We start from the raw sequence: 72,089 nt of genomic DNA on the forward strand, positions 1-72,089 counted from the left end.
TGTGACGATACAGTAGATTGTATTTTGTGCAAGGAAAAGGATAACAAAATTGATAGTTTAAAGCAAGATTTACATAAAGCTACTCAATGTTTGGAGGAAGCTAATAAAAACCTGGCAACGGTGATAGAAGAAAAGGATAGTCTAGTAGCAGCAAAGGATATTGTGATTGCTGATATGGAATCTATGCTTAAAGAAAAGGATCGATAAATAAGTGAACTGCGTAAGGAACGGGATACGAGTGGCACCAAGGCTGACACTATAAATTCTGACGTGGATAATAGAATTTTAAATGTTAAAGACAAAATCATAGCCGATGCCGAAAATAAGATTAAAGAACTCCAACAAGTCATACAAAGCATATCAGGGGAGCCAAGAGCATCAAAAGGCATAGACCCTCATCTGCCTATAATTCCAACTAATTTTTAGGTAGCCCCCAAAAGAAAGAGAACCCAGAGAAGTTTGATAGCCGAATGCACCAAAAAAAAAAGGCAAACAGCTTGTTCTTACTGTCGAACCAGATGCTCCTACACCATCAAAGACCGAAGATACAAGTTCATCGCAGCTAGCAACAAAATGTGATGAACTTAATAAAGTCAAAACCAAAATATTGAAAGTACGGTCGAGAGTAGGTAAGTTGTTATTTTATATTCCTTAATGATATAGTATAATTTTAATTAGATCAGCAAGCGAAAACATTTTTTAAAAAGAGTCAAGATGGTGTGATAGCCGATGCATTATTGAAGCTCAGTCAGTTAAGGTAACATAGTAGCCAGCCTAAATACTTAAACCACATGTCAACGAAGGATTATTATTATTGGACTTTAATGATATTTTTTTTACTTTAAATTTATTAAATATCATTGACTGTATCTTTGTGTGTAGGGTGACGGTGCAACCAATATGGACAAATGATAATTTCTCTTTAGATATGCAATCTTTTATGACAATATTTGATTGGACGCAATACACCAATGGGGATTACATAAATGTTTATTGGAATATTCTTGCTAATGAAGCCAAAAACTCTAACTCACCGTACCACCCATCTATATTTTGTGGGGTTGGATTCCGAGTATGCCCCTTATCTCATTGTAAATTGTTTATAATATATATTGGATGCAGTCACCTAAATACCTCTATTATTTGCATAGGAATTGTTCGGAATGATGCACGTGGATGCATTGAAACAAACTGCAAAAACTGATGACGACAAGGACATTAGATATATTTTTTGTCCTCTAAATAACCAAGATGATCATTGGCATCTAATGGTCATGGACATGGAGGAAGGTCAAATAATTCATTATAACTCTCTTGGCGGCACAGAAAATTACACTTCTATTTTTAATCAAACTGTAAGTAACAAATTTCGTATATCCAATAATAATTGGTTATGTATTAATTACTATGGCTTGATATTTGTAGGTGCTGTTTTTTAAGGAGCTAAACTGGTCATACTATACCAGATGGCATAAAGGTTTAGCACCTTTCTCCGGGAGAGAGTATAAAACGATTCAAGTTATTGGCCCCACACAAAGTAAATCGTAAGTATTTGTGTATCTTCCATAATAATTGGATTTGGCTTTTTTATGATGCATTCTGCTTTTGTTTTGTAGGTTGGATTGTGCTTTTTTTTATAATATGCTATGCAGAGAGTTTGATGTTCCAGAGATTTACAGACTTTGTACAAGCTGATATGAGAGCTTATAGATTTAGACTTGGACATAAAATCATGTCTGACAAAAACTTTAAACTGTAGATACTGAACAATTGTAATATACTATTCTTGTAATGATTTACTATTTGTGTAAATTAAATTTATGGTGAATCAATTTATTTTATTTTAATTTCTTTTTTGATAAGGACCATGGTAGCACATTTTGAGTTTTTAGAAAGGGGAAGATAGTATAAATTTTTAAGAAAGGATACCATACCAGGCCTACGTTGGGCCTGATATTCAATCATATCAGGCCCAACGGTGCCTGAATTTGTTTTTTTCCATCACTTCTCAGCACACCTATGGAGCTTTAAACCATCATTGGCTACCACCGATGTATTCCTTGGAACTGTAGAATACCACTCGAACTGAAATGGGTCGAATCAGAGGTGTCTAGGTCCATTAGTGGGTTTTGACCAAAACCCACTAATGGCCCTCCCCTACTTGGATTTACCTGAAATCATGTTCCCTGTGAAGTTCTGACTGGGGGGAAGGTATATCTGATGTCAAAACGTATTTATACCCCAATTATAAGAAAGCATTGCTCTGTGCCAGTTGGTACGGAACAGGGCACAACTTTTCTGAAGGGACTTTTAAAATTGATGTTATTTATTTTTTTATCAGGACACTGTTAGAATGTTTGGAGTTTATATTAGGGGGATTTAGATTTAATGTTTTATGAAACGATACGATACCAGGCCCACGTTGGGCCTAATATTGAAGCATATCAGGCCCAACGGAGGCTGATTATATTTTATTTTTTTCCCTGCACCTATAGAGCTTTAAATAACGATTTTCCAGTAGATTTGGAGTCCTTGCAACTCCGGAATACCACTCGAACTGAAATGGGTAGAATCAGAGATGTCTAGGTCCATCAGTGGGTTTTGACCAAAACCCACTGATGGCCCTCCCCTACTTGGATTTACCTGAAATCACGTTCCCTGTGAAGTTCTGACTGGGGAGAAGGTATATCTGGTGTTAAAATATATTTATACCCCAATTATAAGAAGGTATTGCTCCGTGCCAGTTGGCACGGAACAGGGCACAACTTTTCTGAAGGGGACTTTTAAAATTGATGTTATTTATTTTTTTCATCAGGACACTGTTAGAATATTTGGAGTTTATATTAGGGGGAGTTAGATTTAATGTTTTATGAAACGATGCGATACCAGGCCCATGTTGGGCCTGATATGCACTCTATCACGCCCACGTTAGCCTGATATTGAAGCATATCAAGCCCAACGGAGGCTGATTATATTTTATTTTTTCCCTGCACCAATAGAGCTTTAAATAATGATTTGCCAGCAGATTTGGAGTCCTTGCAACTCCGGAATACCACTCGAACTGAAATGGGTCGAATCAGAGATGTCTAGGTCCATCAGTGGGTTTTGACCAAAACCCACTGATGGCCCTCCCCTACTTGGATTTACCTGAAATCACGTTCCCTGTGAAGTTCTGACTGGGGAGAAGGTATATCTAGTGTCAAAACATATTTATACCCTAATTATAAGAAGGTATTGCTCCATGCCCGTTGGCACGGAACAGGGCACAACTTTTCTGAAGGAGACTTTTAAAATTGATGTTATTTATTTTTTTCATCAGGACACTGTTAGAATATTTGGAGTTTATATTAGGGGGAGTTAGATTTAATGTTTTATGAAACGATACGATACCAGGCCCACGTTGGGCCTGATATTGAACCATATCAGGCCCAACGAAGACTGATTATATTTTATTTTTTTACCTGCACCTATAGAGCTTTAAATAACGATTTGCCAGCAGATTTGGAGTCCTTGCAACTCCGGAATACCACTCGAACTGAAATGAGTCGAATCAGAGGTGTCTAGGTCCATCAGTGAGTTTTGACCAAAATCCACTGATGGTCATCCCCTACTTGGATTTACCTGAAATCACGTTCCCTGTGAAGTTCTGGCTGGGGAGAAGGTATATCTGGTGTCAAAAAGTATTTATACCCCATTTATAAGAAGGTATTGCTCCGTGCCTGTTGGCACGGAACAGTGCACAACTTTTCTTTTCAACCCTATGGAAGGGGACTTTTAAAATTGATCTTATTTATTTTTTTTATGAGAACACTGTTAGAATGTTTGGATTTTATATTAGGGGGAGTTAGAATAAAGCTTTATGAAACGATACGATACCACGTCCACGTTGGGCCTGATATGCACTCATATCAGGCCCACGTTGGGCCTGATATTGAAGCATATCAGACCCAACGGAGGTTGATTATATTTTATTTTTTCCCCAACACCTATAGAGGTTTAAATAAGGATTTGCCAGCATAATTGGAGTCCTTACAACTCCAGATTACCACTTGAACTAAAATGGGTCCAATCAGAGGTGTCTAGGTCCATCAGTGGGTTTTGTCCAAAACCCACTGATGCCCCTCCCCTACTTGGATTTACCTGAAATAACGTTCCCTCTGAATTTCTTACTGGGGAGATGGTATATATGGTGTCAAAACGTATTTATACCCCGTCTAAGAAGGTATAGCTCTGTGTCATTTGCCCCGGAACAATGCACCTCTTTTATTTTTCAATGACCGAGAAATGTTGTCCTATCTTATTTTGCAAGGATTACTACAATCCCTTTGTGCGAGTTTTATCTCATTTATATTTCACCACATATTTACGTGAATTTGAAATTACGAACCCTTCTTGTTGAATTGAAATGTATCGCATTTTTATTTTACACAATGGAGATATAGTGTGAAGTATTATTTCTACCTTGCAGGTGATGGTTTACACTTCTCATACCTACAATAACATTGTAACACAAAATAAATACTCCAAAAACCTATATAACAGAAACATCACTTTCCATAACTGTTTTTCTTACAATCCTATATATGTACTTCATACAAAACATATGGCTCAACTCCTCCAATTTACAATTCAGTCAAAAACTAGGGGCTGGCGGCATTCTACATGTCCTCCGATTATAACCCAGTTGTTTGCACCTGCTGCATTTGATTTTTACCTTCCCATTATGTTTCGACTCGATCCTTGCCTTCTTTCGCCTACCAGGCTGCACAAGGCTACGGGGACATAGCACTATAATGTTGTTGACAACCCTAGGCCAAAATTCCTTGCTTCGACAGGGGTAAATACGATCCATGTATGTCGTTTTCCAATTCTGTGAATGAAAATAATGCTCACAATATGGGAGTGTATCCATGTTCCGGTGAATTATGACGGTAATTGCATGTGAGCAAGGCAATCCTGAAATTTGAAACTCCCCATAGTTACAATATTTTCTCTCCAAATCAACAATGTATGAAGCACCCCATGTCTCTACTTCCATTTCGGATAGAGAGTAGGGGTGGACTTTATATCGTCTAGCTTTCTCCCTCCTTAATTTCATTTCTTTTGTAGCATGAGGTGTCAACGCAACATACCATTTCGACGCTTCCTCTTTACGGTTAAAGAACCATTGAGCTACCTTTTTTCTAGTATTATCAATTAACCTGTTTATCGGAAGTTCACGTGTCTCCTTGAACAAAGCATTTAAACTCTCTACATAATTGGTGGTTAGCATTGTGTACCTTCTGCCACTAAAGTGTGCATTAGCCCATCTTTTAGGGTCAATGTTCTGAAGCCACTTATGAGCATCTGGATGTTTTTCAAGCATGGACTACATTATGAGATCATATTGTAGTGTTGTGTTTGCTCGAGCTGCTGCCCAAAACAACCCTAAACCTGACCTACTGCCAGTATCTGTTACCATATTGCAAGACATGTGGTGGCAACAAAAAGCATGATGGGCAGTAGGGTAGACTATCCTAACTACTGTTATAATGTCACAATGTCTATCTGATACTATACTCATTGACTCTGGATCAACATTAAAGAATCTCTTCGTATGATCCAGAACCACTCCCATGCAGACCCACATTCAACTTCAGCAATTCCAAAGGCTACTAGGAGGATATTGTCATTAGCATCTATTGATGTAGCCATCAACAACACACCCGGATATTTGCCTCTTAGGTGTGTGGCATCAATTCCAATTAATTTACGAAGATAAGACCTGAATACTCTTCTACAAGCTCCAAAACCCCAAAAACAGCGTTGGAACTTATTAACCTCATTCCTGTGTAGTGTCATATAGGTTTCAGGATCCCTGACTCTTAACTCACGCAAATATAGTGGAAGATCTCTATATGCTTGGTCATAATCTCCAACAACCTTCTTCATCGCTTTCTCTCGTGCTATGTATGTTTTTCTGTAGGATATGGTCACTCCGAACTGGCTTTTATATCTGCTATAATCATACTTGGCTTGTATTGTTCATTAGCAAGAAATTGCTCTTCAACAAAAGAAGCTACAAAGGATGAAGAGCATGCTTGATGATCATCACTTTCCCTAATGGTGCCACATTGGTGTTCCTTTATATATTTCGTAACAATGAACTCTACATCCCCCGGGCAACTACTCTCCACTTACACGGTTGATTGAAGCAGACAGCTTTTACTTTATTTTTCCGAGTGTCAACTGTGTTATATCTCATATGTTTAACCATGGCATGCTTCACAAGTTCATTCTTGAACTCTTGTCGAGACGGAAATATCTATCCTACAAAAAATTCATGCTGATCTGTTGCCTCTTCAATTGGCCTTTGGAGCAATCGAGAATTTAGAATATATGGATCATCAGCTATTGGGAACTCCTCCTCTAAGTCACTGTACTGTTCTTGAGATATTTCATATTGATCAATCTGCATATCATCAGTAAAGAAATCTTGTACCTCTGTATTGCATTGCATCTCCTCTCTATTTCGGTTATAATACCCTTCCTCCTCACTCCAAGTAGGCTCATAGTAATCAACAAGTGTTGCACACGGGTTCAGAACCTCATCTTCTTGAATACTAGTTTCTTCATTTAGATCAAATGTGAAATTACTGCTTGTATTTCTATTTGTGTTAGGCACACAACTATACTGCGAAGATGATGGAATATTTGTTCTGTCTACTTCTCCTACATTTGCTGCATGTCCAATGCTAAAATTTGCATCAAGAGTATTCCATATCTCAGAGAGAATTTCTTCAGTTATATGATCATCCTTGATAAATAAATTACAAACTATTTTAGTAAATTTGCAACTACATAATCTATTGCTATAGTTAAATTGTAATTTTGCTCAAACTAGGAAGGGTCTGATGTAAAAGCAAAGTTTTAACCACATAACACTTTATCGATATCAGACTCAAGGAAGGTGGGCCTGATATAGATGATATCAGGCCCAACACCCCTTTTGAAGCATATACTTCTTGTAAACTAGGACCATCACTGACTAAACCCTAAACCAAAAATAAAGAATTTTTAGCCTAACTTAACTATCAACGTCAGAAACTAACAATACTTAAATCGATTAAGTCTTCTATTACATCATAATTCAGGTGATGTTGAATATTATCCCCCCCACACAACCAAAATAAATCATAACAACACTTTTTGCCGCCACCCTTCCCACCCATACTATCATTTTTATTTATCATCAATACCCTAATTTACAGTAAAAAAAATCAATACATACATGTCTAAATTTTTAAATGTGTGCTTCTACTAATTTCCCTCTTGCAAGAAGTTTGTCCTTCTTGGCTGACGTTCTTAACTTAATTTGTCCTTGGTCTCCTCTAGCAACTCTTACGTCATTATGCCATAAACCTAACTGGTCTATTGCAATCCCGCCAACCAGCACGAGCAGTAATGACAAGCGCAGGGTTCATATTACTTTCAAGTTTATAACACCACGCAGAGGGATGGAGGGAGAGAGAGGGTGACAAGACGTGCATCCGAACCACAAATTATTTTTCAATTCTATTTTCGGCTTGGATACTTGGAAAAATGTGTTTGAAAAAGGCGGTTGCCAGGTTAGCCAGAGAGGTAATCTGAGAATAGATTTTGGTAAACTACGCCTTTTGATAAATACAAAACGGTGATATACCTTTTGATAAATACATGAAACCTAGTACGTCTTTTGATAAATTGCCGTAATCAAATCCTCTTATCTGATACCTACATACATTGACGAGAGCTTCTGTTTTCTTTATATAATTATAATGTATTAGACTTCTTATTCGAGCCCCCAAATGACCTAATTGGAGTTAAAATTAAACTCTAATAAATTAATTTCAACTTAGTCACTAGTCAATCACTAAACCTTGTAATTAATAAAAATATCCTCTGATTAAACTATGATCTAACAGAATGAATGCCACAAGATCCAGAGATGGAAAGTAAACCATTTGATCCACTAAGAACAAATTCTCAATATATACTTAATTACTAAAATATACATCTCCACCAAATACTACTCCAGTTCTTTTAGCAGAAAAAAAATGACGCACATTTCTTTCAGAGACATACATGTTACAACCGGAAAAGCATTCAATCTGTTTAAAGATGTTGTAGATAGTTTGAATCTTTGGATTCAGATACATTTTGTCTACAATTCAACAACAGTGCAGGAAGCTTTTATAGTTTACAACGTCCAGCCATCACAAAGTAGACGAAAGGCAAAATATATATGCTCCCCCTTACAAAAATTCTTGGACTTAAACAACATAAATGTCCAGTTGCTTCCCTTAATCGCGTTGCAAGTCCAATCCTTGTCTGGCTGGAATTAGATGAACTACTCGCTTCAGTAAGAAAGATACATGAACTTGGGAACGAGCAATTGCTATACTCCCCACTTCCCTAGTGCAGAAAAATAAAAAGGGAAGAGAAGTGTCCTCTTCAGCTATTTGCATTTGATGTATCATGTGAGTTTGCTCGCATCTTCTCCCGCCAATTCTCGCCCCACATTTTTGCCTCTGCTACAGCTCTCTCTCGATCAAAATCCTTTTTCAAGAGCCCAACTACTTCTCTGGGGGAGTCCTGCCTTTCTGATCCTTCAGGTTCCATTTTTTGACCAGAACCTCCCCCTTCCTCATTTCTGACTATCATTCTTCCACCTGAACGAACTTTTCTTTCACTTTGGTCACCCCCAGATCTACTACTAGAGGTAGGTGAAGCATTGAGATCGTAAGCTTGGTTTGCCAAGTAGGACAAAGCAGTGACAACATCTGCTATAAGAGGACGACTGGCAGCTTGTTCTTGGATGCACATTGATGCTACAGCAAGTGCTTGGTAGAGCCCACGCATCGGGAATCGGCCTTGCAATCTAGGGTCAGCAAGTCGTGGGAGTTTCCTTCGATCATTGAACATGGGTTGTGCCTGGTGAATATGCAATGTCAGGTGATATATCTAAAAAAATTGAAACAGCAAGGAATGCAAAAACTAAAAGCGGTCTGTTTAAATTTTAGTAGCCAGTTTATCATCCACGTAGTTTTAACAATTATTCATCTATCCAAAAAGTATACCACCCCAGATAAAGAAAAGACTAAATAGGAAGATGAACATGATCACACTGCAATCATTCCATAATGTTAGAATTGATCTGCAGATTTGCAAGATGAACTAAAGCCCCAGTTATATCCCAAAATATTCAACAAAGTGAACTGGTGGCTAGGTGAGAAGTACAAGTCGCGTGCTTTAGTTGATGTCTTTCGATCAGAAAGAGAAGCAAGTATGAGAACAAGAAAAAGAATATTATTGACTGAATGTAACAATATTTAGATTTTAGACACGGACAAAATAAATTACATTCACTGGAAATGGTAAAAGTAATTAAAAAAGTAAAAGTATATGTTAGGCAAATCTACTGATTTATTTTTTTCAGCTGGTTTATTGCAGTGGCTTATTTTATTTTGCATCACTAGAATCCAGTTTTCATGTTGAGCAATGTAAATTAGAGATTAAACTTAGAAAGAAATTCAAATATTGCAATAAGTGAATTAAAACCATCTCATAACCCAAAGATGCTCCAGCATGGTTTTTTCATTGCTATGGTGAAAAATGATGTCTGCCCATGCATTCATTGCTTTCCACAAAAATAACCTGTATGCATTGCATATCTAAGCACAATTGCAAAGCATAAGTCAGTTCTATAACATTACATTATAAATTTATAGATCAAACTTGACAAATATGTGAAAAAACATGCAAATAATTTCCAGGACATTAAAAGCAGAATACTGCCACAAATTAAGAATATCATGAAGCATACCCATGCAATCAGGTTTTCTTCGCCGTGTGGTTTTGTGTTATCAATTGCTTTTCGCCCAGTTATCAGCTCCAGCAATACAACTCCAAAACTGTATACATCAGATTTAACTGTCAGCTGTCCAGTCATAGCATACTCTGGGGCACAGTAGCCATAGGTGCCCATCACCCTTGTCGATACATGAGATTTATCTCCAGTTGGACCAAGCTTAGCAAGGCCAAAATCTGACAGCTTTGGGTGATATCCCTCGCCCAATAAAATATTGGAAGATTTGAAGTCCCTGTAAATGACTGGTGGGATAGCTTTATCATGCAGATACTCCAACCCCTTGGCTGCACCTGCAGCAATTTTCATCCTTGTGTTCCAGTCCAGTGACTCCTTGTCATGTGGCAGATCTGTAATCATTCAAGAGCATTGTTAAGTTAGTAAATTTGTTCAATTAAAAGATGTATCATGATTTAATGTTCTAGTCACTTCAGTTGTCAAAGGACAAGAATGGGAGTGTGGATATGATACTTGGGATGCTCCTCCCAAGGAAGAATAGAAACCATAAAGGTGCGTTTGGTTGGGGGTTATCCTTGATAACCTTGGTTATCCATCCAAGGCTATCAACGAAAATCCTATTTGGTTTAGGTAATCGATGATTCCCGAATATTATTCCATGTCCGACGCATCAGCAAAAGGAGCATGCAACTCAGAATCGGAAAACCTTAGAAAACTGAGGTTTTTCTTGATTCCGGAGTTAACGAATTTTTTTTACCAAAAATACCCTCCGATAAGAGAAAAACATAAAAAACATAAAAAAATAAAATAAAAACTTAAAAAAAGGGAAAATACATAAAAACAATAAAAATAAACGTAAAAAAATAAAAAATAAAAAACAAAAAAAAGTAAAAAAAAACATAAAAAACATAAAAAAAATAAAAAACTTAAAAAAAAAACATAAAAAATTAAAAACCGTAAAAAATTAAAAAAATAAAAGAAAAGTAAAAAAACACATAAAAAGCGTAAAAAAGTAAAAAAAAAATAAAAATAAAAATAAAACGTAAAAAAAATGGAAAAAGTAATATATATGGTTGATTTTGTAACTGAAGGTAATACAGTAAAATATTAAACTAGGTTATTTATTAAAACCTTCAAATAAACAAGTTTTTGTTGCATTGCTTAGGTTGAACCAAATAATATTTAGTTATGTTTTATTTCTCATAATCTTGGTTAGTTATGTGATTACCTGGTAATCACATAACCAAGGTCATACATGATAACTTGAACCAAACGCACTCTAAAGGTATTGAAGTACATTAAGGAGATCAATAGAACGAAGAGTAGTAAAACAGAACCAATTTGTAATCAGCTTTACCATTCTATCAAAAAAGGCAAATAGAGAGTAACTGCAGGACCCCTAAGACTTACTTCCTAAGATACAAAGTAGGAATTGGGAGACTTGATTTGGTATTCAGGGAGTAATTGTTGGAACTTGCGGGATCTTTCAAATATTGATGAGTTAATATTTGGTTATTTGTTAATAAGAATCCTATTCAGAATCTAGGAACAGAAATTTCAAGGTAAAAAATCAAAATGGGAAGTCCCAAAGCAGGTTTCCTTTAAATGCAAGTCATGAGAAGATTCAATTCATGCAAACAGTACCAAAAAACACATGACGAAAGCTACATCAAAACTATTTGGAGTATGCTTACTGAACTTTCAAGTTATTCAGTTTTAGCTACAGGCATATCTTTCTCTTTTCTTTTACTTGTATTAAATAAACTTTCTTTGGTTTTCCCATGAATTCCAAATTATTATTACATAACTGTAGAATCTAAGTTATTTTTGAATAAGTCAATATCATCTTATCAAATTTCAGCCAAGATGCCCACAGCAAATCTTCATGTTTCAAATGACCTTAAATTTTCACATTAGCAATTACCTTTGAGAATACTCAGAATATCTCCATCAAAAAATGATGGCTGTGAACAAAAAACTGTTGAAATTCATGGATTATACAAATAATAATGTGATGTTAATCAAACATGGAGAAAAATTCACTGCTCCTCTCAAAAACAGAAACAGTAGGTCTTAACTCTTGAGATCAAAGCTTTCAACCTTATGGGAACCCTTGCATCATAGAACTTCTATAAGATCAATAATCATTTCATTCAGAATACTTTAAGTTGCATCTTTCTTGTCCAAATAATTTCAGTTGGATTGTCATTTTCTAGCATGATAGTAAAATTGATCAAAGCCATGACAAGAAATATAAAGGACTATACTACAATAAAAAAAAAATTGGTTTGAGGTCCATAACATCTGAGTAATTCAGACTCTCCATCCAAACCCCTTTATGGCAGACACCTAACACTCTGATAATGGCATCCACACTATCAATTGAATAACAACTTTTAGAAACAACTGTTGGACACCTAGATCCGCACCCATGTTAAAGATCAAGGCAAAGATATCAAACAACATAATCAGTTATAGAAACCAAAAACTAGCAAGATATCTATTGAGATTTGTAACTATAATCCTCTAAAAAAACAGATTCCTTTAATACTTAGCTCTCTGGAATACCTTTTTGATTCCATATTATTGTGAAGCCAACAAACTCCATGTTTTAAGTTTTCCCCTCCTTCCCGACTTCAATACCTTTGTTCATCTTTCTTTCTAAGTATCTTATGTTATATTCTTTATTTAAATAAAATTTATAACAGCCCTGAAGAATTGTCATATTGTAGCTGATACCTTTAGTTGAAGCGATTATTATTATCTTCATCTTTTGGAATCTTGTAGCTTGTTAGGCGCCACAGTTGAAACAGATTATTCTGCCAATTTGTAGGAACACTGAGATGGGTAGTCTCTCATGTGTTTCCTATGTTGATGAGTAGCATATTGTGCCATCACAGCACATATTGGTATGTCATTATATGTGTCAAGATGAAGTTAAGTAATGTTATTTTTTGTAACTTGTTTCTCCAAAATTCAAATTCAATTGATTATCTAATTCCAATAACTATATTTTTATAAGTAACTAAGGGCACGCTTGATAGACATGAATGGAATATGGTAAGAAAGGAATCATCTGTGGAATGGAATGAATGTGAGAATGGAATGAAATAGATATTCCATTCCAATGCTTGGTATCGGGTTGGGAATGTAATGCTTATTACTCATTTGATTCTATCTTATGATTGGTAACTCCAAAATAAATAATAGGAATGCAATGATATTATTTGTGTTGACAAAATTACCCTTTAAATAAAAACAAATAAAAATAACAATTACACAAGAAATTTATTTACTTTATTCTAAGTTTATTAATTTTTTTAATAATAAACGACAAAATATATTCTCAAAATGTGTTTAAATGAGCATTCAACTCGATAATAATCAAAGCAATTCAAACTCATATCAACTAACCAACATAATATAGTGTTGACTTCCAAAAAAAAACATAAATTTAAAATATTTCTAATCATCACCCAAATATGCCAGACAATATTAACCAACTATTATTTTTATTCCAAATATGGCAGACAATATTTCTAATCATCACCCAAATGACAAACTATTATTTTTATCATGTTAAAAAAGAATATTGGGGATAATTTTGGGAAATATAAAAAAAAGGAAGATAGAGGATGGAATGGAATGGTGATTCCTTCATATCTCCAAGGGAATCACTATTCCCATTAAATTAGGAATTGGCATTCCATATAAGTGGGGATTCCCATTTTTATGGAAGCACTAAGCATTAGAATTGGAATGGGGTTGGGAATGCCTATTCCATTCCCACCCCATTCCACTCTACCAAGCATGCCCTAAGTTAAGAGTTTCATTAAAAGTAGAAAATCATGAAATAATATTAAATTGTTATATGTTTATAAGTAAATAAACTAAGTGAGCGAAAGAGTATTAAAGGAATTAAACCTATCTAAATTCATCTTAGAATACTTCGTTGAATAAAAAAGTGTGTCAACTATCAACACAACACGGTGCCGAATCAATACCATTCCAGCTAAACCCCAAAAACTCCAACATGGAACCATACTTTATAGCTTGCCCCTACATATGTAGCTATCTTTTTTATCTCCTTCCACCCTCTCCCTCTATTTCATCATCAACACCATGCGTCAGTGTTTTGGGATGCTTTGAAACAATGCCGTCTTGATCAACGACTGCAATTGCACAAATCTAGACTTTAAACCTTGATTACATTAGGTAATAAAAAAAAAAATCATAATAAATAAAAAAACTAATACCCATTCTATATTAACTATAAACACTTATAGGTGACAAAATATTATTATTATTATAAATAGGTAAAAGACTTAATCATGCAATAAATTATTTTATTAACAACACTAATCATTACTAATTTTATATTATTTATTATAAAAAATTTAGTTAATTAATATTAAAATAATAACAACAACAAATATAATTAAATTATTAGTTTAGTCTTATTAACAATTACCATAATAACATTTTTGATTAATTATTGTTTGACATTGTTAATTAGAAACAGCTTGAGGTAAAGTTGTTGCCATGTGCCTTGAAGATACGTGTTCGAACATAGTTGTGAAAAGCGCACGTCTGGCTGTGCAACGCGCAACTAGGCGCGCCATTTGCTTGACTCTTCCTCTCCCTTAGAAAATGAACATCATCCTCGCTTGGTCCCTTGCAAACTTAAAAAAAAGGGCAGCCCGGTGCACTTAAAAAAAAGGGCAGTCCCTTGCAAACTTATTTAACTAATTTTCTCTTACATGACTCTTTCTCTCTCCTAAAAAAATTAGCATCAACCTCCCCTCCCCTCCCCTCCCCTCCCTTCTCAAATGTGAACTCTTCTCGCCTACAACATCAACATCAATCTTCTAGATTTGGCTACACTTTCTTGCTTTTCTCCTTTTGTTTCGTTATGTTTTTTTCTTAACAGATTTAAGTTCATAAGTTTTCTTATCGGTTTTGTTTCAAATTGTAAATTAGTTTAGAATTTTCATTCCACTGATTTTGATTTTTCTTTAATTTGAAGTTTGATTTTGATTATGAAGATAGATTATTTTAATATTTGAATGTTAGTGAATTTTATATTTACATTAATGTTTAATAGTTTGTAAAATATTTAAATTTTGTTAGTTTCCTATATATGTTTGAATTGTAAAAATTTATATCCGAAGTATCTTACTTCTATGCGCTTTTAGGCGCCTCACGCCTCAAATAACTATGGGTTCGTGTTGCGGAAATAGGTTCTTGCAAAATACAATGTAAGGTTGCATATAATAGACTCAATGTATTTTGACCCTTTCCCGGATCCTGCACTGATGAAAGCTTCATATACCGGGCTACCTTTTTATTGTTTGACATTATTTAGTCATGGTCCAAATATTGGTAATGAAATTAATATATAAAATTAATCTATTAAAATAATTATAACACTAATTAAATATTTTATTTATTTAATATTAAAATAATATTATGATTAATTAAAAAAATAAAATATCAGATTAATCTTCTTAACACTATTATTATTGTTCACGTAGTTGTTGTATTTAATTGTCATTAATATTCATATCATAGTTACTAATATGATTTATTCCATTTTTCATAATTTATAAAATTTTAATCATAAAGATTGTGCTTGATTAATTATTTAACCCCCAATTATTCACAAAAAAAGGATATGGGCAATAATGTCATTTAGGGCTATAACTGCTTACTCTCCAAAATTATATTTTTTTTATTTTATCCTTTCTCATAACCCAACACTTTTCACCAAAAGGGACATAATGTATCACATACAACTCCAAATGTTGTTCTTATTTCGACCGCTCATTCTTTGTCCTATTAAATATCTTCTTTAATTTTCCCTTATCGAATAATGGATCCAAGATATACTAAAACTCTCATTATTAGAAATTTCATGCCCATGCATGTTAATTATTCTATTGATTTGTTTCTTGAAGCTGAATTCAAATATTAAGTTTTGGTTCTACTTATCCTAAAATTGGAGTAATCTATTATCATTCATGGAAGAAAATCTTTTTGATGTTTGTCAACAATTCTTATTAAATTTGAAGTGAGAGAAAGTACTATTTAGCAATAATGAGAGAATGATGGCGGCAATGAAAGCAATTTAATTGATCTTTGTTCTTGAGTAAATTGTTAACAAAGCTCCACATTATAAGATTTTAAAGAAATACAGTCTGAACTCTGAACACTAACTCATCATAAAATCATTTGCAAGTCAAACAAGTTTTGACAGATAAGCCACTAAAATATTCGGTGCACTAAGCATTAAGTTGCTTTACATGTATAGAAAAAATTGGATAATTACTAAAGATAATTAAAAGACAATGTTTGCACACATCTCTTATGAAAGGTTTAATCTAGAGAAATAAAAAAATCAGCAGTTAGCATGCGTGTTATTCTTCAAGAATCAAACAGGATTTAGTGATGATGCCTACATACGTGTGCTTGTATATCTCATGCAATTACTGCTACCACTTAATCTCAAGTAGAATGTGTAGAATGTAAACAAATAATTAGCGGAGGAGAATGAGGGGGGTGGGGCCGTGGGGGTGGGAGGGTTTGGAGTTAGCAAAATTATATACAACAAAAATAAGAGTGGTCAAATTAAACAAGCTGAAATAAGCAGTATAGGCAAGAGAAACCCCGGTGATAAATTGACAAAGATTACAGTGGTAGGAAAAGAAAATAAAGGATGCTATCAAATGAGATTAACTACAAACTAGATTCCAATAAACTTATTTTAAGCGACTGCATAATTCAACCAAGAATATATCCTCAATACAACAGCCACAAAGAAGAGAATTCACTATCACAAAAAGATAACCTAGGGGGTATACTTTAACTAGAACCTACAGAGAGAAGAAACAGGAAAAGTGTAACAGTACACAAGTAAAAATTCAAACCAATAAACATGTCCAGATTATTTTCAGTTCAACTAAAAGGTACATGAGCTCTATAAGTTGGAACTTAGTTTGATGAAAAATAAAAACCAAAATGAACTCAGGATCTATGGACAAGAAATCACCTATATCCATCATAAGATGGATCCTGAATTGGAAGGATAAGAAATTGATCGTGGCTTTAAATAAAATTGGATTTACATTATCAAAAGGAGGGGAACACCTAGGCATCCTTCATACGGGAAACTAGAAGAAAAATATATACAACAATAAAAATCCAAGCCCCGAGTAATTTTAATCTCTCCTTAACAAAGTTCCCACTTTTGCTCTCATGGAACTTATGTAATGTTTTAAAATTATACAAGTAATTACATAGGCGATTTAGACTTGACTTAATGGAAGAGAATTAAAGTACATCTAAAATGCCAGCCGCTTGTGACTTGAATTGGATTGTAAAGAATCTCCATTCCACTTGTTGCACATGACCAAACATTTATAAAGTATACAGCAATTACACAGGCAATTTAAACATTACATGATGAAAAAGAAAGGAAATGTGCCTAATAGCCAGCAGCTTATGACTTTAATTGGATTGTTGAGAATCGTCATTCCATTCATGGCACAAGATCAAAGGCCAAATAACTAAGTTAAAGGAGCTTAAAACCTTAATGTTTTCAAATCTCAAACTACAGACAAGTTCCAACATTCATACCTTCCAGAGGAACAGACCAAAAGACAAAAGATCAAAGAAAATAGTCAAAAGTCGAAAATTAGAAGCCCTTATGGTTGACACTATTTTCCATCTGTTTTCTCTATCTATATATACATAAATGAATCGGATACAGAATTAAAAATGGAAGAAATGAAAACTACACATTCTCGAGGTATTGATATAGTCGAAGTGGATAAATAATGATAAAGAAACCAAACCATGCAAATGATCTTCCAATGATCCCAATGGCATAAACTCGTAGACAAGGAGCCTTTGCTCTCCATCAGCACAATAGCCTATAAGATTTACAAGATTTTGGTGATGCAATAGACTGAGCATCAATACCTCCACAAGAAATTCTCTATTTCCCTGAAGTCCATTTCTGTTTAATTGTTTCACAGCCACAATCTGCCAACAGAGTTAGACACATAAGGCTCAAATGCGCTCGATTATAAACAAATTCAATCTTTGAAAAGAAAGAGACCAGAATGCACATGCATATACACACAGATAAACACCTAAACTGAAATGCAAATTCAACTTTTGAGAAGCAAGAAAAAGAATGCGGGCACACACACACACACACACAGATAAACACCTAAAATGAAATGCAAGAATGTGGGCACACACACAGATAAATATAGTGAGAAACAGAGAGACTAATAGTTTTGGTGCAAATAGATGGAGATTATACAGCAATTCTACAAACTGACCTGGCCAGTGCTCTCAAGCTGCCCTTTATAGACACAGCCAAACCCACCTTCACCTAGGAAGCACTCGTCTCTAAAATTTTTAGTAGCAGCTGCAAGTTCCCGATAGGTAAATGTCTGAGCTGAAATGGTCACACCAGACAGATCCTTTACACTTTGCACCTCCTTCTTTGTACCTGAATTGCTTCCAGCGTTCCCACTGTTGGCTACTGTATCAACATAACATACAGAAGAAGAATCAAATTGAGGTCGTAGGAAAAGGATACGGTACCATGGCACAAATTGTATATAAAAATGGAAGATTAATTATCAATATTGAGCATATATAAGCCCAAGTAAGCAAGAATTCTGAAGTCAAAGTGAAACAGTTGGTGAATTGTTTCCCTGAGCACCAATTTTCACTAGTTCTGAAGTATGAATCATGCCAAACAAGGGTAGTCGACATCAACTAATTTCCGCAAAACAAAACAAAACAAAAAAAAAAAACGCCTTTCTTTATCATTCAATAGGCATCGGCGTCTCTAATCCTTGGAGCAGATCCACCAAAACACTAATGCTTGAAATAAAAAAGAGGAAAATAAATGAGTGACGAACACGAAGACACTCGATCAATGTGCGGAGGCACCATTGGGTGCAGGTGCTCCGCGCGCACATCATTCTTTGGACGCCTCGGATTCAACGCCAATCCCCGCTGTGATTCGAAGCACGGGAAGCAACCCATCTTCCGCAAGATCAGATCCGAGCTGAAGGGGCGGACAACCCCTAAAGATCGGATTTTTCGCCCATAAACTGCCCCTCGCCTCCACCTCAGGCGAATCGATTCCGGGCATCAAGGTTGATTGCTCTCGGATCGGATGCGCGCGACCATGCAAAAATCGAACTTTTTTAGGTCGGCGATGAGGGGGGAGATCGAGGCGAAGCAAAAATGGGAAGGGGGGAAGAGAAGGCGTTTGCGTCGGTCGGATCCCATACGAGTATCTTGTTATAAGAATCTATTGATCCACATTCTTGGTGTAGCCATACTTCGAATCCCAAATCAACGTACAATTTATTTATTTATAAGATTCATCACCGAATTATAAGTCTATATAAAGTTTTTCATTTCTTTAAAAAAAATTTATCAATACATTGACAAAATAATATCAAATTTATCACATTTAATTTCCATTAATTTTGATATCAAATGGGTGGACCAAGCTTGGCACCATTTTATAAATATCGTGGTGATTCAAAAAAAAAATTATAATAATAATAATAATAATAATAATAATAATAATAAGCTTATGATTCCTACACCATATTTATCTTATTTTATCATTATTAATTAAGTTTTTTTTATTTATCTCTTCTTCCATCTAAAACATTATTTGGATTTTTGTATACATTTATCAATTTTTTTATTATGTGCATCATCCTCTTATATCTTCACACGTACATTAATACTTTCCATCTCTATCTCTGTGGCTCTTATCTTCTATTTCATATACTCAATTTATAATTCGACATCTAATTTTATATAATAAAGTATGTCTAACTGTCATTGTAGAAAAAATTTTCTTTAAACTTTAGGAGTATCATTTTATCGATCACAAAGTATACCCAATGTCCTCTTTCATTATAGCCATTTTGTTTGTATCTCATGGAAAGCATTATATTAATCATTCTATTCTTTTACAAAAAAATTGATATTATATACTTAAAGTTTTCAATGAAAACAATTTATCATCTTTTATATTAACAATTATCTTATTACATCAATTGGTGCAGGAAGTACTATAATCAAACCTATGTTTTAATATTGTCAAAAATTCAAGTTAAGTATACTTGTTATCTGATAAATTAATCAAGTGTGCAGGATGCTCAACTTGGAAAGTCCTAGTAATTTTGTTGGACCTGATACTAGGTAAAGAAAGTTTCAGCAGATTGTAGAAATGAGGCAAGAAGTTCAAATGGACCAGACATCTGACAGGTAGATTCAATAGGTCAGTAGGATCCGATATCAAATCAAGTGGAAGTCCTGGTAGGTTGATCCGATGCTGAGTAGTTAAAGTTCAAGTAGGTCTAGAAAATCGATATTTGGCAAGTGAGTTGAGATAAGCTCTTGGAGAGAGTGTAGTGAGGTCATGCATATTTATATTCAAGATATTTCTAAGTTGAAATCAAGATAATCTTAACTGACATACTACTCATGCATATTTATATCTATCTAACTCTATTTTACATGACTATTATTATATTATTATTGTGCTAACTTTATTTTGTAAATTGAATAAAGTTTAAGTTGATCGAGGGTTTGGTCAACTAAACAGGCGATTCAATCTACCGATCCGACTAGGGTGGCACAAACACAAGCAAGTTCTCTAAACTTGGAAACACAGTGTTATCAATCAACAGAAACCCTATATTAGTTGACTAATCCAATTTTAGTAACAACAATGATCAGATTAAATCAACATAGAAAAGGCAAATTTAGGTTCAGTTGATGGATCATTATGATCAGTTGATCGAACCGCATGATTTACGGGATCAGACGGATCAAATCTGAGCAAAGAAGGAAAGGTGCTGAGGTTCAGTAGATGAATGCTTGGTTCAATCGACCGAAAGGTTTAGTCGACCAAACAGTACCTATATAAAGACCTTGGGACTCGAGCTGAAACAACATTGATTCTATCATTCAATCTTCTACTGTGCTCATGCAAGTTTTGTACAAGCTCCTACTACTACGACGCGGAAGGCTCATCGACAACAAAAGCTTCATTTCTATTCTTCCTTTGTCGGTATACTTTTTATATAGCTTGCATTTTATTTGTACAGAGATAGCATTCTAATTATTATCCTTCTTATTCTATACGCTTCAATTATTAGTGAATTACCCAACAAAAACTATCAAGGATCGTGGACCTTTGAGTAGTGGTCACGGGACTACGAACCAAGTAAAAAGAAAATGTGCCTCTTTTTTATCCTTCTACAAACTCTACTTTATTTTTATTAACTTTGAAAATATATTAATCGAACGAGATTCACCCCCTCCCCCCCTCTCATATACTATGATCCAACAATTGATATCAGAGTGATGTTTGCTCTGAAATAGCTTAACGTTTTTTCGAGCCTTTTAAAATCTTTTATATTTTTCAAAATAGTTTTCTTTTCTTTTTATATAGTATTATTTCTTCTATCTCACACTACTAATCCCAAGATAAAGTATTAGAAATATTAATTTTCAGTTTATCTCTTATTGCAAGAATGTCGATGTCTCACCAAGAAGGATATAACATGGTTCATCCTCCACTATTCAACGGAGAAGACTTCAGTTACTGGAAACGGAGGATGGGGTGCTTCCTCAAATTTGACATCGATATGTGGTTCACAATGATAAAGGAATATTCACCACCAACCGAACACAGAGAACTAGTAGACCTCGAAAAGTGGAATCCTGAAATGAAAAGGAAGGCTCAAGTCAACTACAAGGCGATGAACACACTCCAATGCAACCTAACCAAGGAGGATCTTAACCGAGTTGGTCCATTCAACAACTCCAAAGAATTGTGAGACCAGCTAGTCAAATTGTACAAAAGAATTGACGACTCAAAGGTAACTAAATGGGATCTACTTTTAAATCAGTTATTCCATATTAAAATATTGCATGGAGAAACCGCGACTCAACTATACGCAAGAATCAAAGACATCATCAATGGGTTACCTCATTTGCCACCAACTCAAAAATCGAAATGTAATAAGGTACGCTCTAAACTCTTTCCCTCAAAATGCAATATGGGCATTTATAGTAGATGCTTATAAAGTTTTGAATGATCTTTCCATTATTAAATTAGATGATTTGTTTTGCGAGTTAGAATTATATGAGTAGACTAACTCTAGTCAGACCGAGAAGGGTAAAGCTTTGTATGCAAGTCAAAACAAAAGCAACGAGGTTAAGTCCAAGTCCATACTAAAATAAGAATCTGAGAGAGAGTCAGACTCAGATTCAAACAATAAAGAGGAAATGGTAAACATAGTACGCAAGATGTTTACTAAAAACGAGTTCACCAAGAAAAATCTAAAGAAAGTATAGAACACCTTAAACACACTAAAATATGAGGTAACATGCTATGAGTGCAATAAAAATGGACACTACAAAAATGAGTGTTCGTGCATGTTGTATTAATAATCTAGTTTTGATGTATGATAAATAAGTTAAAGTTAGATGTGATGTTTATCTAACCTTTCTACCAAGTGTACAGGAGTTAATTGGTCTGAAGGACCTGACACCAGGCTAAAATCCAACTAAGTTTGCGGGACCCGATAGCTAGTGTGAAGACCAGATAGGTCCGCAGGGCTCAAATCTAGCGAGAAGTCCAGTTGGATCCGCGGGAATTGATAATCGGCCGAAGTCCAGTTGAGTCTACAACTTGACAACTGGCGAGAATACCTGGTGGGTCAAAGGCAAGTCAAGCAACTGCATTTAGTAAGTGAAGGTAAGAAACTAGAGGAGAGAACCAGTGAAGATGTGTTCCCCGTTGAGGGAACTGTAGGCGTTGGTTCAGCTTAGCTTCATTTGGGAAACCTAAGCTGAGACCTTTACTAGATCCTGATCTAGGGGAGATCGGATCTAATTACTACTCATATTTTATTATATTATGCTAACTTTGTTTTGTAGGGTAAATATTTTTTCTATTGTCTAGACTAACCTTTTTTTGTAGGGAGGAAACTGCTGAAGAGAAGAAGTCTGGGTGCCCGGAAAGGATCAGGGTGCTTGGAGCAGTCACGCCCAGGTGAGTGTCGCGGGCACTCAGGTGGTCCGGGCACCTAGAGTCGATCTAAGCATTCGGACCCAAAGATTCATCCAAAAATTAATGTGGAGTGCGTCGATCAGCCGAGCCACGTGGTCCAAGCGCTCGGAGGGTTCCAGACACCCAGAATGGACCTATATAAAGGCCTTCAACCAGGAGCTGAAGAACAACAACTACTATGATCATCTCTCTTACATGCGACACCGAAAAAGCTTCGACGACATTGAAAGGTTGCTCTGAAGTTCGAAGAATGAAGAGTCCTTCAGATTTCCTTTTTGTGTTGATAACTTTATTCTTTTCAATTTTTGTAACCAATTCCTATAATACATTAATGAACTAATAGTGGATTGTCTAACAAAAGCACTTAACGAGTACGGGGCTTGAAGTAGGAGTCGTTGAAAGCTCCGAACTAAGTAAAACTTATTTTGTTAGCATTGTTTTCTTTTCTTCCGTTGCGTACTTCGATTCGCTCTCGATTTTCGATGAATGTTATTCACCCCCTCTATCATCTTTCTGATCCTACAAAGAGTATTAGAGTAGGTACCACTCTGAATTGGTGCAACCACTAATCAGGCAAGGAGGTGATTTTCAATTTTTTTCCAATATCTCTTTCGAGTTTAAAGCTTTTTCAATATAATCTAAATTTGTACAACTACCTCTTTAGGTAATTTTTTTCTGTTACAAAATACTTTGAATTGGTGCAACACCAATTAAATTTCTAATACCTTTATTACCTCCTACACTGCTAATAGACCTAGTCTTGGGACCTCTTTCCTTTTATTATTTGTGTGCAAAGGTTACTTAAATGGCCAAAAATGAGGGATACAACATCATTCGCCCTCCCCTCTTCAATAGGAATGATTTTCCATACTAGAAGAAGCGAATGGAGATATTTCTGAAGACCGACATCGAACAATGATTCTCAGTCTGACGAGGATACCGGGTGCCAGTAAACGAGGCAACAAAAGTACTAATTGATCCAGAAAGATGGAATTCGAAAGACAAGAAAAAGACCCAGATCGATTTCAAGGCACTGAACACTATCTAGTGTGGACTTACCATGGAAGAATTGAACCGCGCCGGCCCATTCAAGAACGCTAAAGAGCTCTGGGATAAATTGATCGAACTACACGAAGACACAAGCGATGCAAAGGTAACAAAATGTGACTTATTACTAAATAACTTGTTCAATATTAAAATACAGGATAGAGAAACAGCTACTTAGTTACACACAAAAATCAAGGATATTCTCAATGGACTTTACCTAATCGGTCACCAACTGGAGAACAGAGATGTAATCAGGTATGTCTTGAATTCCTTTCCTTGAAATGTACTGTGGGCATCTATAGTAGATGCTTATAAAGTTTCGAGGAACTTGAATAAACTTAAACTAGATGAGTTATTTTGTGAACTTGAACTCCATGAACAAACTAATTCAAAGCAGGTTAAGAAAGGTATTGCACTATTTGTAGGTTCCTCAAAAGAAACCAAACACAAGAACAAACCAGAACCCGAATGTCACGCCCCGGGGGAGTCCCTGTTAGAGAAATTTCGGCAACATCTCCCCTGTACGGGTGATAATCTGGAGCCTGACTACATAGCCCCAGGGCCTCTCAATCCTCGACCAACACGGCCGAAACATATTCAATAATTAAATAAACAATCCACGCAATTTATATAGTACAACCTCTGGCTGACAATCACAACCACGCAGTTTAATAAAAACCTACTCTACTACTCGAGGAAAACACAACCCACAACGGAAAACCATCACAGCAGAAAACGAGGGTAGTAGACCAAAACTTGATATAAAATAAACGAGTACAAGATCTACACATCACACGCATATAGATCACAAAATAAGGAAACAAAGTCTGAAAGTAGAAAACCATATCTACACGAGGTGGGAGACTAGCGACTGGACCTCCTGATAGTCTTAACCAGAAATAGAAATAAAGCAACGGGGTGAGTTCAACAACTCAGCGAGTATTAAGCTGACATACATAGTAAGATATATCTAACAGTAATAATCATGGAGTACAGTCTGCTGATCAAAGACAGGAAATGCGAAAATTGAACAAGCAAAGAAGCTGTACTCACCAGGACCTCTTATCCGGATATAAGGGTTGTTAGACCAAATACCTCATGTATCCTATATGCATGTCAATCATATGCAACCACAAAAATACAACATTTAATATGCAGCAATCACAAGCAATAAATGCAATCCATACATATGATACAAATGTCCTGGTCACCCTGACGCTAGTCAGCCACCTCACACACGATGGTTGATGTGCGTAGATATTATGATTGTTTATATATATTTTAACGCACATTCACTTGCTTTATTTGTATATATTCTTCATATGATCATCTCTCCTATTGTTTATTCAATATTAATTACTCTTTTGTCAGAGATCTGCTCTTTATTTGATTTTGTGTTGACAGGGATAACTTTTAGAGCAAAAATGGTGATTGTCGATGCATCGGAGCAAAAGTAAAAAACCACTTGACACCGGTCATGCAACCCTGCATAGCCGTGTGGTCATTCCCGAGAGAGAGCAGCACACGGCCATGCGACCTTGCACGACCGTGACTCACGACCAGAGTTGAAGGAAGACACGACCGTGAGGATCTCGCACGATCGTGCCACTCTACCCGAAGAAGGAGAGGAGCTGGCCATGTGGATCTTGCATGGCCATGGCACGGGTCGTGTGGCGCTCGTGCCCTAGCCTATAAAAGGGCTCTTAACCCTTCCCCTTGAGGGGAGAGAGCCGAAAAAGAGAGATACACCTTGGTGTCATTCCGCGCCATCCCGGACCTCTGTTCGACGATCTGAGATCACCTCCATCACCGCATCAACTCCAGAAGCAAAGGATTGGATCCGAAGATCACTCGACGTCATTGAATAAGCATCTCTATTCCCTCTCTCTTCTTGTTTGGGGATTGAATGTTTAATTATACTACGTCTTTGGATTTTTCCCATGCATCTATGGAGTAGATTCTTTGTTCAAGGATCAGGGAGTAGTTGTGGATAGGTTATGATGTAAGATTCATGCTTATGCTTTCACTCATTGAATGATTTCACTTGTCTTGTTTCAATTTAATATGCATGAGACTTGTTTACCATGTTGTATTAATTGATTGTGTTGGGATTACTAATTTCATAAAGAGAGAATCTTAGATCGTATACCCAAGGGGCCCTAGTGACAGGGGTAACTCGTTCACAGACATCTAGGATACTCCCTCGAAAGGAGAGGTAATTCCTCCACAAGGAAGTAAGAAATCAAACCAAACCCCTATCTCTATCCTTAATGATACCGATCAAGTTTACATTCTTGTGATCTACCGATGCGCCCTAGTGACAGGGGGTTAACCGTAATAGGATTTCACAGGGATCTTCTCTGTTTAGTGCTTAAGGGTAGTAGCTATAACTTCCGACGAGTACATGTTGATTGACAATAAGGAAAGGATAGAACATGATGCATTAGTTACCATCACAACAAAACCGAACTCGTAGAACTCCTCCCAAACCAAGTAAAACTCTCTCTCTCTCTCACCAATTCTCACATTTACTTCCCAAGTTCTTTTCTTCTCAAGAAACAGTTCACTTACAACCATTGGTAGTTTAGCTAATTCTACGTGAACAATCACTAGTGCTTATAACCAGTCCTCGTGAGATCGATAATCTTTTATTTCTGACGACGTATCCGTGCACTTGCGAAAGCGTAACAGAATGATACCAATAATGAAGCCGACAATCGCTCAGCATGCAATCATACAAAATGGTGCATGCCACTAAGCATATAATCTTGAAAATACCAACCTCCTCATAATGTGTACCAAAAGGAAAACCAAGTCCATATCAATGATCTAGGTACACATGCTAAGTAATAAACCTAGATACACATTCTAAGTAATAAACTAGGTACACATGCCAAGTAGTAAACTAGGTACACATGTCAAGTAAATCTAGTAGCTAGACCTGTATCCGGTAATGCATTGTATGTCACTACATAAGTACACAATGCAAAAATCAAAAGGACATAAGCATAAATGCATAACAATATGGTAAACTACGGTATCAAGTAGTGACATACCAAGTAGATATAAGCATAACTATTACTACTAGTTATAACCCACTAAGCATATCAGAATGATAATATCAAAAAGATAAGTCAAAGGTACGCACCTCAAAAATGGAGATCGTATCCGATAGATCCCACGTCGAGACGCTCGTCTCGAATCAAAGTCCTGTAATACATTATATACAGATTTAGCTAATTATATATAAATATATTAGCTAAATCAAATCCCTAACTAAATCAAATCCCCCTAGGAAAATTGAGTATCAATAAATCTCTCAATTTATCGACCAAGTTAAATTAATTACCTCAGGTGTCAAGAAAATCAATAGTGTCAATAAGGTGGATTGTGGCGTACTGCAGCAAAGAAAGAAGCGATGGCTGACCAGATCTGTTAGGCCACCGTCAGGGTGAGGAGAAAGGCATCCGGTGTTAATAGTAAACTCATAGCAACCAGTGGTGATGCGTCTGTGGTGCTCACGTGAGGAACAGAGGATGTGGCTGCCAGATCGATTTACTAGCAGCGTCTCGAGCCTCCGATAGTGATCGGAGCGAAAACCCCCCTTGCCCTAAGTGGTGGTGGATCGCATCCATGATGAGAAAAGAGAAGACAGATCATGGCGATAGATGGCACGGTGAGGATAGCACTGCACAGAGGGTGATGCGATCGGAAGAGGGGCAGTGGATCCAAGCTAGGGCATGCCTTAGAGATAGATGGCCTCCCCTGCGATCAGGAAAATGCTCGATCTAGATCTGCACCGGAGATGAAGAGAGTGTTAGGACCTTCGGATAGCGGCTAGAGAGGGGGGGTGTGAATAGCCGACCTCAAATTATCGTTTCTTCCTACAATTTAGGTTAGCGCAGCGGAAATACAATGTAGAAACGAAAGTGGAGAAGATCAAACCTCAAACACGATGATGTAACGAGGTTCGGAGATGATACTCCTACTCCTCGGCGTGTTCGTAAGGTGGACGAAGCCTATCAATCCGTCGGTGGATGAGACCCCGGATAACCGGCTAATATGAACTCCTTCTGGGTGGAGAAACCTCGCCACAATCTCTCTTGCAATAGCAAGAATGGAGTACAACCAATAGAGAAAGAAAACAAGAACAATATAAATGTAAAAACACTTTGCTTGCCTTCTCGTCGACTGGAGTTCGATGAAGCAGCAACTTCACGATATCAACAGCAGCTGATCACCCAGTCGAGGGAAGCTCACACGAAGCTTCAGGAATAGGGAGCTTAGCAAAGCTCAGATCGCAAGAGTGAGGAACAAGAAGAAGAGTTTAGAGATAGATCTTTCTTCTCCTGTAGTAGCCTTATATCCTGCACCTGCGAAGAAGACAAAGAGCAACACAGAAATCTAGCCGTTGTGTCGCAACGGCTAGGCCTGGACCTATCAGGCTCCATCCTGATCGGTCCAGGAGGACCCTGATCGGTCTGTGGACCGATCAGACCCTAGGCTGATCGATCTCTAGACCGATCAACCAACTCTCACAGAGAGTTGGCTTCGAAGTCTGATCGGTCTGTGGACCGATCAGACTATAGGTGGATCGGTCCACAGACTATCGCTCTCTGAAGTCCATCGCTTCCTGATCGATCTACAGACCGATCAGTTAACCCACAGAAACATTCTGTTTGGTTACTGATCGGTCACCAGACCGATCCAGACAATCAGAGTATCACTGGATCGGTCACCAGACCGATCCAATGCCTTAGAGCTTCCCAGCCCTAAACCCTACAGCCTTCCCGGTCTGAAGAGCGAGCCACCGAGCCCTCTCGACCTAGTCGGAGAACGAGCTACCGAGCCCTCTCCGACTTCCACGTTCGGTCCAGAGAACGAGAGCCCTCTCCGACTTAGTCCGGAGAATGAGCTACCGAGCCCTCTCGACTTCCGTTCCAAGCCAGCTCGGACCCCTCTCGACCTAGTCAGGAGGAGCTCGAGCCCTCTCCGACTTCCACGTCCGGTCCAGAGAACGAGCTCCCGAGCCCTATCTGACCTAGTCCGGAGAATGAGCTACCGAGCCCTCTCCGACTTCCACGTCCGGTCCAGAGAACGAGCTCCCGAGCCCTCTCTGACTTAGTCCGGAGAACGAGCTACCGAGCCCTCTCCGACTTCCTCATCTGGTCGAGCAGGCTCCAGAGCCCTCTCGACCTAGTTCGGAGAGCAGTGCCGAGCCCTCTCCGACTTCGTCGGTCAGGAGCGAGGCTCCAGGGCCCTCTCTGACCTGGTCCGGAGAACGAGCTGTCGAGCCCTCTCCGACTTTCCATGCCAAGTCTCCATACTTGGACTTTTCCCGTGCCAAGCTCCCTGCTTGGACTTTTCCGTGCCAAGTCTCCATACTTGGACTTTTCCCGTGCCAAGCTCCCTGCTTGGACTTTTCCGTGCCAAGTCTCCATACTTGGACTTTTCCCATGCCAAGTCTCCATACTTGGACTTTACCGAATCAAGTCAACTCAAGTCGGGTCAACCAGGTCAACCTTGACCGAAGGTTGCACCCACAATCTCCCAAGTTTGTATTCTTGTCAAACATCAAGATACAACTTTTCTATTCTCGTCAAACATCAAAATACAACTCGAGTCAGGTCAACTCGAGTCGGGTCAACCAGGTCAACCTTGACCTAAGGTTGCACCAACAGAGAGGAGGTGGCTCTCGTGATCGTTGGCGACGAGCGACGACCTGTGATGGTCGACGGCAGCACAGAGAGGGGAAAAGAGAGGAATCAACGTGAGGTGGAGAAGAATGGAAGAGGGAGGAGTTGTGCCCGATCTCCCTTGGCCGACGAGTTTTGTTCATGAGGGAGAAGAGGCATCGCATGGCGTCGGGTTGGCGGCAGCGACAGCGCGTCAGTTGGGGGAAGAGAAGGAGAAGCGACGATGAGAAGAGGAGGGGATGGGTTCGACAAGGGGAGAAATAGGGCACGACACAGTAAGAGGAAAAGAAAACACTAAAAATAAATTAAACATTTCCTTGTTAAAATAGGGTAACTTAAACAGACTTTCTCCTAGCCCAATAATTTATCCCCTTAACATACGTCATACGAGCTCCGATTAATTCTCAAAAAATTCCTAAAAATTCTAATAAGATTATTTCGTCAAATAACCTTATTATTAAATTATTATTTGGGAGTCTTATTTTACATTCTTCCCCACTAATAAAAATTTGGTCCAAATTTTCGCTATTTAGCATCAGCAAGTACTAGCAATAGATAGATAGTATAAATGATGAATACAAATCTAACCCACATACCTCAAGTAAAAAGATGGGGGTCTCAAGCTCGGATCGTATCCTCGAGCTCCCAGGTAGCCTCCTCGTCAGAATGATGCTGCCATCCAACTTTAACCAGTCGGATAGTCTTGTTCCACAGCTGACGCTCTCCGTGATCCAGAATCCGTACCAGGACCTCCTCATAGGTAATGTCAGGCTGAATGGGAACTAATATATCTGACATAACATGTATTGGGTCGGATACATATCTCCTCAACATAGGCACATGGAATACATCGTGAATTCCTGCCAGAGCCGGTGGTAGCGCTAGATGGTAAGCTACCGCTCCAATCCTCTCCAAGATATGGAAAGACCCAATGTATCATGGAGCTAGCTTACCTCGGAGGTTGAATCTTTTCACCCCTTCCGTGGGTGAGACTCAAAAATACATGGTCGCTAGTAGAGAACACTAGGGGTCTACGTCTCCGATCAACATAACTTTTCTGGCGGTTCTACGCCTCAGACATCCTCCGTCTGATAGTGTGGACCAACTCTGGCTCCTGCTGAGCTCTCTGAGGTCCTAGCAGCTGGGCCTCCCCAACCTCCTCTCAGAGGGTAGGTGTCCGACAAGGTCTACCATACAACACTTCAAATAATGTCATCTGGATAGCTGAATGATAGCTTTTGTTGTAGGTGAACTCTATTAATGGTAGGTGGTCCTCCCAACTGCCTCTGAAATCCATAACGCAAGATCTCAGCAAGTCCTCTAATGTCTAGATGGTCCACTTTGACTGCCCATCTGTCTGCGGATGGAATGTTGTACTGAAATGGAGTTGTCTGTCCAAGGCCTGTTGTAGGCTCTGCCAGAATCGGGACATGAACCTTGGGTCTTTATCTGATATAATGCTCAAGGGAACACCATGCAATCTAATGATCTCCTGACAATACAGCTCTGCCAATCGATCAATGATCCAGCGAATTAGCCTTCCGGATCGCTAAGAAGTGTGAAATTTGGTTAATCGATCAATGACTACCCAAATCGTGTCATGGTCTCGTCGTGTCCTAGGCAATCCTACCATAAAATCCATGGTGATGTACTCTCATTTCCACTCTGGAATAGAAATCCTCTGAAGTAAATCAGCAGGTCTTTGGTGCTCAGCCTTCACTTGCTGATAGACTAGACATCTAGCTACAAACTCCGCGATGTCTTTTCTATGTCGTTCCACCAATAGGAATGCCTCAAATCTCGATACATGCGAGTCCCGCCTGGGTGGATAACAAATTAGGAGCGATGAGCCTCCAGTAATAACTCCTCTATAACTGGGTGAGATTGAGATACACATAATCTGTCTCGAAAATAAGTAATACCCTTGTCATCTCGGGTAAACTCCATCTGTTGCTCGAAAGGTATCTGGCTGCCAATGAACTGTAAGCGCTGATCACCTGCCTGGGCCTCTCGGATCCTCATCTTGATCGACAACTGAGCAATCATGGTAACAAGAATACCCTGCTCTATCTATCCTTGCTCTTCAAGGCCCAACTCGGAGAAACCCTGAATCAAGTCCGTGACCAAAACTCTATGACATGCTAAAGTCCCTTTGGACTTCCGGCTAAGTGCATCGGCAACCACATTAGCTTTCCCCGGGTGGTAGCTAATAGTACAGTCATAATCCTTTAGGAACTCCATCCGTCTCCTCTATCAAAGATTGAGTTCCTTCTGAGTGAAATGATATTTGAGACTCTTATGATCAGTGAGAATCTCAAATGTAATACCATAAAGATGATGTTGTCAAATCTTCAAAGAAAAGATAATGACGACCAACTCTAAATCATGTACTGGGTAGTTCTTCTTATGCTCCTTCAACTGACGAGAAGCATAGGAGACTACCCTACCGTGCTGCATCAAAACAGCGCCCAAACCCTATAGGGAAGCATCAGTGTAGAGTATGAATCCGTCCTCTCCGGAGGGCAAAATCAGAACTGGTGTCGATACTAATCTCCGCTTCAGCTCCTGGAAGTTGGTCTCGCAGGCTTCTGAGCACATAAACTTTACGCCTTTCTTGGTCAAGTGTGTCAATGACATAACAATGAGAGAGAAACCCTCAATGAACCGTCTGTAATATCCGGCCAATCCCAAGAAACTGCAGATCTCCTGAACTGACTTCGGTTACTCCTAGCTGGTGATAGCCTCGATCTTCTGAGGGTCTACAGAAATACCTCGACTAGAAACCACGTGTCCCAGAAAACTGACTGAGGATAGCTAAAAAGCACACTTGCTGAACTTCGCATATAGTCGATGTCGTTGAAGAGTCTCCAAGACTATGCGAAGATGCTGTGCATGTTCCTCCTCGGAATGTGAGTCGACCCAAATGTCGTCAATGAAGACGATAACGAACTAATCTAGATACTCCAGGAAGACGCGATTCATCAAATCCATAAATACCACTGGAGCATTGGTAAGCCCAAATGACATTACCAAAAACTCATAATGTCCGTATTTGGTGCGGAATATTATCTTCTGAACATCAGAATCTTTGACTCTCAGCTGATGATATCTGGATCGTAGATCAATCCTAGAATACACTGATGTACCTCTAAGCTGATCAAATAAATCCTCAATTTATGGTAAGGGTATTTATTTCTGACAGTAACTGCATTCAACTGTCTATAATCGATGTACAACCTCAAAGTACCATCCTTTTTCTTGACGAACAATACTAGAGAACCCCACGGAGATACACTAGGGCAAATAAATCCCCTGTCCAATAACTCCTGGAGTTGGACCTTTAGCTCGTCCAACTCTTTCGGTGTCATACGATAAGGAGCTTTCGATGCAGGAGCGGTCCTTGGAATCAGCTCAATAGTAAACTCCACTTGCCTTCGTGGAGGCAATCCTGGTAGCTCATCTGGAAATGCATCCGGATACTCTCGTACCATTGGAACATCTGAGAGCTGAGAACTACTGCTATAGTCAGCATTAATTAATGACAATAGAAATCCCTGACAGCCATGTGACAACAACTTCTAAGTCTGAATCACAGAAATGGTCGATATACCGTCATCCCTGATGCTAGTGAAATCCCACGAGGGTTGGTTCAAAGGTCAGAATATGACCACCCTCGTCTGACAATCAACCATCGGATGATATGCTGACAGCCAATCCATGCCAAGGATAATGTCGAACTCGACCATTTTCACTAATAATAAATCTACAATGAGTATATTGTTTGCCGAAATCGAATGGACATCCTCTGACCTCCTGAGTGACGTCCAATATATCACCGGACGGTAGGGCGATGGTCAGTCACCTCAGTCTAATGATAGGTAGTCTATCAATCTCCCTCATAAATGCTCAAGAAATAAAGGAATGCAAACTACCAGTATCAATTAGCATATTAGCAAAAAATACATAAAGTAAAATTGTACCCGAAAAATAGATCCGTCGGCCCGCTGCGCATCCTCTCTGGTAACCACGTGAATTCATCCAGTCTCTGGCGGGGGTGGAGGTGGTAGCGCTACCAAAGGCTGCAGCGTCTGAGCCTGAGCCTGCCACTGAGGTAGTGTCGAATACTGAGCTAGAGAAAGATAGGAGGGCTGAGTCTGATATTGAATCGATGGCTGGGGCTGCGACTAGTACTGAACCAGTGGCTGAGGTTATAGCTGATACTGCCCTTGCATCAGATACTGAGGTCCCGAGACAGGACTCTGTGATACCGTAAAAGCATTGGAGTGCTCCTGTCCGTGCATGCCATATGCAGCTACTGTAGGGGAGCTGCCCTCTGCTGACGATGCGAAGATTGGGCTTTCTGCCCCCCTCGCTGAGTCCCTATCTGACTGTACTGTCCTCCCTGAATAGAGACTTCGGAAGCCACATGCTGAGCCTTCAGCGAACAATCTCGGCTCATGTGCCCAGGAAGTTTACAATAATAGCAAACTGACTGTCCCATGGAGCAGGCTGATGTGATGTGATCTCTGGACCCACATTGGGTGTAGTGAATGTCGCTGGCGGACTGTTTCTGGTTGTGCTAAGGAGGTCGAAAATGTCCTGATGAAGATCGCCCTGACTTCTGAGGCCAACCAAATGCCCCAGAAGTACCCTGCTTCGCCTAACTGTGACCACTCTACTGCGGTCCGGTAGCTTGTGGCTACTGGGTATATCCTGAAGCCCGATCTGTCTGCTTCCTTTTCTTGTCTGGATACGCTCTCTGATGAGCTGACTCAATCATAAGTGCTCTATCCAATGCCTCTATGTAAGACGAATTACTTAAACCTAGAATCGTTACTTACAGATGTCCATCCAGTTCCTGGATAAACTGAAGCATACGTGATCTGTCCTCAGCAACTAACTCTGGACAAAATCTGGCTAACCGATTAAATTCAATATTATATTCTGTCACTGTGTGGTTGTTTTACCGAAGACTCAAAAAATCCTGACGGCGTGTCATATGATATGACCATGGAAAATACTGACTCTCAAAATCCTCTCTGCGTGATGTGCGGCTCACCTATGATCGAGCGCTACGTGTTCCACCAGATATCAGCCTTGTCCCGTAAATGGTAAGTAGCTAGCTCTGCCTTCTCCCACTCGGAGCAAGCCATATAGAAGAAAGTTCGCTCCAAGGTCTCTATCCAAGACTGGGCCACACTCGGATCGATCTCTCCACGGAATAGCGTGAATCAACTTTTCACTGACTCTGCCAAAGCTAGGATCCGAGCTCATGCCGCAATTATATCAGTAGGGTGAGTAGAGATCGCCACAGGAACTAGCGGAACCACTGGAGCTGGTACTACAAGTGGTACCGCTGGATAGGTCAGGGAAGGTACCCCTGGTGTTGCTGTATAAGCCGGGGCAGGTACCGCTGGTGGCACTACAAGAAAAACATAGGTAGGAGTGACTGGAGGAGGTGTTGGATATACCGTAGGTGGTACCGCTGGGGTACTTTAAATACTGTAGGGTGGGTACAGCGAGTACGTTTGAGGTAGGTACCTCTGAAACCATCGGAGTTGTTGGGATGTATACTATAAGCCTAGCTTTTGTATGAATATCTGTTTTAAAATATTTTGAAATGAGAATCACTTTGGTCAAATGTTTACATTTTATATTTATATATATGTCAATGCAATTAGATAACATGGTGTGTGGTGCCACACAGAAGATCATATTATCAGTTCCTTATAAATTATAAATAGTAGCTCACAACCAAGATGGATTGGGATAAACTATTGTAACAGTTGTAGTGTAATTTAGTATTAGTCCGTCTTGACTATAAAATTACACTAGTACACTATATGTGTATTGAGCAAGACCGTTTGAGGTTGTTTGATTTGTACTGACTAAATAAAAGAACAAAACCTCTGTTATTATGGATGTGTGTCATCTTAATCCCTATATAATAATAAGTGCATATACTTAGTATTTATTTCTTTAACTTATCAATGGGTGAGATTTATTCGTTAAATCAATAGGCCCGATGAGTTGGGAAATAGTATTGTTTATATGGTGTGTTGTTGATTATAGAAGGAATCTGTGTCCTAATTATTTAGGCTGATGATGTCCCCTTGAGGAGCTCATAAGGATTATTATATAAACCCTGCAGGTGGACTTAGTCTGACATGATAATAAAGATAAGTGGTACTACTCTTGGAATCAGATATTAATTAATTGAGTTGTCAGTAACTCATTTAATTAACGGGCATACGATATCTTAAACACGGGGAGATTAACCCACTCATGATAAGAAGGAGCCCATATTGTAATATGGGATTGGTGCGGTAGTTCAATAATAACCCTTTAGTGGTATAAGTTATTATTGATGAACTTGAGTTGGGTGTTCGGGCTGAACATAGGAAGCCCAAGCCCATCAGGAGGCCTAAACCAATTTCTCCTCTAGGTTCCTGTTGTAGCCTCTATATAAAGCCTCGTATCTACCCCAACAGAATTCAATTATAAAAAGGGAGATTTTTTCTAAACAGAATTCTGTTATTTTTTCTTTCTTTGTAACCGACGGCAAGGGTTATAAAAAGGGAAGGTGGCACCCCCTAAACATAAGTTTTCCACAACTCTCTTCCTTAGGGTCGGTGGCACAAGGTTCTCCTTCTCTCTTCCTTAGGGCCGGCGGCACAAGGTTCTCCTTCTCCACCTTAGGGTCGGCGGCACAAATCTCTTCCAACTCCACCTTAGGGCCGACGACTTGGAGGAGAGGAAGAAGAGGAGAGGGCGTCCATCCTAGAGCCTCCTTTTGGTGGTCGGCGGTTTGGAAACAAAGAAGAGAAGAAGGGTAGTTTTTGTCTTGGTAGATCATCACCCACATGACGTCCAAGAAGAGGAGAGGAATACAGCAGAAGATCAAGAGGTCTTTAGCTACAAAGGAAAGGTACAACTGTTTCTTTGATTCTATTGCATAATTTGTTTAGTTTTCTTTGTATCGATTTTGAATACCAACACAAGAGGTCAGTGATCTTGTACTTCAATCAAGGTGTGCTTTGATCCATCAAGAACTTGCTTGATTAATCCAACACATGTTTGATCAAACATGCGGGTTGTTAGGAAAAGTTCTACACTTGTACAATTTTTGTACAGGAAAATTTAAACAGAACGGAATTCCAACGCCTTCAAAGTGGTATCAGAGTGAGTTTTCTGACTCTGTGTGATTGGTTTTCGGTTAAATTATGCACTGCTCATGTATAAGTTTAGGCAGCATAATAGTAGGATGTGCAAGAAAGATTAACTCTATGGTTGCAGGCATCCTAGGTCCAACTATTATATCTTTATGTGCTTATGTGTGATTTGAACCCTCGGGCATGTCGAGGTTGTTTTGTGTTGTGCATGATTGTAATAATTAAATACGGTCGGTTGCTATATTGTTTTTTTACATTTTGTTCAATCTAGATTACATGTAAATTCCTTTGTGGAATATAGGATCGATAAATGTAAATTTTTATTTCTTTTGTTGCGGCTTGTATCCTTGCTATGCGTGGTGCTATTTTGAGGACCGGAGGTGCGGCGAAGAAGGAAGCAAGATAGACGCGATGACTTGATCTATTGGCGGCATATTAGAGGGCAACGATGGATGAGAACATAATAGTTGAAAATTTTATTTTCATATTTATTGCCTTTATATGTTGTTTTTATGTGGTGTGATGTTGTTTTTATGTGTTGTGATGTGTGTGCATGTTACAATTCCTCAATTTAAATAACTAAGTAGGAGAGGGATTATTTAAATAAATTTCACGGTCTCTATTACTGGTTTGTAAATGATGCATTCAAACTTGCGCGATGGCTTTAAGTGTCTTCCTCCATATCGGATGAGTTTGTTTGCGGATCACTAGATTAAACTTCCTCTATGGATGATTATATGAAATTATTTAGGTATGTGTGATCTTCTCCATCTGAAGGGGCACAATCCTAATTAATGGACCAAGCATCAAGTAATGGTATATACTTAGGCGCATTTAATAGTACCACTACAAAAAAATAGGTGTTTTTGAATCGGTCTTTTTGAAGCGTTTGAATAATCGCATCGAATGAGTAAAGGTTTAGAAGCGGTTACGTACTTTCTGCCGCAATAGATTTTCTGTAGAAGCAGTTATGATATACCGCTTCTATTTAGCACATTTAGATATGGTTTTATATTTTGCTTCTAAAAGAATCCTTTTGAAGCAGTTGGAACCACTCCTAAAAATAATAGGTTTTATTTAAGAAGATATAAATAGAAGAGTTCACGTTTATTTAGGCATTAACAACTCACCTATTTCATTACTTCAATCGGCCGACAAGGGTGGATCCAGAGATAATTTTAACGAGGGCTAACAAATTTTATTTTACAACAATAAATATATTTAATAATAAAAAATTTAATTTGACATCATAAAAGGATAAAAATACTAAATTAATAAATTACAAAATTACTATTAAACTATTGCTTATTAAAGTATTGGTTAACACTTGGTGACATATTAGGTGGTCATCGGATACAAAAATTGAGATAATTGCATCTTGATTTTTCATATTTTGAAAACACTGTAATATTTTAATTGTTGAAAAGATATCCTTTGTAATGAATACGACTAGACTATCATTCATTCACTCATCTTCAATTCTGTTACGGGGAGAGAAGAGAGGCGAAAAATGGAAACGAATCCAACTAACTAGTTTTATTTTGTTTTCTAATAGGTAGGGAAATAAGGAGCACAAAGACAAAGAGAAGCCTATTGAGGTGCATGGGTGAATTCCAATTTATTATTTTTGTGTAATTTTTTATATGAATATAAGTGTCACCACACAAATGACTATTGTCACGTGGGCAGAGTTTTCAATTACTTTTCATTGTTGATTTAAACTTTGTCAAGTGTTTACTATAAATTTTACCAATCTTAATAAATTTATGAGCTCATTTTAGTTATTATTAATAAATTCTACCCGATATTCAGAATGAAAAAATTGACTAAGTGTAAAACTCGGCAAGGTTTACTCTTCAAGTCGATCGTTTTTTTAAGTCTACCAATTCATGGGCAAACAACGTCATGATCAAGTTTATTTACTTTGCAGTTTTTTTGTACCATCTACTAAGTTCAGACGACCACTAATTAATTAAATTGATATTTGATCAGGGGATTGATGATATTTTATTTAACTAAATGAAATCCTTGTAAAATTGAAAAGATTTATTAGGATTTGTGCTATGGAGAAAATATAATTACTTTTAATATTAATTTTTTATATCTATCTCGTAAATTTCATATTAAATTACAATCGATTTTTTCCTCACAATCGATTTTTTCCCATCTTGTGTAAAGAAAATCTCTGCTCTACCCTAAATTACAATTTGTTTTCAGATTCTTGAGGTAAATACTCTTAACATTATGTTTTAAACGAGTTTGGTGTTCAGATAGCTAATGGACTTTTGTAAATCTTCCATAAAATTTCTTTTATGTTGTGAAGGATTATGAGCGGTGATTCTTTTAATATTGTGTTTGTTCTTTATTTGGTTGTAAATATGTTTCTTTTGAGATTGGAATGTAGAAGTTGTTCCCTAGGAGAGAAATTTTCATATGTGTTATTATCCATCCAAGTTCATGACCAATGTTCATAGAAACAAACAACCTGTTGATCATGTTCTTTTTCTATATAATATATAATTAAATTAAAGAACTCCACCACATCAGATATATCTATCATACTGGTGCAAATTGGGGTCTTCTTTATCTCTACAATTGTCTATTTGTTTATTTTTTCTATAATTATTTGTTATGTATCTTTACCATCTTCATTACTATTATTATTATTATTATTATTCTCAGGTACATATGAAAAATGACAAACAAAATACTTCAAAAGTTAACGAAGAATATCAAAAGGCGATCTAGGGGACAAGAATCAAATAATAGGCGTGACGATGAAGTTGAATCACAAGACACAACATCACATTCACCATCAGAAACCCAAAATAATGCACTAGCATCACAACAACATGATGAGGAGTTCCATGAGGAAGGTTGGAAATATATTTTTTATATATTTAATTAAGTTTAACGCATGACAAAACAATCACATTTTGCATATATATTTATCCGGCGAAGATAGCAGTGTTACCTTCGTAGAGGCAGCCGAATAGACGTGGGAGGACTGTAATGAAGGATGTTCATGCATTGCATCACGATGATTTGCTACATGTCATATTTAATGAAAGAGGCCAGCCTTATGGTGATTTACAATCGGCACTAGCAAATTATGTGGGAACAATAGCTCAGAATGGAGTTTTGTTGCCCCTTGATTATTTAGACTGGCGAAAAATTCCAAAGCATCAGTTGGAGGAGGCATGTAAACTTGTTATTGTAAGTTGAGAAGTACTTAATATCACACATGAGTTTCAAACATTAACATATTTAATTTTATGTCTATAGGCATGATTCATAATCTCCGATCAACATCGAGATTTTGTGATGCAAATGATGGGAGTTGCATGGAGGCGATGGAGGACCCAAGTTAAAGCTACATCTTATGACTCGAATATCCCATTAAGGGACCTTGTGTCCATTCGTCCTATTCCTCATGGCCTGACTACAGAAGTCTGGGAAAGATTATGTGAGCACTGGAAGGTTACTGAGGTAATCACTAGTATTGATAATTTTTTATATATAGTTATGGATATTCCTAGTAAAACTTAAACTTTTTTTTTCAGAAAAGTTCAAAAATAAATAGAGAAAATGGAAAAAATAAAAAAGGAACTCATGCACAAGGACGAATAAGTATTGCTTCTTTGGAAGATAAATTTGTAAGTATCAAATCTTTTTTTTTATTTGCAACAAGTTTCATATTACCTATTTGTTGTTTAAACTTTGATGTTATAAATAACTAGTGTTATATGCTTCTATGGTGTTGTAAATATAGATTTATAATGATATAGAATGTAGTTAACCTTTATAGATATGTTGTTAATGATTGATATATGCTTATTGTTTGCAAAATTTCAACTGTCAGATTTGTTGTATATGTGTTATTGTTCTTCTATTAGTTGAAATACAATGGTAGGAAGCCGACTTGCATCGAAATAATGCATTTGAGTTGAAGAAGTAAAAAGAAAGGAGGTGCTCCAGTTGATGCTGAAGCCATACGCTATGAGGTACTAATTTGTTGCAATATTTTAAAATGGATTTTGAATAAATTTTTCATTTAATTGATGTTTTGTTTGTTAGCATTTGTTGAATGAGGCTGTGCAAATTTGCCTACAAGACATGCCTGAGGGAACACAAGCAATAGAAGTGCATGAGGATGCATTTCGGTTATATTTTTTTAAAAATTTGATATCATTTTTGTTAAGGCTATTACAAAATGTATATGTATTAATTATAAATTTTATTCAGTGATATATTCGGAACTGAGCATTCTGGTCGAGTTCGATGTCTAGGAGCAGGAGCACTGCCTAGCCAAGTCTTCCCTAAACAATGTAAATGTAGCTCATTCTACAATAGGCAAAACTATCACTCCACTACGGATATCACAGATAAATTCAAAGCAATGCAAGAACAAATGAACAAAGATATGGAGATGTGTGAATCACAGTTGCGAGCAGAAATGGAGGCGCAAAAAGCACAATTTCAAACAAAAATGGAGCAAATAAGACAAATGCAAGATCAATTTAAAAGTTTTACACGTGTTATGCAGAGTATGATACATGGAACTGCTGGAGGGTCTAATGGACTTGAATTATTACCAACACAGGTATTTACATATTATATAATATCAAATTAATAAGTTGGTTTCTTGTTCAAATCTATGATTTTAATTTTGATTTATTTTTACAGATGACAATTGTAATGACAAACATCATTCAGAAACACATGGATGCCACATCAAATCCAAAAGAAAATGCTATCTCCTGAGAAGATTCATCTAATAATTAGATATTGAAGGAAAAATATATTTTAGTTTGTGCCTTCATTTGTAATCATTAGTATGTTTTTGTTTTTAGAATTTCATGTTTCTTGAAACTTAGATACTCATTTGTGGATTGTTGGATTTTTTTGGTTTATATCCTAGTAAATGACAATTCAGTTTTGTTTTTTTAGTTATTTCTCTTAAATGTACCATGTTTTTTTTTCATTGTGGAGTTGCTTATGCAGTAAGAATGGAATAGAAAATTCTAAAAATGTTTTTTTAAATGACTTCCGAAGCGGTTAGCAACCACTCGTAGATGGGAAAATGTACTGCAGTGCTCATGGCTGTACAAACGGTTTACAACAGCTTCAGATGTTTGTACAAGCGTTCTGAATAACCTCTCCTATATATTAATTTGAAGCGTTAGTTAATCGCCTCAAGAACAAAGCAATCACAACGCTAGAAAACCGAATGTGATGCACGCCTATAGGTCCAGTTATCAACCACTTCCAAAGACTAGAAACACCAGCGGTTAAACAACCGCTTCTGTGACTACCTGTTGGAGCAGTTTATAACCGCTTCGAATAATTCTTTTAGGAGCGGTTATTCTTGTTTCACCACCGGTCGCTGTTGTGGTACAATAGATCCTAGGAGCGGATGAAATTGAGTCAGTAAAGGAACCGCTTCAAATTTATTTGAAGCGGTTATAATACACTTCGGAAGGTCCCAAAAATCGATTCTAAAGCCCTTGTTTTTTTGTAGTGAGTATCCTCCCCATAGGAGTCACTGCTATTATTTGTGTGACCGAAGATGAACCAACTATTAATTTTATTTGTTATAAAGTTAGATTGACAAGATAATAAAATTAATGGGTAAAACCTCCTCTTACAAATGTTTGAATTAGTATACGTCCACACTATTTTGGCATACGAAATACATTGTTTTGAGGTATTGGTGAATTTAAATTATATTGTTTGAGGAATCAATATTATTTTAAACTCTAAAGTTTTGACCAAAATATTTTATTTTGTGATTCTCAGGATTTCAAAATGACTTTCAATCCTCTTGCTATTATTTTAAAAGAAAATAAACTTACTAGTCCAAATTATATTGATTGGAAACAGAATTTGGACATTGTCTTAACTGCTGAAGAATACAAGTTCGTACTTTTTGAGGTCTATCCTAGCGTGCCTAATAAGGATTCTAGTGAAGAGGAGATAGAGAGACATAGGAAATGGGTCAAGGCAGATGAGATGGTGCGGTGTTACATTTTGGCTTCTATGTTAAATGTGCTGCAACATCAGCATCAGGTCATACCCACTACCTATGACATGATGCTCAATCTCTAGGAACTCTTCAGACACCAGAATCGGGCTGCCAGGCAAGAGGCCATGAGAAACTTAATGACGACCACCATGACTGAGGGGACACCCATGAGGGATCATATCCTCAAGATGATGGCTCATTTGAATGAGATGGAAGTCCTTGGAACTGAAATCGATGGGGAAACCCAGGTCGATATCCTTCTGCAAACACTGTCCAAGAGTTTTGAGCAGTTTCGCCTGAACTACAACATGAACAAAAGGGCTTATTCGTTGGCGGAACTTCTGACAGAACTCCAAGCAACAGAAGAGCTATTTCGTCAAAGTTCTCAAGTTCACATTGTTGAAAACGTTTCTTCCTCTAAGCCGAAAGGCGGAAAGAAGAAGACGAAATAAGTTGGTTCAGCAAAGAAAGTGATTCAACCTCAAGGGGCTGGGCCGCAGGCAGGTGTGAAGAAGCCGAAAGGCAAGTGCTTCACATGCAAGGAGTTTGGACATTGGAAAGTGGGATGCCCTCGCTGAAAGGAGAATAATAAAGGTATATCTTATTCATTAGTTGTTCAAACATGTTTAGCGGTGTTATCTATCGGTACCTGGTGTGTAGATACGGGAGCCACTGATCATGTCTACAATTCATTGCAGGGGTTCCAGGAAACCAGATGACTACATGAAGGGGAGATCACCGTCTACATGGGTAATACTATGAGAGTGGCGGCTGTTGCAATGGGAGATGTTTATTTATCTTTTGATAGGAGTACAACTTTGATTTTGAAAAATTATCTTTACGTACCATGTTTTAGAAAGAACTTGATTTCAGTTTCTAAATTATTTATGGATGGATATTCTGTTTCTTTTGATAACAAAGTGGTTGTCAAGAAAAATAGGATGGTTATCTATTCTGGTGCGTTGGTTGGTAATTTGTATACTCTTAATCCAATAACTCCCATGATGCAATAAATGGAAATTAATAACGCATCTTTTAATTCTAATAAGAGAAAGCAACCTTCGGAAATGAACCAAACATATCTTTGGCATCTAAAGTTGGGTCATATTAACTTGAGTAGGATTCAAAGGTTAATAGCCGATGGATCTTTGGGTCCATTGGTAGTGGGAAACTTTCCGACCTGCGAGTCTTGCTTGGAAGGAAAAATGACCAAGAGACCTTTTAAGGAAAAGGGGTATAGAGCCAAAGAAGTGTTGGAATTGGTTCATTCTGATTTGTGTGGGTCTATGACTATCTAGGCAAGAGGTGGTTTTGAATATTTTGTCTCTTTTATAGATGACTATTCGAGATATGAGTACATTTACTTGATACGCCTTAAGTCTGAGTGCTTTGATAATTTCAAAGAGTACAAGGCTGATGTGGAGAAACGTCATGGTAAAAATATCAAGACACTACGGTCTGATTGTGGTAGAGAGTACCTCTTAGGAGAGTTTAGGACTTACTTATCAGAGGCTGGGATTCAATACCAATTGTCTCTACTTGGTACACCCCAATAGAATAGTGTGGCGGAATGAAGGAATATGACTCTTATAGAAATGGTTAGATCAATGATGAGTTATTCAGAATTATCAAATTCATTTTGGGGATATGCTATGGAAACAATGGCGTACATTCTGAACTTGGTACCTTCTAAGTCAGTGAAGGCGCTGGAATTCCGTTCTGTTTAAATTCCTCGTACAAAAACTTATACAAGTACAAAACTATTCTTAGCAACCCGCACATTCGATCAGACATGTGTTTGATCAATCAAGCAAGTTCTTGAATGATCAAAGCACACCTTGATTGAAGTACAAGATCATTGGTCTCTTGTGTTGGTATTCAAAATCGATATCCAAAATCGACACGAAGAAAACAAAACCAATTACGCAACGGAATTAAAGAACTAGTTGTACCTTTCTTCGTAGCTAAAGACCTCTTGATCTTCTGCTGTATTCCTCTCATCTTCTTGGATGTCGTGTGGGCGACGATCTACCAAGACAACACCACCCATCTTTTCTTCTCTTCCAAAACGCCGGCCACAAAAGAAGTCTCTAGGATGGGGCACCTTCTAATCTTCTTCCTTCTCTTCCTCTTCTTCTTCTTCCTCTTCTTCTTCTCTTCCTCCTCTTCTTCAAGCCATCGACCACCAATGGATGGGAAGAGGCGCCGGTCACCAAGGGAGAAGGGGAACCACTAGCCCTAGGCAAGGTGGAGGAGGAAACCACTGGCCCTTTGCAAGGGAGAGGTTGGCACCGACCCTAGGTGGGGAAGAATGTGGCGCCGACCACAAGGGGAGAAGAGAATTGGTTGTGCCACCGGCCCTAGCAAGGGAGAGGTTGGCGGCAACCATAAGGAGAGAAGGGAGTTGTGGAGAATTAGAAAGTTAGGTTTTAGGGGCCACATCCTACTCCTTTTTATAGACTTGCCATCGGTTACAAGGAAAGAAAAATTAACAAAATTTTGTTTAGAAAAAATCTAAACAAACTATGTTAAATCAAATCAAGTTAAGTTAAACTAAAACAAGTGAAGTTAGACTAAACCAAGTTAAGTTAAACCAAACCAAGTTAAGTTAAATCAAACCAAATTAAGTTAAACCAAACCCGGTTATGGATGGGTGGATGCGAGACTTTATATATAGAGAGGCTACAACAGGGACCTAGAGGAGGAATTTGTTTAGGCCTCCTGATGGGCTTGGGGTTCCCGTGTTCGCCCCAAACATCCAACTCAAGTACATCAATAATAACTCATACCACTAAAGGGTTATTATTGAACTACCGCATCAATCTCATATTACAATATGGGCTCCTTATTATGAGTGCATTAATCTCCCTGTGTTTAAGATATCGTATGTCCGTTAATTAAATGAGTTACTAACAACTCAGTTAATTAACATTTGAGTCCAAGAGTAGTACCACTCAACTTTATTATCATGCCGAACTAAGTCCACCTGCAGGGTTTACATGATAATCCTTATAAGCTCATCAAGGGGACATCATCAGCCTAAATAATTAGGACACAGATTCCTTCTATAATCAACAACACACCATATAAATAATACTATCTCGCAACTTATCGGGCATATTGATTTAACGGATAAATCTCACTCATTGATAAGTCAAAGAAATAAATACTAAGTATACGTGCTTGTTATTATATAGGGATTAAGAGGGTGCACATCCATAATAACGGAGGTTTTGTTCTTTTATATAGTCATTACAAATCGAACAACCTCAAATGGTCCTACTCAATACACACATAGTGTACTAGTGTAATGTTATAGTCAAGATAGACTAATACCAAATTACACTACAACCGTTCCAATAGTTTGCCCCAATCCATCTTGGTTGTGAGCTACTATTTATAATTTATAAGGAACCGATAACATGATCTTCCGTGTGGCACCACACACCATGTTATCTATAATATAAATTAAATGGACAACTGTATTGACATATATATAAATATAAAATGCAGATATTTGATCAAAGTGATTCTCATTTTAAAATATTTCAAAACAGATGTTCATACAAAAGCTAGGCTTATAGTATACATCCCAACAGTCGGTACCCTCTACACCCACAGAATTATGGAATGGGCGTAAGCCTAGTTTAAAACACATTCGGATTTAGGGTAGTCTAGTATATGTGCTGAAGGAAGACGCTGATAAGTTGGAATCACGTACAGAAGTTTGCTTGTTCGTAGGATATCCTAGAGGAACGAAAGGTGGTTTGTTTTATAGTCCTAAAGATCAGCACCAATGCCCGATTTTTAGAAGAGGACTATGTAATGAACCACAAGCCCATGAGTAAAATTATTCTTGAGGAAATAAGAGAGGACACTTTTACTTTAGTACCAACGGTATAAGATGAGATACCACAAGTAACTGCAACACGTGTCACAAATGATGCACAATTACAAGTAGTGCCTCATTGTGGGAGGGTTGTTAGGCAACCTGAAAGATTCATATTTTTGGGAGAGTCTTCGAACTTGATCCCTGGTAAACATGAAGCTGATCCCTGGACATATGATGAAGCATTCCAAGATAAAGATGCAGCATCTTGGCAAAGTACAATGAACTCTGAAATATAATCTATGCATTCTAATCAGGTCTAGGAGCTTATAGAACCACCAAATGGTGTAAAAGCCATTGAATGTAAATGGGTTTACAAAAGGAAAAGAGGAACAGATGAGAAGGTGGAAACCTTTAAAGCGAGGCTTGTTGCGAAGGGGTATACTTAGAAAGAGGGAATCGATTATGAGGAAACCTTTTCACCGATAGTCATGCTTAAGTCTATCCAGATTCTTTTATCTATTGATGCTCATATGAATTATGAGGTTTGGCAAATGGATGTCAAGACAACTTTCCTTAATGGAAGTCTTAAAGAAAACATCTATATGTAGCAACCAAAGAGATTCATTACGAAGGGCAAAGAGCATCTTGTATATAAGCTCAATCGGTCCATTTATGGACTGAAGCAAACTTCGAGATCTTGGAACATCCAGTTTGATGAAGTGATCCAATCTTATGGATTCATTTAGTGTTCGGATGAGTCTTGTGTATACAAGAAAAGTGACGAAAACGTGATGGTATTTCTTGTACTATACGTAGTGACATTTTGCTCATTAACAACAATGTCAAAGTGTTGTCAAACGTAAGGGTATGGATGTCCAAGCAGTTTGATATGAAGGACTTGGGAGAATGTGGATATATTCTTGGGATCAAAGTAATAAGGAATGCAAGAAAAGGATGTTGTGCTTATCCCAAGCTTCATACATCGATATTATCCTATCTCGTTTTAGCATGCAAAACTCCAAGAAAGGTTTTCTACCTTTTCGGCATGGAGTACCTTTATCTAAAGAGATGTGTCCTAAGACACCAAAGGAGATAGAGGAGATGAAGGCAGTTCCTTATGCTTTGGCTGTAGGAAGTCTAATGTATGCGATGCTATGTATGAGACCGGATATCTATTTTACCGTGGGCATGGTTAGCAGATATCAAAGTAACCTAGGACCGGGACATTGGACTGTCGTAAAACATATATTAGAGTACCTGAAAAGGACTATAGATTATATGCTGGTTTACCAGACAGATGATTTGCTCCCTGTGGGTTACATGGATTCGGACTTCCAATAAGATAGGGACAGTAGTAAATCAACCTTGGGGTATGTGTTTACTTTGGGAGGTGGAGCCATAGCATGGAGGAGTGTTAAGCAAAAATACGTTTCAGACTCCACCATGGAAGCTGAGTATGTGACAGCCTCTGAGGCAGCCAAAGAAGCTGTATGACTCAGAAACTTCTTGATGGACTTAGATATGATTCCTGGTTTGCCCAAAGTTATCATAATTTATTGTGATAATAGTGGTGCAGTAGAAACTCAAAGGAACCACGAGCCCATAAGGCAAGTAAACACATTGAGCGTAAGTACCACCTGATACGCGACATCGTAAACCGAGGAGAGGTTGTTGTCGCCAAGATTAAATCAGCAGATAACTTGGCAGATCCTTTCACTAAGGCCCTTCCAGTGAGAGCTTTTAATAGGCATGTTGAGGGGATGAGAATCAGATGTATGACAGCATTTATGACAGCATAGTCTTTTAGTATAAGTGGGAGATTTTTGGGATATATACTATAAGCCTAGTTTTTGTATGAACATTTGTTTTGAAATATTTTGAAATGAGAATCACTTTGGTCAAATGTTTGCATTTTATATTTATATATATGTCAATGCAGTTGTCCATTTAATTTATAATATAGATTACATGGTGTGTGGTGCCACACAGAAGATCATGTTATCAGTTCCTTATAAATTATAAATAGTAGCTCACAACCAAGATGAATTAGGGCAAACCATTGGAACGATTGTAGTGTAATTTGGTATTAGTCTGTCTTGACTATAAAATTACACTAGTACACTATTTGTGTATTGAGCAGGACCGTTTGAGGTTGTTTGATTTGTACTTACTACATAAAAGCACAACACCCTGTTATCATGGATGTGCATCCTCTTAATCCCTATTTAATAACAAGCACGTATACTTAGTATTTATTTCTTTAACTTATCAATGGGTGAGATTTATTCGTTAAATCAATAGTCCCGATGAGTTGGGAAATAGTACTATTTATATGGTGTGTTGTTGATTATAGAAGGAATTTGTGTCCTAATTATTTAGGCTGATGATGTCCCCTTGAGGAGCTCATAAGGATTATCATGTAAACCCTGCAGGCGGACTTAGTCTGATATGATAATAAAGATGAGTGGTACTACTCTTGGAATCATATGCTAATTAATTGAGTTGTTAGTAACTCATTTAATTAATGAGCATACGATATCTTAAACACGGGGAGATTAACACACTTATGATAAGGAGCCCATATTGTAATATGGGATTGGTGCAGTAGTTCAATAATAACCCTTTAATGGTATGAGTTATTATTGATGGACTTGAGTTGGGTGTTTGGGCCAAACACATGAAGCCTAGGTCCATCAGGAGGCCTAAACCAATTCCTCTTTTAGGTCCCTGTTGTAGCCTCTATATAAAGTCTCGCATCCACCCAACAGAATTCGGTTATAAAAAGGAAGATTTTTTCTAAACAGAATTCTATTATTTTTTCTTTCTTTGTAACTGACGGCAAGGGTTATAAAAAGGGGAGGTGGCACAAGGTTCTCCTTCTCTCTTCTCCTTCTCCACCTTAGGGGCCGTGGCACAAATCTCTTCCAACTCCACCTTAGGGCCGACGACTTGGAGGAGAGGAAGAAGAGGAGAGGGCGCCCATCCTGGAGCCTCCTTTTGGTGGTCTGCGGTTTGGAAACAAAGAAGAGAATAAGAGTGATTTTTGTCTTGGTAGATCATCGCCCACATGACATCCAAGAAGAGGAGAGGAATACAGCAGAAGATCAAGAGGTCTTTAGCTATAAAGAAAGGTACAACTATTTCTTTGATTCCGCTGCGTAATTAGTTTAGTTTTCTTTGTATCGATTTTGAATACCAACACAAGAGGGCATCGATCTTGTACTTTGATCAAGGTGTATTTTGATCCGTCAAGAACTTGCTTGATTGATTAAACACATGCCTGATCGAACATGCGGGTTACTAGGAAATTAAAAGTTCTGTACTTATACAATTTTTGTACAAGGAAATTTAAACAGAACGAAATTCCAGTGCCTTCAGGAGTCTGAGAGCCCGACTCGCCCGCAATACCATATGGAGTTTGTTCCTGACCGACAAGCTTGATCCTAGCAGACCTCTCTGGCAACTCCGTCGCTAGAGATTCCAGCACCTTCTTGCGTGGTTGTCCTACACCACGTCTCGGCACGGGAACACATGTACTTTGCCTCATATCTGTTAAATTATTACTCAGGTATTAATACAAGTACCTAAATTATAAAATTAATCATTATACCTATTTGCCATCTGGAGATGTTCCGTCGCTGTCAAGTCCCCAACTATCTCAGAATTCTGAAACATAAAAATCGACAAAAATCCATATAAATCCAAAAATACCCAAATTGACTCACAAAATCAGGCTCTGATACCAAATAAATTATCACACCCCGGGGGAGTCCCTGCCAGAGAAATTTCGATAGCATCTCCTTTGTATGAGTGACAATCTGAAGCTTGACTACACAACCCTCAGGGCCTCTCAATCCTCGGCCAATACGGCCGGAACATATTCAATAATTAAATAAACAATCCACGCAGTTTATATAGTGATCCGGCAGTAGACCAAGGGTAGGCTGATTAAGCGAGCCGAGCATCTGGGTATGTCCGAGCAGAGCTAGAGTTAACCCATTCAGGGGCTTGGGTTTCCGACGCCAAGGCAGGGAGATCGAAGGGCCGAGCGGGAGTACGCTCGGGCCGAGCGGAAGTCCGCTCGGCAGAAACATGGGCGAGGGTAAAAGGTGGCCGAGCGGCTCATGCGCTCGGCCCAGGATCTGGGATATTAGCAGGAGCATGTCTGATGATTAGGCCGTACACAAAATCGCGAGATGGAGGATCTTACCGTCACATCATGGGAAGGTGGGCGCAGTAGCAGTATGGTCTCAGGACGTTTCCCTGACAGATCCATATTCGGGCATGGTCCTTCTGATAAACCCATACTTGAGCATGGTCAAAGGCATGTGGTTGATTTGACCGGAGCATTCAGGTCTCCTCCAGAGGTCTATATAAGGCCTCCATTTCTTCACCGGAGGTATAAAAAATCTTAATTGGAGAACCACCTTTTTGTTATCCCTCGCCTAACTTGAGCGTCGGAGGGCCGTCGCCGGGACACCCCTCCCGGCTTGGTTTTGTTGCAGGTTCACCGGAGCATTCGAGGATTCCGCAGGAAGCGCCACGTGCCCAGCGTCCCTTGACTCCTGATTCGGACAGGATCAAATTGGCGCCGTCTGTGGGAACGCTCCTGCATCCGATCGGAAACAATGGATGAGGCTGGACGACAACACGTGGTGACGCTTTCAACCGAAGAACTCGAAGCTCTGGTCGAGATAAGGGCTGCCAAACTAGTGGAGCAAAGACAAAAAGCAACAGCCGAGCGGCCGGAACAACAAGCGACGTCTGCGTCTGGTGGCCGAGCGGAAGCACCTCAAGCCACCGTCGCATTCCATCGGGCCCTATTTCGCACCCCTGAAGCAGCACCAGCTCGAAGAGATAGAGGCTCCTCTTCAGACGAAATGCCAAGGCGGGATGACAGAAAAGGGAAAGCCCCCCGGACGGACTCATCTCCCGAGCGGACCAACCGCCAATTTTCGGAAGCCATTCTGCGAGATCCTCTGCCCAAGCACTACGTGCCCCCTACGATCGGCGAGTATAATGGAACAACGGACCCGGATGATCATTTGGGTAAGTTTGATAATACCGCCACGCTCCACCAATACACTGATGGAGTGAAGTGCCGAGTCTTCCTCACCACGCTCTCGGGATCGGCTCAGCGGTGGTTCCGTAGGCTGCCGGACGGATCCATCACAAGCTTCAAGGACTTCCGAACGGCCTTCCTCCACCACTTCGCCAGCAGTCGGCGTTATCAGAAAACAAGCGTTAGCTTGTTCGCCATCAAACAAGAGCCAAAGGAATCGCTTCGAACTTACATCCAGCGATTCAACCAAGTGGCGATGGATATCCCAACAGCCACATCGGAAACGATGATGAACGCCTTCACACAAGGCCTTGTTGATGGGGACTTCTTCAGGTCGCTCATCCGAAAGCCGCCCCGAGACTATGATCACATGCTACATCGGGCCAACGAATACATAAACGTGGAAGAAGCGCAAGCCGCTCGGAAAAAAGAAGCCCCAACCGAGCGTGCACTTGTTCATGCCGAGCGGAAGCAGCACTCCGCTCAGCAACCACCTAGAGGACCAAGGGCTGAAGCAATTCGATCTCCCCACACCAGATCGCACGTACAAGAAGTGGCTGCCGCTCGGCCCAAGCCAAAGAAGAGGTGGACTCCTATGTTCTGCTCCTTCCACCAGTCAGATACGCACAACACGAGAGATTGCCGGAATCTTCCCTTCGTGACTAATCCCGTTCCCAGGAGGGTTGAACGCCGGTCTCCTCCCCGTGACAGGAGGCAAAGGGCTCAGGAAGCCGACCGGACCCGCATGGAGAGGCAACATCACCAGACGCCCGATCGACACCGATCACCCAGACAAGAGAATCGTCGGGCGTCCAGGGAACGGTCTCGACCATCCACTCGGGAGGAAGAAAACAGGAGCAATACTTCCCGGGGCGAAATCAACGTTATTGCTGGTGGGCCGACCGGAGGAGACTCCAACCGAGCAAGAAAGGCGGGCGTCCGGCAGCTGCAGATCCACGCGGTCGGCTGTAGCCAAGAGCGGGCGACCGGACCAGAAATCACTTTCGGGCCCGGGGATTTAGAAGGAGTAGAAGTGCCCCATGACGACGCGTTGCTCATTAAAGCGGTAATAGCGAATTACACCATTCACCGCATATTTGTTGACACCGGGAGCTCGGTCAACATCATATTCAAGAAGGCGTTCGATCAGTTGCAAATTGATCGAGCCGAGCTGCTGCCCATGATAACCCCGCTCTACGGGTTTACGGGCAACGAAGTTCAGCCGGTCGGACAGATCCGGCTGGCCACCTCACTGGGAGAAGAACCGCTCCGGAGGACCAGGACAATAAACTTCGTGGTGGTCGACTCTCCATCATCCTACAATGTCATTCTGGGACGACCGGCGCTCGGCGAATTCCGAGCGGTTGTTTCAACCTTCCACCAGAAGATAAAGTTCCCCGTGGAAGACAAAGTAGGAGAAGTGCGTGGAGATCAGCTAGCAGCTCGGCGATGCTATATAGAGATGATCCGAGCAGAAGCTTCTTCCGCTCGGAAGGCCCCCCGAATCGAGGTACATGCCATAACCGATAAGCCTCCTGCTTTAATTTATGATGAAAAGGAGGAAGTTCAGATCCATCCGACCCGATCGGAGGCCACCACTTTCATCGCCTCGGATCTGGAGGAAAAACAGAAGGAGAGGCTGATCCAATGCCTCCAGCAAAATCATGACGTCTTTGTCTGGTCGACACATGAGTTGCCCGGAATTTCGCCAAGCCTGATGCTGCATGAATTGCATGTCCGACCGGACGCTCGGCCAGTGAAACAGAGAAAAAGGGACTTCAGCGCCGAGCAGAATACCATTATCCGGGCGGAAGTAGAAAAACTTCTAAGGGCCGGCCACATACGCGAGGTACAGTTCCCGAGCTGGCTGGCCAACGTAGTCTTGGTCTCCAAGCCGGGCGGCAAGTGGAGGGTCTGCATCGACTTTCGAGACCTAAACAAAGCATGCCCCAAGGATTTTTATCCTCTGCCCCGGATAGATCAGCTGGTGGACTCTACGGCCGGCTGCGAATTAATTTGCATGCTTGATGCCTACCAAGGGTATCATCAAGTGCCGCTCGCCCGGGAAGATCAAGAAAAAGTAAGCTTTGTAACGGCTGACGGCACATATTGCTACAATGTGATGCCGTTCGGATTGAAGAATGCCGGGGCCACCTATCAACGCTTGATGAACAAGGTGTTCAAGGAGCAAATCGGGCGGAATCTAGAAGTTTATGTGGACGACATTCTTATCAAATCCGTCCGGGCGGCTAATCTTTTCAAAGATATGGAAGAAACCTTCCGAACACTGCGCAAATATGGAGTCAAGCTAAATCCCCAGAAATGCCTGTTCGGAGCTAAAGGAGGGCGTTTCTTGGGGTATATAGTGACTGAGCGGGGAATCGAAGCAAATCCCAACAAGGTGAAAGCCCTGCAAGACATGCCGCCCCCAAGAAATACAAGAGAGGTGCAAAGGTTGACCGGTCGGATAATTGCTTTATCCAGATTCATCTCTAGAACCGCCGATCGGAGCCTGCCCTTCTTCAAGATCCTGCGAAAAGCTACTAAGTTCCAGTGGGATGAGGAGTGTAACCAAGCATTTGAAGAGTTAAAGACATACCTAAATTCCCTGCCTATACTTGCCAAGCCGATCGGCGGGGAATCACTGTATATGTATCTGTCATCAACTGAGCATGCTGTAGGCTCAGCACTTGTGAGGGCAAGTGACGAAGAGCAGCCGGTGTATTTTCTGAGCCATATTTTGAAAGATGCTGAATCTCGCTACACCGGGCTCGAGAAGTTGGCCTTTGCTCTGGTTCTAGCCGCTCGGCGCCTTCGACCGTATTTCTTAGCCCACACAATCATTGTCCGGACGAACAGTCCACTCGGAAGAGTCCTGTTGAATCCAGAAGCGTCCGGACGGCTTATCAAGTGGACAACAGAATTGAGCGAATTTGATATCCAGTACCAGCCCCGCCCGGCGATTAAAGCCCAATCCTTGGCTGATTTTGTGACCGAGGTACAGAGGCCAGAACTGGAAGCTCTATGGAGGATATATGTGGATGGGTCTTCCACTCGGCTCGGAAGTGGGATTGGGATATTGCTCATCTCACCGCAAGAAGAAAAGATGCACCTATCAGTCCGGCTGGACTACAAGGCCACCAACAATGAAGCAGAGTATGAGGCTATTATAGCCGGATTACAGGCAGCACGGCATGTGGGAGCCGGTCGGGTGATTCTCTATTCCGATTCACAGTTGGCCGCTCAACAACTTTCTGGCACCTTTGAAATCAATAGCGTTCGGCTTAAGCTCTACGCTGAAGCCTTTGAAAAACTCAAAGCTACTTTTCGAGAAGTGCTTATTCAGAAGATTCCCCGAACGGAGAACCAGGCGGCCGATGAATTAGCCAAACTTGCGAGCTCAATAACGCCGATCGCCATTCAACAGCCAATTGAAAAAACGCTGCTGGTGGCGCACGTCGATCGGATGGAAGGGCTCTCATTTCCAGACGACTGGAGGACATCCATCATAGAGTTCCTCCGCTCGGGAAAAACACCTGCCGATCGGGATGAAGCCCAGCTTCTCAGGAGGAGGGCCGGTCGGTTTACACTCATCGGAGATCAACTGTACAAGAAAGCTTTCTCGCGCCCTTTGTTGAAATGTGTGAGCTCAGAAGACTCGGCGTACATCCTTCAGGAAGTACACCAAGGATCATGCGGCGGTCATCCGGGCGGGCGCTCGTTAGCCAAGAAGATCCTCTTGGCCGGGTACTTTTGGCCAACATTACAAGCAGACGCCGCTCGGACAGTATCTACCTGCCTTTCATGCCAGAAGTATCACAACTTCTCCCACCGACCGGCAGAGGAGATGAAGGCATCAACCATCTCATGTCCGTTCGATCAGTGGGGAATGGATATTGTAGGTCCATTGCCGATGGCGACCGGGCAGAGGAAATTTTTACTAGTGGCGGTAGATTACTTCTCCAAATGGGTGGAGGCCGAGCCGCTCGCAAAGATTACGGAACAAATGGTGAAAAAATTCATCTGGCAACACATCATTTGTCGGTTCGGCATCCCTCGCCGACTAGTGTCTGACAACGGGCGGCAGTTCACAGGGAAGATGTTAGAAGATTGGTGCAATAGCTACGGCATTGAGCAACATTTCACATCCGTGGCCTATCCTCAGAGCAATGGTCAAGCTGAAGTCGCCAACCGGGAAATCCTTCGTATTCTGCGCGCTCGGCTCGATCATTTGGGAGGAAGTTGGCCAGATGAAGTGCCGAGCGTCTTGTGGGCCATCCGGACGACGCCAAAAGAAGGGACGGGAGTCACACCGTTCCATCTGGTATATGGCGGTGAGGCCGTCATCCCGGTTGAAGTCGGCGTTGAATCCGCTCGGATCCAATGCTATGATGAGGGCAACGCCGAGCGGAGAAACATGGAGCTGGATTTGGTCGAAGAGGAAAGGGCAAAGGCGTCAGTTCGGCTGATGGCATATCGTCAGCGGATGAAACAAAACTACAACCGACGCGTCATTCCCAGATCATTCCAAGTTGGCGATCTCGTCTGGAAAAAGGTCAAGCCGGTCGGCGACGTCGGTAAGCTGGAGGCTCCATGGGCAGGTCCTTTCAAAATCATCGAAAAGCTCCGCTCAGGCGCGTATTATCTGGAGGATGAGGGCGGTCGACAACTAGATAGGCCGTGGAGCGCGAACCACCTCCAGCCTTACCGGGCGGGGTGAAAGGGGTATCACTGTAAACCACCACGTGTACATTCTTCGACTGATTATTGAAAATGCAGAAATGAAAAGTCGGAGGAGCAAAAATAGGACCAGATCATCAGAACTCGAAGACCCCAGGCCGCTCGGCCGGGCTGCGTATAGAACATAAGCATCGTTCAGACTCGAAGACCCCAGGCCGCTCGGCCGGGCTGCGTATAGAACATAAGCATCGTTCAGACTCGAAGACCCCAGGCCGCTCGGCCGGGCTGCGTATAGAACATAAGCATCGTTCAGGCTCGAAGACCCCAGGCCGCTCGGCCGGGCTGCGTATAGAACATAAGCATCGTTCAGACTCGAAGACCCCGGGCCGTTTGGCCGGGCTCGAGATCCCAGGCCGCTCGGCCGGGCTGCGTATAGAACATAAGCATCGTTCAGACTCGAAGACCCCAGGCCGCTCGGCCGGGCTGCGTATAGAACATAAGCATCGTTCAGACTCGAAGACCCCAGGCCGCTCGGCCGGGCTGCGTATAGAACATAAGCATCGTTCAGGCTCGAAGACCCCAGGCCGCTCGGCCGGGCTGCGTATAGAACATAAGCATCGTTCAGACTCGAAGACCCCGAGCCGTTTGGCCGGGCTGCGTATGGGAGACGAGCTACACGCTTGAAATCTAAGACCTCAACCATTCAGTTAGGTCGAGATTATCGTAAATATCCTCGAGCCGTTCGGCCGGGGAGGGTATCACGAAGACCCCGAGCCGTTCGGACGGGCTGCATGCTATTATGGCTGGATGGGAAACCAAAACCCTGAGCTGTTCAGGACGGCCAGGCACATTTTAGCTGAGTACTACCTCCGGGAGCGAAGGCCTGAGCCGCTCGGCCAGGTACATTACAGCCAAGACTACCTCAGGGAGGATTATATCCGAGCCCAGCGCTCGATGTGAAGGCCCGAGCCGTTCGGCCGGGTATATGGTATACGAACCCAGCGCTCGATGTGAAGGCCCGAGCCGTTCGGCCGGGTATATAGTCTCACTTGGGAACCGACGAGCACCGTCGTTAAAAATCAAGAGTCGGACCGGCGACTATAAACCTCCGGGCGATCGACCAAGAGTCGGGACGCAGTCGGACCGGCGACTATAAACCTCCGGGCGATCGACCAAGAGTCGGGACGCAGTCGGACCGGCGACTATAAACCTCCGGGCGACCGACCAAGAGTCGGGCGCGATCGGACCGGCGACCATAAACCTCCGGGCGACCGACCAAGAGTCGGGCCGCAGTCGGACCGGCGACCATAAACCTCACGGCCAAAGTCGAGGATCGGACCGGCGACTATAAACCTCGGCGATCGACCAAGAGTCGGGGCCTTGATCGGACGGCGACTATAAACCTCCGGCGATCGACCAAGAGTGGGGCGATCAGACCGCGACTATAAACCTCGGGCGGCCAGGCCAAGAGTCGGGGCGATCGGACCAGCGACCATAAACCTCGGGCGGCCAGGCCAAGAGTCGCATCGGACCGGCGACCATAAACCTCCGGGCGACCGACCAAGAGTCGAGGGTGGGACCGGCGACTATAAACCTCCGGGCGATCGACCAAGAGTCGGGACGCAGTCGGACCGGCGACCATAAACCTCCGGGCGACCGACCAAGAGTCGGGACGCAGTCGGACCGGCGACCATAAACCTCCGGGCGACCGACCAAGAGTCGGGACGCAGTCGGACCGGCGACTATAAACCTCCGGGCGATCGACCAAGAGTCGGGACGCAGTCGGACCGGCGACTATAAACCTCCGGGCGACCGACCAAGAGTCGGGACGCAGTCGGACCGGCGACCATAAACCTCCGGGCGACCGACCAAGAGTCGGGACGCAGTCGGACCGGCGACTATAAACCTCCGGGCGACCGACCAAGAGTCGGGACGCAGTCGGACCGGCGACTATAAACCTCCGGGCGACCGACCAAGAGTCGGGACGCAGTCGGACCGGCGACCATAAACCTCCGGGCGACCGACCAAGAGTCGGGACGCAGTCGGACCGGCGACTATAAACCTCCCGAGCTGAAGATCTCTGCACGGACCAACATAATATGTTCTATCTCCCCCGTTCGGGGTCGAGTTATCACCAAAGGCCCCCGAGCCGATCGGCCGGGTTTGAATTAGTCCTCAGGGTCGTCTAGCCCAGACGTTAAACCGTAGAGTTGAACCAGCGACAATAAAAACTCCAGCTGGAAGATCGTCTAGCCCAGACGTTAAACCGCCGAGCCGCGCCGAATGGCTTTAAAAACCGCGCCGACGAGCACCGTCGTTAAAAATCAAGAGCCGCGCCGAACGGCTATAAAAACCGCGCCGACGAGCACCGTCGTTAAAAATCAAGAGCCGCGCCGAACGGCTATAAAAACCGCGCCGACGAGCACCGTCGTTAAAAATCAAGAGCCGCGCCGAACGGCTATAAAAACCGCGCCGACGAGCACCGTCGTTAAAAATCAAGAGCCGCGCCGAACGGCTATAAAAACCGCGCCGACGAGCACCGTCGTTAAAAATCGAGAGCCGTGCCGACCGGCTAAAAAACCGAGCTGACGATGGGAAGACCCCGTGCCACTCGGCCGGGAGTATATGGACCGAGCCAAACGCTCGATGGGAAGACCCCATGCCGTCGGGAGTGTAGTCTCACTTGAGACCGACAAACTGTCGTTAAACATCGAGAGCCTCTCCGACCGGCCATCAGTTTGCCAACACTTGGCATTCGCTGAATGCGAGCAGTATGAATCCTCTCAGCGATTTAAACGAGTAGAGCTTAACTGATTCTACGAACAAGCACCAAAAATACAAAGGCAATGAAGGGTAAACAATTTTAACAAAGGCAGTTGCGCCGAGCGGCAATTACAAAAATTTTACATCCGCCAAGCGGATGAAATACAAAGAGTGCTTGAATGACACACATCACTCCGGATCCTCAAAATTAAAGAAAGCATCGGGGATATCATCAAGCATGGCCGTCAGATCGGAGGCGGGAATATGCATGCCTTCAGGAAGGTGGCTGCTCTTCTTCAGATACGCCACGGTGACCTTGACCGCCTCGGCGAAAGTAGAAGAGACGTGGCCACCAAACTTTACGCCGAACCTCTCTGACTGAAGGTATTCTTGGCGCGCTGCAGCCAGGCGACTCGGTTCTTCCTCCTTATATTTTTCGAGGACCGCCCGAGAGCCAGTTAAAGAATCTTGGAGGGCCTTCAAGTTTGCTTCAGCCTTTGTGCGTTCGGCCGAACGGACCTCCTGTTCGGCGTTCAGCTGGGCCTCCAGATCCTTGGATTGCTGACCTAGCGCGCGGACATCCACTTTCATTTTGTCCAGGTCAGCGATCGCCTGCCTCTTCCGGCTACCAGCGCGCTTCACCTCTTTGTCGCGCTTCTTCACCAAGGCCTCTAGCCTGGCCACCTCATTAGCCAGGTCGGCAGACTTTTTTTGTTCGGCCTCGAGGATTTGTTTCTCCCGCTCGGCCGTGGAACCTTCTGACACTTGAAGTTTTTCCAGAAGGCCCTCTAACTCGGCTAGCCGACGACTAGTGGCAATTTGTTCAGCCCAGCGCTGTAAGGGAAATAATAATATCAGGAATCAAACAATAGCATGACACGGGAATGGAGATGGGTTTACCTGAGTCGCCTGCTGCATATTATTATCGCCGAGCTGCTTGGGCGTCATGAGGGCCGCCTGAATCTGGGCGTCCTCGAAGAGCTTGGCGAGCGGACCCGTCAAGGTTATTTCGTGGACAGGGCTCGACGGCCGATCGGCGGATAGCAAATATTCCTCCGACGGGAATCGGAGGGTGGTCTTGATGGTCGGATGGCCGGATGCCGCTTCTGCAGCTGCAGTAGCCTGGCCCGAAGACTCCCCTATAGTGGAAGTTTCGCCGAACCGTCGCAGGCGACGACGAGTCCGGGGAGGAGAACCGGAAAGATGTGCCGATGGCGAAGCCATAGGGGTCCCGATTTACGATGGAGTCCGGTCAGGCGAAGTAACGCCGATCGGCGCCTGTGGTTCTTCCTCTCGGGTCGGCGGAAGGTTCGGGTCTCGTCGACGTTTTCGCCGAACCTCCAATGGGGGATCCTCGACATGCGGAACGCCTAGCTCGGCGGGAGCCGAGGAAACAAGATCAATTTCCGCTTCAACCTCCGTTGAAGCGGATGGGTCAGCTTCTGTTTCAGGAGCAGACTGTGCCCCCCCCTCTCCAGTATCTGCCGGGCAGCTAGGGATGAGTCCCCGCTCGGCGAGCTCCTTTTTGGTGGCCGCTTCAATCTCATTGGACTTCAGTTTCAAATGAGCAGTAGCCTTAGAGCGCCACATGACTTCAGCTGCAGGGGAAAAAATTAAAATCAGTTAGACAAAAAAGGCGAAGGGAATGAAGAATCCTTACCCATGCGGTATGGGAGATTGGCCCGAACAGGAGACAACCCAAAAATGTACAAGACCCCTTTGAGCAGCAGCTGGTCGATTTTGTACCGCTGACCAGATAACCAGTTGGCCGCATGAAGGTAGGCCGGGTTGCTTCTGAATTTGCCGAGCTCTGGCTGGGTCGGCACAGCAGTTTGCCATTTGGTTCGGAATGCTGGCCGCTCGGGAAATCGAATATAAAAGAAAAACTCCTTCCAATGCTTGTTGGAGGTCGGCATGTTATCAAAAAACTTAAAGCCTATTCTGCTTTGGAAGATAAAAGTGCCCGGTTCTGATTGTTTGGGGTAGAAGAAGAAATGGAATATCTTAGGGTCGAGAGGAATGCTGTGCAACTTAAAGAGGACGACCATCCCGTTCAGCAACCTAAAGGAATTCGGCACAAGCTGGCCGAGCGGGATGCGGAAGTAGTTGCAAACTTCCAAAATGAAGGAATGAGTGGGAAATCTGAGGCCGCCCTGAAATTGGTCTAAAAAGAAACAAATAGAGCCGGTCGGCGGGTCATGTGGCCGATCGGTCGGGTCGGCTATGATTATTTCGTGGTCATCAGGAAGCTCATATGTCCGGACGAGGCGCCGGGCGTGCTCCTCATCGAATCGGCTCTCCATGGTCAAGTACCAAGGGCCCAGAACGCTACCAGCGGGTGCGGAGGAGCTTGCCATCTCAGAAAGGCGAAAGAATGGCGAGAAATTGAAGAAAGGGGAAGGAAAGGGGCGAAAAGAGCAGGAAAAACCTAATAAGTGAAGGCAGAGGACTCACGGGGAAGGAAAGAGGTCGGAAGAATCGCCGATGAGGGGATCGCCGCCTAAACCCAGACACTAGATCGCCGGAGGTCGCAGCAAGGGAATGGAACAGAAGGCAACACGCAAGCCAGCGTGCGGCAAAGGAAGGAGAGGGAGGCTTTATACTGCCGAGGCAAGTCAGCCCCCACCGTCCGATCCAGGTCACGAGAAACGGGGACGCCATCGGGCCGTCCATTTCAAACGGGCGCATCCCATCGTAAGTGACGTCGCCGCCACACAAGGATCGACACGTGGCGCTCTGTCACCAAGTGCAATTAATGCGCGTCATACCGCGCATGCTGTGACTTAATGAGAAAGATTTGCGCGATTTTCGGGAAATTCAGGCGAATAGACATTTATCTGGAACGACAAAGCATCCCAATTGAATAGCCGAACGGCCTAACCTGGCACAAGGACCGAACGGCTCAAAGAATATTATAGGCGACGGCCGCCCGCTCGGACATGCAGTCCAGTCAGTCGGACTTACTGCCTCCTTCGACTAGACTTGAAGGGAAGGCAAGTGATCCGGCAGTAGACCAAGGGTAGGCTGATTAAGCGAGCCGAGCATCTGGGTATGTCCGAGCAGAGCTAGAGTTAACCCATTCAGGGGCTTGGGTTTCCGACGCCAAGGCAGGGAGATCGAAGGGCCGAGCGGGAGTACGCTCGGGCCGAGCGGAAGTCCGCTCGGCAGAAACATGGGCGAGGGTAAAAGGTGGCCGAGCGGCTCATGCGCTCGGCCCAGGATCTGGGATATTAGCAGGAGCATGTCTGATGATTAGGCCGTACACAAAATCGCGAGATGGAGGATCTTACCGTCACATCATGGGAAGGTGGGCGCAGTAGCAGTATGGTCTCAGGACGTTTCCCTGACAGATCCATATTCGGGCATGGTCCTTCTGATAAACCCATACTTGAGCATGGTCAAAGGCATGTGGTTGATTTGACCGGAGCATTCAGGTCTCCTCCAGAGGTCTATATAAGGCCTCCATTTCTTCACCGGAGGTATAAAAAATCTTAATTGGAGAACCACCTTTTTGTTATCCCTCGCCTAACTTGAGCGTCGGAGGGTCGTCGCCGGGACACCCCTCCCGGCTCGGTTTTGTTGCAGGTTCACCGGAGCATTCGAGGATTCCGCAGGAAGCGCCACGTGCCCAGCGTCCCTTGACTCCTGATTCGGACAGGATCATATAGTATAGACCAAATACCTCATGTCTCCTGTATGCATGTCAATCATATGCAACCACAAAGATGCAACATTCAATATGTAGCAATCACAAGCAATAAATGCAATCCATGCATATGATACAAATGTCCTGGTCACCCTGATGCCAGTCAGCCACCTCACACACGATGGTGAGGTCGAGTGGGTAGGGTTGTGACAACTGTGCACTCTGCCATCACTACTCTTGAGTAACTGAGTGGACATGATGCCGTCAGAGTACATATATCCTTCTACCCTAAATCATAGTGGGGGAGCTCAATGCTCTCATCTCCCTGTGTCATAGTCAAGAGGAAGGATCCCTGTCCGCTACCACGTTGCAACCACACTACCCATGAGCGGACCAGCGGAGCCCTGACAGAGCAACTTGGTGCAACACACCCTGCCTGATATACCACTAACCCATGAGTGGTTGCGTGTGCAGATCCATGTAACTGGTGATGTACTCAACAACAATGAAGCCGACAATCACTCAGCATGCAATCATACAAAATGATGCATGACACTAAGCATGTAATCTTGAAAATACCAACCTCCTCATAATGTGTACCAAAAAGAAAACCAAGTTCATATCAATGATCTAGGTACACATGCCAAGTAATAAACCTAGATACACATTCCAAGAAATAAACTAGGTACACATGCCAAGTAGTAAACTAGGTACACATGTCAAGTAAATCTAGTAGCTAGACCTGTATCTGGTAATGCATTGTATGTCATTACATAAGTACACAATGCAAGAATCAAGAGGACATAAGCTTAAATGCATACCAATATGGTAAACTACGGCATCAAGTAGTGACATACCAAGCAAATATAAGCATAACTATTACTACTAGTTATAACCCACTGATCCTGTCCGAACGCTGAGTCGATAGGCGCTGGGGACGTGGCGCTCTCCGCTGTCTTCGACTGGCTGAACGAATCTCCGGCGAACCTGCAAGGAAGTCGAGCCGGGAAGGGGTTCCCAGCGATGACCCTCCGACGCTCAAGTCAGGTAAGAGGAAAACGATGAAGTGGCTCCAAAGATGAGGGATTGCGTACCTCTGGTGAAGTTTGTGGGCTCTTATATAGAGCTCTAGGGAGGCTTGTGCACACCTGTCGAGTCGTACACGTGTCCTTTACCATACCTTAGTATGGGCTTACCAGAGGAGCATGCCTGACACCATACTGCTACAGTCCGAGCACCTCTCTGATGGGACAGCAGAACCTTCCGTCATAGGATTCTGCATATGGCCTGGTCATCGAACATGCCTGTTGTCAGAAGATGATGTTCCCCAATGTCTCCTTGTCCTTGTCTTTTTTTCCCCACGCTGAGCGTCCAGCCGTTCGACAGGCACATCACTTCCGACCTGGCATAGGTGTTGGCCCGACCGGGGAGATTCCCGATCGCGTGCTCGGCTGATATTGTTCCTGTTAGTTAGAGCCCTAGAGCCAATCATTTGATGATTGTATGGACTCATGTATATCATATTCTTGTATATTAATAAAGGCATTTGTTTGGTTATTATACTTATTTATATTAGTGCCAAATAGACTAAGTATAATAGCGTCCTTGAGTAGAAGGTTCTTACCTATATCAATCGATTGGTTGAATCGATAGTGAGATGATATAGGGAACACTACTCTAAAACATTCCTAGTCGAGTATTAACATTCAGGGACAATGTTAATACAATAAGACTAGCATGTAGGTTAGCTCGATGACTTGATCTCACAAGTCATGGATATAGAGATATCAAACTGACACATGGGTATGCATTAGAGAATGTATACTGAATGACCCGCCATGAGAAAGTATCATGGATCGTTATATGAGTGTCATATACTTTCTCATGTGGCTATTAGTATGACTATTAGTCCTTAGACCTGAAGTCACCATGGATCCCTACATAAGGAGTTATGTACTTTGGTTTCGTCAAACGCCACCCGTAACTGGGTGGACTATAAAGACGATTACTGGGTATATAACGAATTATGTAGAGGGATGTGAGTGATGTAGATGGGATCTATCCCTCCCATATGACGGGAGCGACATCGATATTCTTGATAGAGTGAGACCACTAAGTGCATGGCCATGCCCAAATGAGTCAACATTAGATATTGAGCTCATTTGATCGAGTGAGTCTACTTGGAGTTCAAGATTTAGATTGATTAGAGGATGACACGGTCTATGCCTCATATTGATCAATCTAGATGTCTAGGATAGAAGGACACTTGTCATATATTATGAGGAGTCACAATTAGTAGTCACAAGGTGATGTCGGATCTCGACATTCTTGTAACTTGGGTAGTAATGATGTGTTGCTAGATACCGCTCATTACTTATGCTCCTAAATAGGTTTAGGGCATTGCCAACGTTACAAGAACCTATAGGGTCACACACTAAGGACAATTAGATGGAGATTTGGTTCATATGATGAACCAAGAGGATTAGATTTATTTGATGAATCATATTGGATTAAGAGTAATCCAAATTGGGCTAATTGAGTTGGACTCAAGTTGATTCATGTATTCAATGAGTCTAATTTAGATTATGACTCATTAAATCAACTTAATTTAATGAATTAGATTCATTATATTAAGTTGGCTTGAATCATATGGTTGGATTAGATCAACCATGAGAGAGATTTGATCAAGTTTGACTTGATTTGAGAGGAAGAGAAAAAGTCATGTTTGACTTGACTTTTTGCCACATCACTAGTGAGTTGGCAAGATGTGGACCAATAGGATTGCTCCACATCATCAATGTGTGCCACCTCATGGAGGTTACAAGCCTCCATAGCATTTAATGTGGCCGGCCCACATTAAATGAGGAGGTTACACTTGTTGCCATGTCATTTAGTGAGGTGGCAAGATGTGGACCAATAGTGTTGATCCACATCATCCTAGAGTGCCACCTCATGGGGTTACAACTCTTTAATGGCTCCACATTAATTGCATTTAATGTGGAAATGGGAGTTAGACATGAGAAGGTGGCCGGCCACTTGAATGAGGAGAATAATTTTCATTTTGAAAATAATTCCATCATTCATTCCTTCTTCTTCCTCCTAGAGTTCTTCTTGCTCTCTCCCTCTCCTCCTTCCTTGGCCGAACCACATAGGTGCTAGCACACCTTGGTTTTTGGTCACCTCCATCTAGTGTATCCGTGTGGATACTTCTAGAGGACCGTACGCTTGACGGTCTTGAGATCCGGCACCATTTGGACGAGCGGGATTCGCGTGGGGCGCACATCAAGGGTAATGATCTTAACTTTAGTGTAGATCTAAAGTTTTTACAAACTCGTACAAGAAAAAGGTTTTTCGAAAAATTTTGTTTACGAATCTTTGCACGAGATCCATGCTTTGGGTGACTCGGGGTTTCCGCGACGCGAAAAAGCGGTTTTCGCGTCCCGACGAACACAACAGTGGTATCAGAGCCACGTGCAAGGCGAGTACGAGTTTGTTTTTGGTTTTATGAAAACTAAAGTTTCTGTAATTTTCTGTAAAAATTGAGTTTTTAGAGTTTTTATGAGTAATTTTTCCGTAGAAGCGAAGCACAGGTGTCTCGGCACTTGTAGGCTTCGGCTACCGGAAAGTTTTCTTTTAAACGGCTTCGTTTTGCCCCAAATCCGTTTGGGACAGCGGGGTCGGGTGCCATTAGATCGCAAAGGAGCAACTCACGATGGTTAGATCGTGGGTAGGGGCATAGCCCCTAACCCCGCAAGGGAATTTGCTTCGCGATTGCACCCGAAATCGCTAAAAACGAACCCGCCGGGAAGATTTTTCCGAAACGGCAATGTCTCGACCCAAATCGTTTTGGGACAGCGGGTTTAGGCGCTGTTGGATCGCAAAGGAACCCTCGCGATGGTTAGATCGTGGGTAGGGGCGCTGCCCTTGGGCCCCTCAAGGGGATCCGTTCCGCGATTGCGCCCGAAATCGCTAAACGGGTCCGCCGGAAAATTTTATTCATAAAAATTGTAAAAATTATTTTAAAATTATAGAAAATTATGAAAAATATATAATTTTGAATTATATATTAATTTGTGATAGTCATGGCCCAAAATACCCAATAAGATTGGATTTGTGTTGTAATTCATAATACGGCCTGCGTGCCGTCATATGATTGTGTGTGCTGTATTTTTTTTTTTCCACGGCCTGCGCGTCGTGCCTTTCTCTTATTCTGGTTGTAAATTAGATTTAGACTCGAATGTAACTCGAGTTTCAAATTGTAATGTACAAATTGGAGCGGTGGAGGGTCCACACGAGACGGAGTTCCGATGCGGGCACGAGCAACACAAGGTGGTCAAAGGGAGCAGCTTGGAGAAGCTGTTGACCCAAGGTTGACCATTCGATCTTCTCATTGGCTTGAGAAGATCGTAGTAGGGCCATGACTAAATCACAAATAGATTAATTAATTAATTGTTATGTATCTGATGCATGTTTAATAATTAATTAATTAATTAGTGCCTTAATGATTAGATTAGATCTAAGTCGTGCACATGATGCACCCTTGCGATTAGATTAGATCTAAGTCGTGCACAAGATGCATCCTTCTCGATTAGATTAGATCTAGATCGAACCAACTCTAAATGCCTAACCGTGCCGTGATACCTATCACTACCTCGATCACATGTATTGTTGAATCTGCCAAAGCAGAGCAATACATATTATCTTGGTAGGGTACGGAGGGACAATCTTGGTCCCGCCTATCAACGCATGGGTGAATACAAACTCAATTAGATTGAGTATTCCTAGTTACTCGGTTGGATCGAGTCAACTATAGGCATTCTTCCAATAGTTGGAAAGGTAGGACAAAATCATGTTTATATTAACTCTCGGGCGTATTAGCCAAAGCTAACTCGAGTTTTAATATAAATGCGGATATTGATTCTATAAACAAGAGTTACATAGAGATGTAATTGGTAATCGTTACCTACCGTTCATACTAAGCCTTGGGCGTATTAGCCAAAGCTAACTCAAGGGTTAGTATGATGTGGATCTTGTCCCATAAGAATTATAGAATTCAGTGGGAGCATCATTTAATTAAAGGCCTAATTAAATGATTTTAAAAGAATATGATATTTATTTCTGCATTTATTTCTGTTGTAGAATATCCATGACGTCGAATACGAACACTTTCTCTCTGCGATCTGTCCTTAAGAAGGACAAGCTCAACAGAGCAAATTTCCTGGACTGGTACAGGAACCTGAGAATAGTTCTCACTCAGGAACGTAAACTGTACGTTCTGGAGCAGCCCATTCCGGAGGCTCCTCCTGCCACTGCCACGCGAGCTGACTGGGATGCTTATAAGAAGCATCAAGATGACGCATTAGATGTGTCCTGTCTAATGCTCGCAACCATGAACTCTGAGCTTCAGAAGCAACATGAGTTGATGGGTGCTTACGATATGGTTGCACATCTTCGTCAACTATATCAAGGACAAGCAGGGCACTGGAAGAGGAACTTCACAGGACACCTGGAAGATCTTAACAAGAAGAGAAATAAGATTTCTACTTCAGGTATAAATGTTATAGAAGTCAACCTCTCTATTTCTTCGACGTGGGTATTAAATACCGGATGTGCTTCGCACCTTTGTACTAATGTACAAGCACTGAGAAATAGCAGAGCATTGACAAAGGGCGAGATAGACCTACGAGTAGGCAATGGAGCACGGGTTGCTGCTGTTGCTGTAGGGACTTATTTTCTATCTCTTCCCTCTGGGCTTATACTAGAGTTAGACGATTGTTGTTATGTGCCTGCATTGACTAAGAACATTATATCAGTTTCTTGTTTGGACAAGAAAGGATTCTCGTTTATAATAAAGAACAAATGTTGTTCTGTCTATTTAAACGATATATTCTATTGTAGTGCACCTCTGATGAACGGACTCTATATTCTAGACCTTGAGAGCTCTATCTATAACCTTAGTACTAAGAGGTTCAAATCGAACGATATGAACCACACCTATCTCTGGCACTGTCGCTTAGGTCATATAAATGACAAGCGCTTATCCCAGCTCCATATGGATGGTTTGCTGGACTCATTTGATTTTGAATCATATGAGATATGCGAGTCATGCCTACGAGGCAAGATGACCAAGACTCCCTTTAGTGGGCACAGCGAGAGAGCAACTGATTTGTTAGGACTCATACATAGTGATGTATGTGGCCCTTTCAATATTGCTGCTAGAGGCGGTTATAGATACTTTATCACATTTACTGATGACTTCAGTAGATATGGTTATGTGTACTTGATGACACATAAGTGTGAATCCTTTGAAAAGTTCAAAGAATTCAAGAATGAAGTACAGAACCAGCTTGGCAAGAGTATTAAGATACTTCGATCAGATCGAGGTGGAGAATACCTTAGCCATGAGTTTCGTGACTACCTAGCTGAGTGTGGGATTCTATCCCAACTCACTCCTCCTGGAACACCATAGTGGAATAGTGTATCCGAAAGGAGGAATCGTACCCTATTAGATATGGTACGATCTATGATGAGTCACACAGATCTTCCGACATATCTATAGGGATATGCTCTAGACACGGCAACTTTCATACTCAACCGAGTTCCATCAAAGGCCGTGATAAAGACACCATATAGGATATGGACTGGGAGAGATGCCCAGGTGTCTTTCATGAGGATTTGGGACTGTGAGGCTTACGTATGACGTCAAGTGTCAGACAAATTAGGACCCAAATCTGACAAGTGCTATTTCATCGAATATCCCAAGCAAACTAAGGGATATTACTTCTACATTCCCAGTCAGCACAAGGTAGTTGTGGCAAAGACTGGGGTCTTTCTAGAAAGGGACTTTGTTTCTAGAAAGACTAGTGGGAGCGCGTTCGATCTTGAAGAAGTTCAAGATGCGAACAATAGCACTAATGCCACGATGGAAATTGAACTGGAACCACAAAGTGTTGTGGATGATATTGTTCCACAAGGAGTTGAGGAACAACAACCGGTTCATGTAGACATACCTCTTCGCAGGTCTGATAGGGTACGTCGTCAGCCTGAGAGATACTCATTTCTCTTGTCTGACCATGATGACATTGTGCTCATAGAGGATGAGCCTACCACCTATCAAGAAGCTGTGATGAGACCAGATTCCGAGAAATGGCTAGAAGCCATGAGATCCGAGATGGAATCCATGTACACCAACCAAGTATGGACTTTGGTTGATCCACCTGAAGGGGTAAAACCCATTGGGTGCAAGTGGGTCTTTAAGAGAAAGACTGACATGGATGGACCTATCTATAAGGGTCGCTTGGTAGCTAAAGGTTTCAAGCAGATTTATGGTATTGACTATAATGAAACCTTTTCTCCAGTAGCGATGTTTAAGTCCATTCGGATCATGCTTGCTATTGCAGCCTACCATGACTATGAGATATGGCAGATGGATGTCAAAATCGTGTTTCTGAATGGAAACCTACTCGAGGATGTGTACATGACACAACCTGAGGGTTTTGTAGATCCACAGCATACTAGTAGAGTATGCATAGGTCCATTTATGGACTAAAGCAAGCTTCTCGGAGCTGGAATCTTCGATTCGATGATGCGATCAAACAGTTTGGTTTCATCAAGAACGAAGATGAGCCTTGTGTCTACAAGAAGGCTGTAGGGGACATAGTTATCTTCCTCATATTGTATATGGATGACATACTACTCATTGGGAAGGACATCCCTATGCTTCAGTCTGTCAAGACATGGCTAGGGAGTTGCTTCTCAATGAAGGACTTAGGTGAGACATCCCGCATTCTAGGGATACAGACTATAGAGATAGATCTAAGAGATTGCTTGGCCTAAGTCAGAGTACATACATTGACAAGGTACTCCTTCGGTTTGCCATGCAGAATTCCAAGAAGGGATTTCTGCCGATGTCACATGGCGTGAGTCTTTCGAAGACTCAAGGTCCCTCTTCTAGAGAGGAGAGAGACCGCATGGATCAGATCCCTTATGCCTCAGCCATAGGATCGATCATGTACACCATGCTGTGTACTCGACCTGATGTCTCGTATGCTTTGAGCATGATGAGCAGATACCAGTCAGATCCAGGTGAAAGTCACTGGATAGCGGTCAAGAATATTCTTAAGTACTTACGAAGGACTAGAGAATATTTCTTGATATATGGAGGGAATGATGAGCTAACTGTAAAGGGTTACAGTGATGCCAGCTTTCAGACCGATCAGGATGATTACCGATCGCAGTCAGGGTTCGTATTTTACATTAATGGTGGTGCTGTCAGCTGGAAGAGTTCAAAGCAGGATACAGTAGCTGATTCTACAACAAAAGCCGAGTATATTGCTACATCAGAGGCAGCAAAGGAGGCAGTTTGGATCCGCAACTTCATCACTGAACTTGGGGTGGTTCCTAGCATCGCTGACCCAGTTGAGCTCTATTGTGACAACAATGGAGCTATAGCACAGGCGAAGGAACCTCGCTCACACCAGCGGACCAAGCACATACTACGGCGCTTCCATCTCATTCGAGAGATTATTGATGTGCGTAGATTATATACTCTTTTATGCATGTTTTTACGCACATTTACATACTTTGAGCATGCTTGATCTATGCATTTTTATACTTTCAGCTTTCCTTTTAACATATTTACTCTTTTGGTTCGGAGATCTGCTTGTTGTACATTTTCTGTACACAGGAGTCGATTTGGTGAAGAATCTACATCCTTGGGCAAGCATTGGAGGAAACAAAGGGAGAAAGCACCGGGCCGTGTACCTCACACGGCCCTGCATTGGTATGGAGCTCGGGCCGTGTGGAGTTTGACACCAACAGAAGTGGAGAATGACATGGCCGTGTGAACTTCACACGGCCGTGTCAAGATTTGAAGCCAACAAGAGCAGAAGCCTTACATGGCCGTGTGGATCTACACGGCCGTGTGAGGTTTCCAGAGACTAAGCAGGCTGTGGCCGTGTGCACTACACGGCCGTGTATCATTTCCAGAGACTAAGCAGGCTGTGGCCGTGTGCACCACACGGCCGTGTAGCATTTCCAGAGACTAAGAAGGCTGTGGCCGTGTGAACCACACGGCCGTGCAGCTTTGCAGAGACTAAGCATGGCCGTGTGAATCTCACACGGCCGTGTCACGGGGCCGTGTGGCGCCCGATTCCCTCCTCTATTTAAAGCCTCCTTCATGAATTGAAAG

General features: G+C 41.4%; 1 protein-coding gene across 1 annotated transcript; it reads right to left on the reverse strand.

The window, feature by feature from the left end:
- Positions 1-8,104: 8,104 nt before the first annotated feature.
- LOC121967180 (serine/threonine-protein kinase PBS1-like) lies at positions 8,105-19,195 on the reverse strand. Its single transcript, XM_042517247.1, has 5 exons — positions 18,784-19,195; positions 18,193-18,398; positions 17,698-17,887; positions 9,845-10,236; positions 8,105-8,952 (listed from the first exon to the last, which is right to left on the reverse strand). Exons 1-5 carry the CDS (start codon positions 18,908-18,910, stop codon positions 8,473-8,475), a joined length of 1,395 nt encoding a protein of 464 aa, XP_042373181.1. The 5' UTR covers positions 18,911-19,195; the 3' UTR covers positions 8,105-8,472.
- Positions 19,196-72,089: the final 52,894 nt, after the last annotated feature.

The sequence above is a fragment of the Zingiber officinale genome, chromosome 3B (genome assembly GCF_018446385.1).
Source record: "Zingiber officinale cultivar Zhangliang chromosome 3B, Zo_v1.1, whole genome shotgun sequence".
In the NCBI taxonomy this organism is placed as follows: Eukaryota; Viridiplantae; Streptophyta; class Magnoliopsida; order Zingiberales; family Zingiberaceae; genus Zingiber; species Zingiber officinale.

Coding starts and splice junctions, on each gene's coding strand:
- LOC121967180 (XM_042517247.1), bottom strand. CDS start 18,910: ATGGGTTGCTTCCCGTGCTTCGAATCACAGCGGGGATTGGCGTTGAAT. Junction 17,888..18,192: donor AGCTTGAGAGCACTGGCCAG/GTCAGTTTGTAG, acceptor CTCTGTTGGCAG/ATTGTGGCTGTGAAACAATT. Junction 10,237..17,697: donor ATTGGAAGATCATTTGCATG/GTTTGGTTTCTT, acceptor GAATGATTACAG/ATCTGCCACATGACAAGGAG.